The sequence below is a fragment of the Pseudophryne corroboree genome, chromosome 3 (genome assembly GCF_028390025.1).
Source record: "Pseudophryne corroboree isolate aPseCor3 chromosome 3, aPseCor3.hap2, whole genome shotgun sequence".
Lineage (NCBI taxonomy): Eukaryota > Metazoa > Chordata > Amphibia > Anura > Myobatrachidae > Pseudophryne > Pseudophryne corroboree.
Genome location: NC_086446.1, coordinates 74,551,204 through 74,623,292, shown reverse-complemented (window position 1 = coordinate 74,623,292; position 72,089 = coordinate 74,551,204). Strand labels below are relative to the sequence as shown.

The 72,089-nt window shown below is 37.2% G+C and overlaps 7 long non-coding RNA genes across 7 annotated transcripts; all 7 read left to right on the top strand.

Moving 5' to 3' along the window:
- Positions 1 to 6,400: 6,400 nt before the first annotated feature.
- LOC135057497 (uncharacterized) lies at positions 6,401 to 7,190 on the top strand. The gene is made up of 4 exons (XR_010244162.1): positions 6,401 to 6,447; positions 6,798 to 6,875; positions 6,951 to 7,025; positions 7,116 to 7,190. It is a non-coding gene; the product is annotated as an uncharacterized LOC135057497 (long non-coding RNA).
- A 6,461-nt stretch (positions 7,191 to 13,651) lies between these two features.
- LOC135057496 (uncharacterized) lies at positions 13,652 to 14,441 on the top strand. Its single transcript, XR_010244161.1, has 4 exons — positions 13,652 to 13,698; positions 14,049 to 14,126; positions 14,202 to 14,276; positions 14,367 to 14,441. It is a non-coding gene; the product is annotated as an uncharacterized LOC135057496 (long non-coding RNA).
- A 6,470-nt stretch (positions 14,442 to 20,911) lies between these two features.
- LOC135057495 (uncharacterized) lies at positions 20,912 to 21,701 on the top strand. The gene is made up of 4 exons (XR_010244160.1): positions 20,912 to 20,958; positions 21,309 to 21,386; positions 21,462 to 21,536; positions 21,627 to 21,701. It is a non-coding gene; the product is annotated as an uncharacterized LOC135057495 (long non-coding RNA).
- A 6,470-nt stretch (positions 21,702 to 28,171) lies between these two features.
- On the top strand, positions 28,172 to 28,961 carry LOC135057494 (uncharacterized). Its single transcript, XR_010244159.1, has 4 exons — positions 28,172 to 28,218; positions 28,569 to 28,646; positions 28,722 to 28,796; positions 28,887 to 28,961. It is a non-coding gene; the product is annotated as an uncharacterized LOC135057494 (long non-coding RNA).
- A 6,471-nt stretch (positions 28,962 to 35,432) lies between these two features.
- Positions 35,433 to 36,222, top strand: LOC135057493 (uncharacterized). The gene is made up of 4 exons (XR_010244158.1): positions 35,433 to 35,479; positions 35,830 to 35,907; positions 35,983 to 36,057; positions 36,148 to 36,222. It is a non-coding gene; the product is annotated as an uncharacterized LOC135057493 (long non-coding RNA).
- Positions 36,223 to 42,691: 6,469 nt separating this feature from the next.
- Positions 42,692 to 43,481, top strand: LOC135057492 (uncharacterized). The gene is made up of 4 exons (XR_010244157.1): positions 42,692 to 42,738; positions 43,089 to 43,166; positions 43,242 to 43,316; positions 43,407 to 43,481. It is a non-coding gene; the product is annotated as an uncharacterized LOC135057492 (long non-coding RNA).
- Positions 43,482 to 49,570: 6,089 nt separating this feature from the next.
- LOC135057491 (uncharacterized) lies at positions 49,571 to 50,166 on the top strand. Its single transcript, XR_010244156.1, has 3 exons — positions 49,571 to 49,593; positions 49,944 to 50,021; positions 50,097 to 50,166. It is a non-coding gene; the product is annotated as an uncharacterized LOC135057491 (long non-coding RNA).
- Positions 50,167 to 72,089: the final 21,923 nt, after the last annotated feature.

Sequence of the window (72,089 nt, the reverse complement as noted above, 5' to 3'; positions counted from 1 at the left end):
TATTTCAAAAATTTCTTTTGGAGGAAAATGGATGATGGTAAATTTAGAACTTTTAATACAGTCTCATAGATATAGGCATACCTACACACGCCCCCACCCGCGTGTATATACACACATATATGCATACATATACACACACGTGCATGGGACCTCTTAGTAAGCGATCTCATTCCATTGTATAATTTTTTGGTTCCAAAACCCCTGAACCAGATATGAAACGGAAGTGCATCCTAGTTGATCATGCACTCCTAAAATATAGATGTGAAGACAATTGTGCTGAAAAACTCCTCCATCAGTTTAACCCTTCATCTTTTGAGGCTTCAACTTTACAATAATTGCATTTGAATTTTAAGGCCAAATAACAAATAAACAAGGAAACAGAAGAATATGTCAAAAATAATCTCATAAAAAACACATGGTAACATGACTTATGGGCAGTATGTTATTGTTCTACATAAACTAAATGTTTATAACCTGAATGCAGCCCTACCGATGAAAATTGAAAAGGAAAAAACTTAAAGGAATGACACAATGTCTATATTTTCATTAAGGCCATTTGGATGGAGAGTATTAAGGGTGAAAATCCAAAAAGATTCTCTTCTTGAGAGCAGACGTTCTTTATCGCCTCCTCTGGGGCCTAATTTAATCAATTCCAATATAGTACATTTTAGATCTTTTACATTGGAGTTATGAATTTCAGAAAAATGACGAGGTAAATTGTGATTAGTCACTTTATTATTTATACCTCGCAGGTGCTCCTGGATTCTAAGTTTGACATTGCGTTTTGTTTTGCCTATATACATTAGGTTGCAACTACAGGTTATTCTATAAATGACACACTCACTATTACAGTTGACTCTATCTTTTAGAGTGTATTCCATTCCATTTTCATGTTTCCAGGAGAAGGTGGATTTCTCCATATGCTTGCAGCATATACACCTATTACATGGGAAATATCCCATAGTTTTTTCCAACAAGAAATTTAATTTGGGTTGAACAGTGGATTTCTTAGATTTCAATGTACTTGGAGCTAAAATACTTTTCAAGTTCTTTGCCCTTCTGAAAACTACTTGTGGTTTGGGAGGAAGTGAAGGTCCAAGAATTGTATCTTTTAATAAGATTGGCCAGTGTTTATCTAGTATTTTAGTAATTAAACGGTTTTCTTTGTTGAATTGGGTTATGAAAGGCCTACATTTAGGGTCCCTTTTCTTTTTGGGAATTGGATTTGAAAATAGAAGATTCATCCGATTTATATTACTTGCCTTCTGTATGGCTTCTTCAATTCTAATCTGAACATATCAACGTGCTATAAAGTTTTCCTTCAGTGCATTAGCTTGTATTATAAAGTCACTGAAGGTGCTGCAGTTTCTCCTCAATCTGAGGAACTGAGAATAGGGAACTCCTTCAATCCATTTCGGATGGTGGCAGCTTGATGTTGGAATGAAATTGTTTGCATCGACTTCTGTTGATATAACAGAAAGCGAAATTATCTCGAGAAAAAAGAACAAATTCTCTAGGGATAAGGAAGATTACCAAAAAGGATTAATATTTGATTGGGCAAAAAATGCGAGACAGAATGATAACCCTGCCGCACATCATGCCCATAACCGTGGTATTAATGTATACCAACAAGAGAGATATAACCACAGAAATGATCAAAGAATGAATCCTAGGAGGAGGGATGGTTACTATCAAGGATATGGAGATAGGAGAAGGCCGTCTTACCGTTCTCCATACCCCATCAGGAATGGATATAGAAATAGAATTAATTCTTATCATGACCAGAGGAGAAGGCGCCGTTCTTCGAATAGATATGACACCTTCTTCCATACTAACAAATATGAAACTCTTAGGTCACCTTCACCAAATGGACCTAATGACCATTTTTTAGGAGATGGCATAGATTCAGCCACACCCCAAGGCAGAAAAAGAGGCCTTGGAATGGAAGAGGCAAAAGAGGGGGGAGAAAGATCCCCAAAAAAAAGACGCCCATTGTTTCATCTGAAAATGGGACAAAAACCGGGATCATCAACCTCTCAGGCAGAGAACTATGCGCACCACAAACAGCGCTATTAAATAAGGGACTGAAATTCGCACCTGACCAACATGCGGATAAGTTCGATTTGTTTATCGACCTAAATAAATATATTAGGTCTCTTACATTGCAGCGACATTTTTTGAAACACCCTCCAGTTTCGGTTACACAAGAACCACAAAAACCGCTAGTAGCTCCCCCATCCAAGTTTTACCCGGTGGAGTCGAGGGGAAGTAATGTCGATATCTTTTACGAGTCAGTTAAAGACGACTTTAGGGAATTAAAAATAAAAAACAATAAGTATACTTCCAATCTAAATCCAGAAGAGAAAAAAGCCTTAAATCACCTTAAAAAAGAGGATAATATCATTATTAGGAGTGCAGATAAAGGGGGAGCTGTAGTTCTACAGGACAGAACTGACTACCTTAAAGAAGCATATAATATACTTAATGATGCATCAACTTATACTAAACTTGAAGATGACCCCACTAAAAGCTTTAAAGAAAATTTAAGAGTTCTTCTATATGATGCACAAAGAAATAATGTAATATGTAAAAAGAAATTTGATTATTTATGGGTGGAACATCCAACCACCGCCATTTTTTATCATCTTCCCAAAGTCCATAAAAACATACAGTCTCCCCCCAGAAGACCAATCATTTCGGGAATAGATTCCTTGACAGCGAATCTTTCACATTATATCGATCTAAAATTACAATCTTACGTGAAAACCTTACCGTCCTATTCGAGAGATTCCACCAGCCTGTTACAGGCGTTAGACGGATATACGTGGGGCATTGAAGAAAGATGGCTTACAATTGATGTACAAGCCTTGTATTCCTCTATACCCCACATGAAAGGTATTGAAGCAGTGCGATCTTTCCTGGTAGCTGATACAGAAAAATCAGAGGTAGAAACCAAGTTTATTTTGGAGAGTATAAATTTTATACTAAAACATAATTATTTCAGGTTTGAGGACTCCCATTACTTCCAGCAGCAGGGAACTGCGATGGGGACTAAATTTGCCCCATCGTATGCTAACCTGCTGATGGGGGTATGGGAGGACTCTTTCATATACGATCTGAATATGAGAAAAGTCACATCAAATTATACAGAAGGTACATAGACGATTTGATTTTCATATGGAAAGGAGACGAAGAAAGTGTAGTACAGTTTATGGAATATCTTCAAGTTAATCCTTTCAATTTAAAATTTACGTTTAAGACTAACACAAATCTGATAGATTATTTAGATCTGAAATTAGAAAGCATAGTAGGGAAGGAAGTTGAAACATCGACTTTTTTTAAAGAAGTCGATGCAAACAATTTCATTCCAACATCAAGCTGCCACCATCCGAAATGGATTGAAGGAGTTCCCTATTCTCAGTTCCTCAGATTGAGGAGAAACTGCAGCACCTTCAGTGACTTTATAATACAAGCTAATGCACTGAAGGAAAACTTTATAGCACGTGGATATGATCAGATTAGAATTGAAGAAGCCATACAGAAAGCAAGTAATATAAATCGGGTGAATCTTCTATCTTCAAATCCAATTCCCAAAAAGAAAAGGGACCCTAAATGTAGGCCTTTCATAACCCAATTCAACAAAGAAAACCGTTTAATTACTAAAATACTAGATAAACACTGGCCAATCTTATTAAAAGATCCAATTCTTGGACCTTCACTTCCTCCCAAACCACAAGTAGTTTTCAGAAGGGCAAAGAACTTGAAAAGTATTTTAGCTCCAAGTACATTGAAATCTAAGAAATCCACTGTTCAACCCAAATTAAATTTCTTGTTGGAAAAAACTATGGGATATTTCCCATGTAATAGGTGTATATGCTGCAAGCATATGGAGAAATCCACCTTCTCCTGGAAACATGAAAATGGAATGGAATACACTCTAAAAGATAGAGTCAACTGTAATAGTGAGTGTGTCATTTATAGAATAACCTGTAGTTGCAACCTAATGTATATAGGCAAAACAAAACGCAATTTCAAACTTAGAATCCAGGAGCACCTGCGAGGTATAAAAAATAAAGTGACTAATCACAATTTACCTCGTCATTTTTCTGAAATTCATAACTCCAATGTAAAAGATCTAAAATTTACTATATTGGAATTGATTAAATTAGGCCCCAGAGGAGGCGATAAAGAACGTCTGCTCTCAAGAAGAGAATCTTTTTGGATTTTCACCCTTAATACTCTCCATCCAAATGGCCTTAATGAAAATATAGACATTGTGTCATTCCTTTAAGTTTTTTTCCTTCTCAATTTTCATAGGTAGGGCTGCATTCAGGTTATAAACATTTAGTTTATGTAGAACAATAACATACTGCCCATAAGTCATGTTACAATGTGTTTTTTATGAGATTATTTTTGACATATTCTTCTGTTTCCTTGTTTATTTGTTATTTGGCCTTAAAATTCAAATGCAATTATTGTAAAGTTGAAGCCTCAAAAGATGAAGGGTTGAACTGATGGAGGAGTTTTTCAGCACAATTGTCTTCACATCTATATTTTAGGAGTGCATGATCAACTAGGATGCACTTCCGTTTCATATCTGGTTCAGGGGTTTTGGAACCAAAAAATTATACAATGGAATGAGATCGCTTACTAAGAGGTCCCATGCATGTGTGTGTATATGTATGCATATATGTGTGTATATACACGTGGGTGGGGGCATGTGTAGGTATGCCTATATCTATGAGACTGTATTAAAAGTTCTAAATTTACCATCATCCATTTTCCTCCAAAAGAAATTTTTGAAATAATGGTATAGGTCTATCTTATATTCCTCATAAGTTAACAGGAGGTCTAATGATAGTATTCAATTCATTAATAGCATTTTTAATTCAATATTTCAATCATTCACTTCACTTTATTGCACATGAAACACATTCAATATAGTCGAATTTAAGTAGTATATAGGTTGCACTATGAGATATGATATAACTTATGGCCCACTATAACAGAACACACAATTTATTATAAAAGTTGGAAATAAGTATACCACTTAAAAGATATATACAATAAGTATGTTATTATAATAGAAACATATAACAGTCTCACATATTAGCACAATCACAGTGGTCCATGGTCCTCAGTACGAGATATATTTATAATTTCAAATTATTTTTTATTTTAATATTCTGAAGAGCAATGCGACAGTAACACACACATATAGTATAAAAATGATTTTAGCATCCACAAGCAAATTTAAATAAAATTAATAAAAAATTAAATATAAAAAATTAATAAATAATAAATAACAAAAACATTTTTTTTTTTGACCATTTGGAGGTCTCTTTGAGGGAAAATGGGTTATTTCATTGTAAAATATTACGTCATAGTCATGAATTTATATTAGAATACCAATGATGGATGAGCTGACATATTTTTAACAAAATCCATGTCATAAAAATAATTGCTATGGAAGTCTATTATGTTTCCTATAATACTCTTGAAATGGTAAAACAATAAATGCATATGCAAATCCAACATGTATCTCTAATTGAGAATATGGTGTTTAATGACAGATTATCATTTATATATATTGGATCAGTGGGGAGGGGAAACTAACAGGCAATGTCTCATATGTGGGCTCGCTGACCATGGAGGTTGCTAGGTGACAACACCATTTGAGCCATAAGCCGATATCAGAGGTTGCCAAGACATCAGGACGCCACAGACCGATATTAGAGGTTGCTAGGATACCAAGATGCGGTTTCCGTCATGTAGATAGTTGAGATCACGTGGTGGTGCGCGTCGGGATGTACGTGCTGTATCGCGTGTTGTTACCTAGCAACCTCTATGATGCGCCACGCGCATGGTTGGGAGCCGAACCGGCCCACCCAGGATTGATGATGCGTGGTGCATCAGAGCAGGAGGACACACCCCATTGCGCTCCTGTCCAGCATTGTTGAGGCGTGATGGGGCGAAACAAGAGGACTTGCCCCATGACGCGGTATGAGTCAGATGGGAGGTGCGGCTCGAGGGAGAGCCTATACCAATAAGACAGCCCTCTCTCTGACTCCTATTTTTGAAGTGAAAGATCAAGCAGGAGGAGTCATTTAATTAATTAGTAGGTGGAACGCAGATTGGAACGCATGCTGGAAGTATGCTTGTCCGATCAGGTGTAAGTAATTTAGCACCTTTAAAGTGACTAAAGATCTGTTTAAAGTATAAATTAAATATTTAATCCACATTAAACAATTACTCCCATCTAAGGATCCCTATAGAAGAAAAATATGGATTCATAAATAAAGTTTTTTGGCTCTATTCAGGCTGATCTAATCATTAAGAGTTATCTAATTAAAGGAAGTGATGTAAGTGTGCTAGCAGCTTAAATAACAGCTGCATCAATTACCACTTCATTCTGTGACTTCCACACACAGCCAAATTTTCTCCAGGGTGAGTCCTCACATCATTTCTATTTGTTTCACTTTTTGAAGGCTTTAACTATTAATCATGAGTGTAATTCTTTTGCTGGTCTGGTACCGAGGAGTTGAGATTTTTCTTGCTGTTAAAAGTGGGCCTTTATAAGTATTAATAATGCTCTGATTTCTGATAAAAATGACTTTGAAATCTGCTGGATTTTAGCTATTTGTTAGAACTGTGCCTTCTTATAAATAATGACAGTGTTGCTGTGTTTTTCTGGAAAAAAATTTACTTTGTGAAACTTATTGTAAATTGTTACTATCCCTATGGTTGGAACTGTGCCCTCTATTTTGACAACAACAATGTTTCCATTTCTTTGAAAGGATCTATTCCTTGAGACCTATTGAGGAAGTCGCATCTTTTTTATCCTTGTGATTGTCAAACCAGCCATATAAGTTTTGGTATGTACACTCATATATGTGCTAGTGATCTTCTATGACTGACACACCTTACACTAAAAAAAATTTAATTGAAAGCTTTCAGAATTTCACGTGAGTCAACATTGAAACCAGAAATAATTTTGACTATAAGAGCAGAAGACCACACTTTAGGTATACTTATAGTAGAATTGGCTTGACCGTGTAATAAATTACATGGACAGGTATTTCTATATAAATACCAATATTTGTGTATTTCTTTAGCAGTCTGCAAAAACGCCGACATATGGTTGCCGACAGTCCCAATGGACTATGATCAAGAGTTTTTTTAGACGGCCCTTAAGGAACTTTGCTTGATCAATTTTAAGGTATGTTATCTTTTATGATCAATTAATAGGTTCTATGAGGTGGGAAACCATTAAAAATGGTCTACATCCAATTCCCTTTCTCTTTCTATTAGGCAGTGCTTATAAAAACACTATTCTATAGATTTTATATACAAAAAGGATAACCATTTAAGTTCCAGTCAGAAGCACGAATATAGGAGCTCTACCCATTAAATTCTAATAAAGGAGAATTTGATTAATCCCTATTTGGAGGTATGTCTTAGTCACTATTTGTAACACTAAAATGGATAATAAGAATAATGTCCTAGTAGTTCCATCAAATAAACACATCTTAGAATGTGTTATTCATATTTCAGGTTACGATCTGCCATAGAAATCTATCAAGAGCAAATCATCCTTTTCCCTATATGTGGTAGGTATATATAGGAAAAAAAATGCTTTGCATACCACAAAGATATATGTGTCTATACATATATATACATATATGTATATATAATATTCCTATCTCACAATAGCAGTTTTTCTCAAATAGAACATTATCTTTTTCCCCAAACAAGTTGCCCCTGATGAAGTCGATAAGACGAAACGCGTTGGGTTTGTCAGTCAGAAAAGCGCACCCTAGTTTGTGAAGATACTCCCTTCGAGCTCGCACCTTGAAAAAGGTGAGGGAGTATCTAGAATCCATCTTACAAACATGTTGGTTGTGGCTGTGTTTTATTGATACAATTTTATATCTTGAATTGTGTACCAAAATTCATATGTTCAAATATATGTTATTAAAAAAAACTTTTTATTAATTGGCCTGTTGGCCTCTTGTTTGGGTGACTTTTTGGTGAGGGGTGTCTGTTACAGGTCCCCAGATCTAAACATCCTCCAGTCTACATTTTCCGACGAAATAAACGCTGGAAGATTTGTGTAACTACATTTCATTATTAGCGCACTTGGGAATTTATGTTTTCTCTGTATGTTTTTGAGGTTTTCCAACAAAGACCTCTCCCAGTGTGCCGCTCCTGAGTTGGCGCAAGATAAAGATACTTTTGTGTATTTCTGTATCTATTTTGTTGTGTATCTGTAATTGCTGCCAGTATGCCTATTTTTAAGGATAGGACATCAAGAACACATAAATGTAAAAATCTATTTTCAGAGGATATAGATAGTACGACACCTATTAGTAATGAAGAAGATTATTATTCCCAATTAAATATGATAGAAAAACTGTCCATAAAGGAAATGAAAAATTGGTATGAGATAGTGACACTAGAAAAATATATTGAAGTAGGGAGAGTCCCTAGGGGACTACGCATATTGAAAAAGCCAACATACGGTATACAAAGCGAACCCTTTATGAAAATCTGGAACGATATCTTAGGAGACTGTTCCAAGAAATTAATGGGATTATTAATATCAGAAAGGAAAAGGGATCTAACTAAGCTAGAGGAGGAACTAATGAAACTAGAGACTTCAGTTACTAAATTTGAAACTAGCGAGGAATTTATACATGATGTTGGTAAACTTCAAAACCAACTTGATATAACAGAAAGCGAAATTATCTCGAGAAAAAAGAACAAATTCTCTAGGGATAAGGAAGATTACCAAAAAGGATTAATATTTGATTGGGCAAAAAATGCGAGACAGAATGATAACCCTGCCGCACATCATGCCCATAACCGTGGTATTAATGTATACCAACAAGAGAGATATAACCACAGAAATGATCAAAGAACGAATCCTAGGAGGAGGGATGGTTACTATCAAGGATATGGAGATAGGAGAAGGCCGTCTTACCGTTCTCCATACCCCATCAGGAATGGATATAGGAATATAATTAATTCTTATCATGACCAGAGGAGAAGGCGCCGTTCTTCGAATAGATATGACACCTTCTTCCATACTAACAAATATGAAACTCTTAGGTCACCTTCACCAAATGGACCTAATGACCATTTTTGGCATAGATTCAGCCACACCCCAAGGCAGAAAAAGAGGCCTTGGAATGGAAGAGGCAAAAGAGGGGGGAGAAAGATCCCCAAAAAAAAGACGCCCATTGTTTCATCTGAAAATGGGACAAAAACCGGGATCATCAACCTCTCAGGCAGAGAACTATGCGCACCACAAACAGCGCTATTAAATAAGGGACTGAAATTCGCACCTGACCAACATGCGGATAAGTTCGATTTGTTTATCGACCTAAATAAATATATTAGGTCTCTTACATTGCAGCGACATTTTTTGAAACACCCTCCAGTTTCGGTTACACAAGAACCACAAAAACCGCTAGTAGCTCCCCCATCCAAGTTTTACCCGGTGGAGTCGAGGGGAAGTAATGTTGATATCTTTTACGAGTCAGTTAAAGACGACTTTAGGGAATTAAAAATAAAAAACAATAAGTATACTTCCAATCTAAATCCAGAAGAGAAAAAAGCCTTAAATCACCTTAAAAAAGAGGATAATATCATTATTAGGAGTGCAGATAAAGGGGGAGCTGTAGTTCTACAGGACAGAACTGACTACCTTAAAGAAGCATATAATATACTTAATGATGCATCAACTTATACTAAACTTGAAGATGACCCCACTAAAAGCTTTAAAGAAAATTTAAGAGTTCTTCTATATGATGCACAAAGAAATAATGTAATATGCAAAAAGGAATTTGATTATTTATGGGTGGAACATCCAACCACCGCCATTTTTTATCATCTTCCCAAAGTCCATAAAAACATACAGTCTCCCCCCGGAAGACCAATCATTTCGGGAATAGATTCCTTGACAGCGAATCTTTCACATTATATCGATCTAAAATTACAATCTTACGTGAAAACCTTACCGTCCTATTTGAGAGATTCCACCAGCCTGTTACAGGCGTTAGACGGATATACGTGGGGCATTGAAGAAAGATGGCTTACAATTGATGTACAAGCCTTGTATTCCTCTATACCCCACATGAAAGGTATTGAAGCAGTGCGATCTTTCCTGGTAGCTGATACAGAAAAATCAGAGGTTGAAACCAAGTTTATTTTGGAGAGTATAAATTTTATACTAAAACATAATTATTTCAGGTTTGAGGACTCCCATTACCTCCAGCAGCAGGGAACTGTGATGGGGACTAAATTTGCCCCATCGTATGCTAACCTGCTGATGGGAGTATGGGAGGACTCTTTCATATAAGGATCTGAATATGAGAAAAGTCACATCAAATTATACCGAAGGTACATAGACGATTTGATTTTCATATGGAAAGGAGACGAAGAAAGTGTAGTACAGTTTATGGAATATCTTCAAGTTAATCCTTTCAATTTAAAATTTACGTTTAAGACTAACACAAATCTGATAGATTATTTAGATCTGAAATTAGAAAGCATAGTAGGGAAGGAAGTTGAAACATCGACTTTTTTTAAAGAAGTCGATGCAAACAATTTCATTCCAACATCAAGCTGCCACCATCCGAAATGGATTGAAGGAGTTCCCTATTCTCAGTTCCTCAGATTGAGGAGAAACTACAGCACCTTCAGTGACTTTATAATACAAGCTAATGCACTGAAGGAAAACTTTATAGCACGTGGATATGATCAGATTAGAATTGAAGAAGCCATACAGAAGGCAAGTAATATAAATCGGGTGAATCTTCTATCTTCAAATCCAATTCCCAAAAAGAAAAGGGACCCTAAATGTAGGCCTTTCATAACCCAATTCAACAAAGAAAACCGTTTAATTACTAAAATACTAGATAAACACTGGCCAATCTTATTAAAAGATCCAATTCTTGGACCTTCACTTCCTCCCAAACCACAAGTAGTTTTCAGAAGGGCAAAGAACTTGAAAAGTATTTTAGCTCCAAGTACATTGAAATCTAAGAAATCCACTGTTCAACCCAAATTAAATTTCTTGTTGGAAAAAACTATGGGATATTTCCCATGTAATAGGTGTATATGCTGCAAGCATATGGAGAAATCCACCTTCTCCTGGAAACATGAAAATGGAATGGAATACACTCTAAAAGATAGAGTCAACTGTAATAGTGAGTGTGTCATTTATAGAATAACCTGTAGTTGCAACCTAATGTATATAGGCAAAACAAAACGCAATTTCAAACTTAGAATCCAGGAGCACCTGCGAGGTATAAAAAATAAAGTGACTAATCACAATTTACCTCGTCATTTTTCTGAAATTCATAACTCCAATGTAAAAGATCTAAAATTTACTATATTGGAATTGATTAAATTAGGCCCCAGAGGAGGCGATAAAGAACGTCTGCTCTCAAGAAGAGAATCTTTTTGGATTTTCACCCTTAATACTCTCCATCCAAATGGCCTTAATGAAAATATAGACATTGTGTCATTCCTTTAAGTTTTTTTCCTTCTCAATTTTCATAGGTAGGGCTGCATTCAGGTTATAAACATTTAGTTTATGTAGAACAATAACATACTGCCCATAAGTCATGTTACCATGTGTTTTTTATGAGATTATTTTTGACATATTCTTCTGTTTCCTTGTTTATTTGTTATTTGGCCTTAAAATTCAAATGCAATTATTGTAAAGTTGAAGCCTCAAAAGATGAAGGGTTGAACTGATGGAGGAGTTTTTCAGCACAATTGTCTTCACATCTATATTTTAGGAGTGCATGATCAACTAGGATGCACTTCCGTTTCATATCTGGTTCAGGGGTTTTGGAACCAAAAAATTATACAATGGAATGAGATCGCTTACTAAGAGGTCCCATGCATGTGTGTGTATATGTATGCATATATGTGTGTATATACACGTGGGTGGGGGCATGTGTAGGTATGCCTATATCTATGAGACTGTATTAAAATTTCTAAATTTACCATCATCCATTTTCCTCCAAAAGAAATTTTTGAAATAATGGTATAGGTCTATCTTATATTCCTCATAAGTTAACAGGAGGTCTAATGATAGTATTCAATTCATTAATAGCATTTTTAATTCAATATTTCAATCATTCACTTCACTTTATTGCACATGAAACACATTCAATATAGTCGAATTTAAGTAGTATATAGGTTGCACTATGAGATATGATATAACTTATGGCCCACTATAACAGAACACACAATTTATTATAAAAGTTGGAAATAAGTATACCACTTAAAAGATATATACAATAAGTATGTTATTATAATAGAAACATATAACAGTCTCACATATTAGCACAATCACAGTGGTCCATGGTCCTCAGTACGAGATATATTTATAATTTCAAATTATTTTTTATTTTAATATTCTGAAGAGCAATGCGACAGTAACACACACATATAGTATAAAAATGATTTTAGCATCCACAAGCAAATTTAAATAAAATTAATAAAAAAATAAATATAAAAAATTAATAAATAATAAATAACAAAAACATTTTTTTTTTTGACCATTTGGAGGTCTCTTTGAGGGAAAATGGGTGATTTCATTGTAAAATATTACGTCATAGTCATGAATTTATATTAGAATACCAATGATGGATGAGCTGACATATTTTTAACAAAATCCATGTCATAAAAATAATTGCTATGGAAGTCTATTATGTTTCCTATAATACTCTTGAAATGGTAAAACAATAAATGCATATGCAAATCCAACATGTATCTCTAATTGAGAATATGGTGTTTAATGACAGATTATCATTTATATATATTGGATCAGTGGGGAGGGGAAACTAACAGGCAATGTCTCATATGTGGGCTCGCTGACCATGGAGGTTGCTAGGTGACAACACCATTTGAGCCATAAGCCGATATCAGAGGTTGCCAAGACATCAGGACGCCACAGACCGATATTAGAGGTTGCTAGGATACCAAGATGCGGTTTCCGTCATGTAGATAGTTGAGATCACGTGGTGGTGCACGTCGGGATGTACGTGCTGTATCGCGTGTTGTTACCTAGCAACCTCTATGATGCGCCATGCGCATGGTTGGGAGCCGAACCGGCCCACCCAGGATTGATGATGCGTGGTGCATCAGAGCAGGAGGACACACCCCATTGCGCTCCTGTCCAGCATTGTTGAGGCGTGATGGGGCGAAAGAAGAGGACATGCCCCATGACGCGGTATGAGTCAGATGGGAGGTGCGGCTCGAGGGAGAGCCTATACCAATAAGACAGCCCTCTCTCTGACTCCTATTTTTGAAGTGAAAGATCAAGCAGGAGGAGTCATTTAATTAATTAGTAGGTGGAACGCAGATTGGAACGCATGCTGGAAGTATGCTTGTCCGATCAGGTGTAAGTAATTTAGCACCTTTAAAGTGACTAAAGATCTGTTTAAAGTATAAATTAAATATTTAATCCACATTAAACAATTACTCCCATCTAAGGATCCCTATAGAAGAAAAATATGGATTCATAAATAAAGTTTTTTGGCTCTATTCAGGCTGATCTAATCATTAAGAGTTATCTAATTAAAGGAAGTGATGTAAGTGTGCTAGCAGCTTAAATAACAGCTGCATCAATTACCACTTCATTCTGTGACTTCCACACACAGCCAAATTTTCTCCAGGGTGAGTCCTCACATCATTTCTATTTGTTTCACTTTTTGAAGGCTTTAACTATTAATCATGAGTGTAATTCTTTTGCTGGTCTGGTACCGAGGAGTTGAGATTTTTCTTGCTGTTAAAAGTGGGCCTTTATAAGTATTAATAATGCTCTGATTTCTGATAAAAATGACTTTGAAATCTGCTGGATTTTAGCTATTTGTTAGAACTGTGCCTTCTTATAAATAATGACAGTGTTGCTGTGTTTTTCTGGAAAAAAATTTACTTTGTGAAACTTATTGTAAATTGTTACTATCCCTATGGTTGGAACTGTGCCCTCTATTTTGACAACAACAATGTTTCCATTTCTTTGAAAGGATCTATTCCTTGAGACCTATTGAGGAAGTCGCATCTTTTTTATCCTTGTGATTGTCAAACCAGCCATATAAGTTTTGGTATGTACACTCATAAATGTGCTAGTGATCTTCTATGACTGACACACCTTACACTAAAAAAAATTTAATTGAAAGCTTTCAGAATTTCACGTGAGTCAACATTGAAACCAGAAATAATTTTGACTATAAGAGCAGAAGACCACACTTTAGGTATACTTATAGTAGAATTGGCTTGACCGTGTAATAAATTACATGGACAGGTATTTCTATATAAATACCAATATTTGTGTATTTCTTTAGCAGTCTGCAAAAACGCCGACATATGGTTGCCGACAGTCCCAATGGACTATGATCAAGAGTTTTTTTAGACGGCCCTTAAGGAACTTTGCTTGATCAATTTTAAGGTATGTTATCTTTTATGATCAATTAATAGGTTCTATGAGGTGGGAAACCATTAAAAATGGTCTACATCCAATTCCCTTTCTCTTTCTATTAGGCAGTGCTTATAAAAACACTATTCTATAGATTTTATATACAAAAAAGATAACCATTTAAGTTCCAGTCAGAAGCACGAATATAGGAGCTCTACCCATTAAATTCTAATAAAGGAGAATTTGATTAATCCCTATTTGGAGGTATGTCTTAGTCACTATTTGTAACACTAAAATGGATAATAAGAATAATGTCCTAGTAGTTCCATCAAATAAACACATCTTAGAATGTGTTATTCATATTTCAGGTTACGATCTGCCATAGAAATCTATTAAGAGCAAATCATCCTTTTCCCTATATGTGGTAGGTATATATAGGAAAAAAAATGCTTTGCATACCACAAAGATATATGTGTCTATACATATATATACATATATGTATATATAATATTCCTATCTCACAATAGCAGTTTTTCTCAAATAGAACATTATCTTTTTCCCCAAACAAGTTACCCCTGATGAAGTCGATAAGACGAAACGCGTTGGGTTTGTCAGTCAGAAAAGCGCACCCTAGTTTGTGAAGATACTCCCTTCGAGCTCGCACCTTGAAAAAGGTGAGGGAGTATCTAGAATCCATCTTACAAACATGTTGGTTGTGGCTGTGTTTTATTGATACAATTTTATATCTTGAATTGTGTACCAAAATTCATATGTTCAAATATATGTTATTAAAAAAAACTTTTTATTAATTGGCCTGTTGGCCTCTTGTTTGGGTGACTTTTTGGTGAGGGGTGTCTGTTACAGGTCCCCAGATCTAAACATCCTCCAGTCTACATTTTCCGACGAAATAAACGCTGGAAGATTTGTGTAACTACATTTCATTATTAGCGCACTTGGGAATTTATGTTTTCTCTGTATGTTTTTGAGGTTTTCCAACAAAGACCTCTCCCAGTGTGCCGCTCCTGAGTTGGCGCAAGATAAAGATACTTTTGTGTATTTCTGTATCTATTTTGTTGTGTATCTGTAATTGCTGCCAGTATGCCTATTTTTAAGGATAGGACATCAAGAACACATAAATGTAAAAATCTATTTTCAGAGGATATAGATAGTACGACACCTATTAGTAATGAAGAAGATTATTATTCCCAATTAAATATGATAGAAAAACTGTCCATAAAGGAAATGAAAAATTGGTATGAGATAGTGACACTAGAAAAATATATTGAAGTAGGGAGAGTCCCTAGGGGACTACGCATATTGAAAAAGCCAACATACGGTATACAAAGCGAACCCTTTATGAAAATCTGGAACGATATCTTAGGAGACTGTTCCAAGAAATTAATGGGATTATTAATATCAGAAAGGAAAAGGGATCTAACTAAGCTAGAGGAGGAACTAATGAAACTAGAGACTTCAGTTACTAAATTTGAAACTAGCGAGGAATTTATACATGATGTTGGTAAACTTCAAAACCAACTTGATATAACAGAAAGCGAAATTATCTCGAGAAAAAAGAACAAATTCTCTAGGGATAAGGAAGATTACCAAAAAGGATTAATATTTGATTGGGCAAAAAATGCGAGACAGAATGATAACCCTGCCGCACATCATGCCCATAACCGTGGTATTAATGTATACCAACAAGAGAGATATAACCACAGAAATGATCAAAGAACGAATCCTAGGAGGAGGGATGGTTACTATCAAGGATATGGAGATAGGAGAAGGCCGTCTTACCGTTCTCCATACCCCATCAGGAATGGATATAGGAATAGAATTAATTCTTATCATGACCAGAGGAGAAGGCGCCGTTCTTCGAATAGATATGACACCTTCTTCCATACTAACAAATATGAAACTCTTAGGTCACCTTCACCAAATGGACCTAATGACCATTTTTTAGGAGATGGCATAGATTCAGCCACACCCCAAGGCAGAAAAAGAGGCCTTGGAATGGAAGAGGCAAAAGAGGGGGGAGAAAGATCCCCAAAAAAAAGACGCCCATTGTTTCATCTGAAAATGGGACAAAAACCGGGATCATCAACCTCTCAGGCAGAGAACTATGCGCACCACAAACAGCGCTATTAAATAAGGGACTGAAATTCGCACCTGACCAACATGCGGATAAGTTCGATTTGTTTATCGACCTAAATAAATATATTAGGTCTCTTACATTGCAGCGACATTTTTTGAAACACCCTCCAGTTTCGGTTACACAAGAACCACAAAAACCGCTAGTAGCTCCCCCATCCAAGTTTTACCCGGTGGAGTCGAGGGGAAGTAATGTTGATATCTTTTACGAGTCAGTTAAAGACGACTTTAGGGAATTAAAAATAAAAAACAATAAGTATACTTCCAATCTAAATCCAGAAGAGAAAAAAGCCTTAAATCACCTTAAAAAAGAGGATAATATCATTATTAGGAGTGCAGATAAAGGGGGAGCTGTAGTTCTACAGGACAGAACTGACTACCTTAAAGAAGCATATAATATACTTAATGATGCATCAACTTATACTAAACTTGAAGATGACCCCACTAAAAGCTTTAAAGAAAATTTAAGAGTTCTTCTATATGATGCACAAAGAAATAATGTAATATGCAAAAAGGAATTTGATTATTTATGGGTGGAACATCCAACCACCGCCATTTTTTATCATCTTCCCAAAGTCCATAAAAACATACAGTCTCCCCCCGGAAGACCAATCATTTCGGGAATAGATTCCTTGACAGCGAATCTTTCACATTATATCGATCTAAAATTACAATCTTACGTGAAAACCTTACCGTCCTATTTGAGAGATTCCACCAGCCTGTTACAGGCGTTAGACGGATATACGTGGGGCATTGAAGAAAGATGGCTTACAATTGATGTACAAGCCTTGTATTCCTCTATACCCCACATGAAAGGTATTGAAGCAGTGCGATCTTTCCTGGTAGCTGATACAGAAAAATCAGAGGTTGAAACCAAGTTTATTTTGGAGAGTATAAATTTTATACTAAAACATAATTATTTCAGGTTTGAGGACTCCCATTACCTCCAGCAGCAGGGAACTGTGATGGGGACTAAATTTGCCCCATCGTATGCTAACCTGCTGATGGGAGTATGGGAGGACTCTTTCATATAAGGATCTGAATATGAGAAAAGTCACATCAAATTATACCGAAGGTACATAGACGATTTGATTTTCATATGGAAAGGAGACGAAGAAAGTGTAGTACAGTTTATGGAATATCTTCAAGTTAATCCTTTCAATTTAAAATTTACGTTTAAGACTAACACAAATCTGATAGATTATTTAGATCTGAAATTAGAAAGCATAGTAGGGAAGGAAGTTGAAACATCGACTTTTTTTAAAGAAGTCGATGCAAACAATTTCATTCCAACATCAAGCTGCCACCATCCGAAATGGATTGAAGGAGTTCCCTATTCTCAGTTCCTCAGATTGAGGAGAAACTACAGCACCTTCAGTGACTTTATAATACAAGCTAATGCACTGAAGGAAAACTTTATAGCACGTGGATATGATCAGATTAGAATTGAAGAAGCCATACAGAAGGCAAGTAATATAAATCGGGTGAATCTTCTATCTTCAAATCCAATTCCCAAAAAGAAAAGGGACCCTAAATGTAGGCCTTTCATAACCCAATTCAACAAAGAAAACCGTTTAATTACTAAAATACTAGATAAACACTGGCCAATCTTATTAAAAGATCCAATTCTTGGACCTTCACTTCCTCCCAAACCACAAGTAGTTTTCAGAAGGGCAAAGAACTTGAAAAGTATTTTAGCTCCAAGTACATTGAAATCTAAGAAATCCACTGTTCAACCCAAATTAAATTTCTTGTTGGAAAAAACTATGGGATATTTCCCATGTAATAGGTGTATATGCTGCAAGCATATGGAGAAATCCACCTTCTCCTGGAAACATGAAAATGGAATGGAATACACTCTAAAAGATAGAGTCAACTGTAATAGTGAGTGTGTCATTTATAGAATAACCTGTAGTTGCAACCTAATGTATATAGGCAAAACAAAACGCAATTTCAAACTTAGAATCCAGGAGCACCTGCGAGGTATAAAAAATAAAGTGACTAATCACAATTTACCTCGTCATTTTTCTGAAATTCATAACTCCAATGTAAAAGATCTAAAATTTACTATATTGGAATTGATTAAATTAGGCCCCAGAGGAGGCGATAAAGAACGTCTGCTCTCAAGAAGAGAATCTTTTTGGATTTTCACCCTTAATACTCTCCATCCAAATGGCCTTAATGAAAATATAGACATTGTGTCATTCCTTTAAGTTTTTTTCCTTCTCAATTTTCATAGGTAGGGCTGCATTCAGGTTATAAACATTTAGTTTATGTAGAACAATAACATACTGCCCATAAGTCATGTTACCATGTGTTTTTTATGAGATTATTTTTGACATATTCTTCTGTTTCCTTGTTTATTTGTTATTTGGCCTTAAAATTCAAATGCAATTATTGTAAAGTTGAAGCCTCAAAAGATGAAGGGTTGAACTGATGGAGGAGTTTTTCAGCACAATTGTCTTCACATCTATATTTTAGGAGTGCATGATCAACTAGGATGCACTTCCGTTTCATATCTGGTTCAGGGGTTTTGGAACCAAAAAATTATACAATGGAATGAGATCGCTTACTAAGAGGTCCCATGCATGTGTGTGTATATGTATGCATATATGTGTGTATATACACGTGGGTGGGGGCATGTGTAGGTATGCCTATATCTATGAGACTGTATTAAAATTTCTAAATTTACCATCATCCATTTTCCTCCAAAAGAAATTTTTGAAATAATGGTATAGGTCTATCTTATATTCCTCATAAGTTAACAGGAGGTCTAATGATAGTATTCAATTCATTAATAGCATTTTTAATTCAATATTTCAATCATTCACTTCACTTTATTGCACATGAAACACATTCAATATAGTCGAATTTAAGTAGTATATAGGTTGCACTATGAGATATGATATAACTTATGGCCCACTATAACAGAACACACAATTTATTATAAAAGTTGGAAATAAGTATACCACTTAAAAGATATATACAATAAGTATGTTATTATAATAGAAACATATAACAGTCTCACATATTAGCACAATCACAGTGGTCCATGGTCCTCAGTACGAGATATATTTATAATTTCAAATTATTTTTTATTTTAATATTCTGAAGAGCAATGCGACAGTAACACACACATATAGTATAAAAATGATTTTAGCATCCACAAGCAAATTTAAATAAAATTAATAAAAAAATAAATATAAAAAATTAATAAATAATAAATAACAAAAACATTTTTTTTTTTTGACCATTTGGAGGTCTCTTTGAGGGAAAATGGGTGATTTCATTGTAAAATATTACGTCATAGTCATGAATTTATATTAGAATACCAATGATGGATGAGCTGACATATTTTTAACAAAATCCATGTCATAAAAATAATTGCTATGGAAGTCTATTATGTTTCCTATAATACTCTTGAAATGGTAAAACAATAAATGCATATGCAAATCCAACATGTATCTCTAATTGAGAATATGGTGTTTAATGACAGATTATCATTTATATATATTGGATCAGTGGGGAGGGGAAACTAACAGGCAATGTCTCATATGTGGGCTCGCTGACCATGGAGGTTGCTAGGTGACAACACCATTTGAGCCATAAGCCGATATCAGAGGTTGCCAAGACATCAGGACGCCACAGACCGATATTAGAGGTTGCTAGGATACCAAGATGCGGTTTCCGTCATGTAGATAGTTGAGATCACGTGGTGGTGCACGTCGGGATGTACGTGCTGTATCGCGTGTTGTTACCTAGCAACCTCTATGATGCGCCACGCGCATGGTTGGGAGCCGAACCGGCCCACCCAGGATTGATGATGCGTGGTGCATCAGAGCAGGAGGACACACCCCATTGCGCTCCTGTCCAGCATTGTTGAGGCGTGATGGGGCGAAAGAAGAGGACATGCCCCATGACGCGGTATGAGTCAGATGGGAGGTGCGGCTCGAGGGAGAGCCTATACCAATAAGACAGCCCTCTCTCTGACTCCTATTTTTGAAGTGAAAGATCAAGCAGGAGGAGTCATTTAATTAATTAGTAGGTGGAACGCAGATTGGAACGCATGCTGGAAGTATGCTTGTCCGATCAGGTGTAAGTAATTTAGCACCTTTAAAGTGACTAAAGATCTGTTTAAAGTATAAATTAAATATTTAATCCACATTAAACAATTACTCCCATCTAAGGATCCCTATAGAAGAAAAATATGGATTCATAAATAAAGTTTTTTGGCTCTATTCAGGCTGATCTAATCATTAAGAGTTATCTAATTAAAGGAAGTGATGTAAGTGTGCTAGCAGCTTAAATAACAGCTGCATCAATTACCACTTCATTCTGTGACTTCCACACACAGCCAAATTTTCTCCAGGGTGAGTCCTCACATCATTTCTATTTGTTTCACTTTTTGAAGGCTTTAACTATTAATCATGAGTGTAATTCTTTTGCTGGTCTGGTACCGAGGAGTTGAGATTTTTCTTGCTGTTAAAAGTGGGCCTTTATAAGTATTAATAATGCTCTGATTTCTGATAAAAATGACTTTGAAATCTGCTGGATTTTAGCTATTTGTTAGAACTGTGCCTTCTTATAAATAATGACAGTGTTGCTGTGTTTTTCTGGAAAAAAATTTACTTTGTGAAACTTATTGTAAATTGTTACTATCCCTATGGTTGGAACTGTGCCCTCTATTTTGACAACAACAATGTTTCCATTTCTTTGAAAGGATCTATTCCTTGAGACCTATTGAGGAAGTCGCATCTTTTTTATCCTTGTGATTGTCAAACCAGCCATATAAGTTTTGGTATGTACACTCATAAATGTGCTAGTGATCTTCTATGACTGACACACCTTACACTAAAAAAAATTTAATTGAAAGCTTTCAGAATTTCACGTGAGTCAACATTGAAACCAGAAATAATTTTGACTATAAGAGCAGAAGACCACACTTTAGGTATACTTATAGTAGAATTGGCTTGACCGTGTAATAAATTACATGGACAGGTATTTCTATATAAATACCAATATTTGTGTATTTCTTTAGCAGTCTGCAAAAACGCCGACATATGGTTGCCGACAGTCCCAATGGACTATGATCAAGAGTTTTTTTAGACGGCCCTTAAGGAACTTTGCTTGATCAATTTTAAGGTATGTTATCTTTTATGATCAATTAATAGGTTCTATGAGGTGGGAAACCATTAAAAATGGTCTACATCCAATTCCCTTTCTCTTTCTATTAGGCAGTGCTTATAAAAACACTATTCTATAGATTTTATATACAAAAAAGATAACCATTTAAGTTCCAGTCAGAAGCACGAATATAGGAGCTCTACCCATTAAATTCTAATAAAGGAGAATTTGATTAATCCCTATTTGGAGGTATGTCTTAGTCACTATTTGTAACACTAAAATGGATAATAAGAATAATGTCCTAGTAGTTCCATCAAATAAACACATCTTAGAATGTGTTATTCATATTTCAGGTTACGATCTGCCATAGAAATCTATCAAGAGCAAATCATCCTTTTCCCTATATGTGGTAGGTATATATAGGAAAAAAAATGCTTTGCATACCACAAAGATATATGTGTCTATACATATATATACATATATGTATATATAATATTCCTATCTCACAATAGCAGTTTTTCTCAAATAGAACATTATCTTTTTCCCCAAACAAGTTACCCCTGATGAAGTCGATAAGACGAAACGCGTTGGGTTTGTCAGTCAGAAAAGCGCACCCTAGTTTGTGAAGATACTCCCTTCGAGCTCGCACCTTGAAAAAGGTGAGGGAGTATCTAGAATCCATCTTACAAACATGTTGGTTGTGGCTGTGTTTTATTGATACAATTTTATATCTTGAATTGTGTACCAAAATTCATATGTTCAAATATATGTTATTAAAAAAAACTTTTTATTAATTGGCCTGTTGGCCTCTTGTTTGGGTGACTTTTTGGTGAGGGGTGTCTGTTACAGGTCCCCAGATCTAAACATCCTCCAGTCTACATTTTCCGACGAAATAAACGCTGGAAGATTTGTGTAACTACATTTCATTATTAGCGCACTTGGGAATTTATGTTTTCTCTGTATGTTTTTGAGGTTTTCCAACAAAGACCTCTCCCAGTGCGCCGCTCCTGAGTTGGCGCAAGATAAAGATACTTTTGTGTATTTCTGTATCTATTTTGTTGTGTATCTGTAATTGCTGCCAGTATGCCTATTTTTAAGGATAGGACATCAAGAACACATAAATGTAAAAATCTATTTTCAGAGGATATAGATAGTACGACACCTATTAGTAATGAAGAAGATTATTATTCCCAATTAAATATGATAGAAAAACTGTCCATAAAGGAAATGAAAAATTGGTATGAGATAGTGACACTAGAAAAATATATTGAAGTAGGGAGAGTCCCTAGGGGACTACGCATATTGAAAAAGCCAACATACGGTATACAAAGCGAACCCTTTATGAAAATCTGGAACGATATCTTAGGAGACTGTTCCAAGAAATTAATGGGATTATTAATATCAGAAAGGAAAAGGGATCTAACTAAGCTAGAGGAGGAACTAATGAAACTAGAGACTTCAGTTACTAAATTTGAAACTAGCGAGGAATTTATACATGATGTTGGTAAACTTCAAAACCAACTTGATATAACAGAAAGCGAAATTATCTCGAGAAAAAAGAACAAATTCTCTAGGGATAAGGAAGATTACCAAAAAGGATTAATATTTGATTGGGCAAAAAATGCGAGACAGAATGATAACCCTGCCGCACATCATGCCCATAACCGTGGTATTAATGTATACCAACAAGAGAGATATAACCACAGAAATGATCAAAGAACGAATCCTAGGAGGAGGGATGGTTACTATCAAGGATATGGAGATAGGAGAAGGCCGTCTTACCGTTCTCCATACCCCATCAGGAATGGATATAGGAATAGAATTAATTCTTATCATGACCAGAGGAGAAGGCGCCGTTCTTCGAATAGATATGACACCTTCTTCCATACTAACAAATATGAAACTCTTAGGTCACCTTCACCAAATGGACCTAATGACCATTTTTTAGGAGATGGCATAGATTCAGCCACACCCCAAGGCAGAAAAAGAGGCCTTGGAATGGAAGAGGCAAAAGAGGGGGGAGAAAGATCCCCAAAAAAAAGACGCCCATTGTTTCATCTGAAAATGGGACAAAAACCGGGATCATCAACCTCTCAGGCAGAGAACTATGCGCACCACAAACAGCGCTATTAAATAAGGGACTGAAATTCGCACCTGACCAACATGCGGATAAGTTCGATTTGTTTATCGACCTAAATAAATATATTAGGTCTCTTACATTGCAGCGACATTTTTTGAAACACCCTCCAGTTTCGGTTACACAAGAACCACAAAAACCGCTAGTAGCTCCCCCATCCAAGTTTTACCCGGTGGAGTCGAGGGGAAGTAATGTTGATATCTTTTACGAGTCAGTTAAAGACGACTTTAGGGAATTAAAAATAAAAAACAATAAGTATACTTCCAATCTAAATCCAGAAGAGAAAAAAGCCTTAAATCACCTTAAAAAAGAGGATAATATCATTATTAGGAGTGCAGATAAAGGGGGAGCTGTAGTTCTACAGGACAGAACTGACTACCTTAAAGAAGCATATAATATACTTAATGATGCATCAACTTATACTAAACTTGAAGATGACCCCACTAAAAGCTTTAAAGAAAATTTAAGAGTTCTTCTATATGATGCACAAAGAAATAATGTAATATGCAAAAAGGAATTTGATTATTTATGGGTGGAACATCCAACCACCGCCATTTTTTATCATCTTCCCAAAGTCCATAAAAACATACAGTCTCCCCCCGGAAGACCAATCATTTCGGGAATAGATTCCTTGACAGCGAATCTTTCACATTATATCGATCTAAAATTACAATCTTACGTGAAAACCTTACCGTCCTATTTGAGAGATTCCACCAGCCTGTTACAGGCGTTAGACGGATATACGTGGGGCATTGAAGAAAGATGGCTTACAATTGATGTACAAGCCTTGTATTCCTCTATACCCCACATGAAAGGTATTGAAGCAGTGCGATCTTTCCTGGTAGCTGATACAGAAAAATCAGAGGTTGAAACCAAGTTTATTTTGGAGAGTATAAATTTTATACTAAAACATAATTATTTCAGGTTTGAGGACTCCCATTACCTCCAGCAGCAGGGAACTGTGATGGGGACTAAATTTGCCCCATCGTATGCTAACCTGCTGATGGGAGTATGGGAGGACTCTTTCATATAAGGATCTGAATATGAGAAAAGTCACATCAAATTATACCGAAGGTACATAGACGATTTGATTTTCATATGGAAAGGAGACGAAGAAAGTGTAGTACAGTTTATGGAATATCTTCAAGTTAATCCTTTCAATTTAAAATTTACGTTTAAGACTAACACAAATCTGATAGATTATTTAGATCTGAAATTAGAAAGCATAGTAGGGAAGGAAGTTGAAACATCGACTTTTTTTAAAGAAGTCGATGCAAACAATTTCATTCCAACATCAAGCTGCCACCATCCGAAATGGATTGAAGGAGTTCCCTATTCTCAGTTCCTCAGATTGAGGAGAAACTACAGCACCTTCAGTGACTTTATAATACAAGCTAATGCACTGAAGGAAAACTTTATAGCACGTGGATATGATCAGATTAGAATTGAAGAAGCCATACAGAAGGCAAGTAATATAAATCGGGTGAATCTTCTATCTTCAAATCCAATTCCCAAAAAGAAAAGGGACCCTAAATGTAGGCCTTTCATAACCCAATTCAACAAAGAAAACCGTTTAATTACTAAAATACTAGATAAACACTGGCCAATCTTATTAAAAGATCCAATTCTTGGACCTTCACTTCCTCCCAAACCACAAGTAGTTTTCAGAAGGGCAAAGAACTTGAAAAGTATTTTAGCTCCAAGTACATTGAAATCTAAGAAATCCACTGTTCAACCCAAATTAAATTTCTTGTTGGAAAAAACTATGGGATATTTCCCATGTAATAGGTGTATATGCTGCAAGCATATGGAGAAATCCACCTTCTCCTGGAAACATGAAAATGGAATGGAATACACTCTAAAAGATAGAGTCAACTGTAATAGTGAGTGTGTCATTTATAGAATAACCTGTAGTTGCAACCTAATGTATATAGGCAAAACAAAACGCAATTTCAAACTTAGAATCCAGGAGCACCTGCGAGGTATAAAAAATAAAGTGACTAATCACAATTTACCTCGTCATTTTTCTGAAATTCATAACTCCAATGTAAAAGATCTAAAATTTACTATATTGGAATTGATTAAATTAGGCCCCAGAGGAGGCGATAAAGAACGTCTGCTCTCAAGAAGAGAATCTTTTTGGATTTTCACCCTTAATACTCTCCATCCAAATGGCCTTAATGAAAATATAGACATTGTGTCATTCCTTTAAGTTTTTTTCCTTCTCAATTTTCATAGGTAGGGCTGCATTCAGGTTATAAACATTTAGTTTATGTAGAACAATAACATACTGCCCATAAGTCATGTTACCATGTGTTTTTTATGAGATTATTTTTGACATATTCTTCTGTTTCCTTGTTTATTTGTTATTTGGCCTTAAAATTCAAATGCAATTATTGTAAAGTTGAAGCCTCAAAAGATGAAGGGTTGAACTGATGGAGGAGTTTTTCAGCACAATTGTCTTCACATCTATATTTTAGGAGTGCATGATCAACTAGGATGCACTTCCGTTTCATATCTGGTTCAGGGGTTTTGGAACCAAAAAATTATACAATGGAATGAGATCGCTTACTAAGAGGTCCCATGCATGTGTGTGTATATGTATGCATATATGTGTGTATATACACGTGGGTGGGGGCATGTGTAGGTATGCCTATATCTATGAGACTGTATTAAAATTTCTAAATTTACCATCATCCATTTTCCTCCAAAAGAAATTTTTGAAATAATGGTATAGGTCTATCTTATATTCCTCATAAGTTAACAGGAGGTCTAATGATAGTATTCAATTCATTAATAGCATTTTTAATTCAATATTTCAATCATTCACTTCACTTTATTGCACATAAAACACATTCAATATAGTCGAATTTAAGTAGTATATAGGTTGCACTATGAGATATGATATAACTTATGGCCCACTATAACAGAACACACAATTTATTATAAAAGTTGGAAATAAGTATACCACTTAAAAGATATATACAATAAGTATGTTATTATAATAGAAACATATAACAGTCTCACATATTAGCACAATCACAGTGGTCCATGGTCCTCAGTACGAGATATATTTATAATTTCAAATTATTTTTTATTTTAATATTCTGAAGAGCAATGCGACAGTAACACACACATATAGTATAAAAATGATTTTAGCATCCACAAGCAAATTTAAATAAAATTAATAAAAAATTAAATATAAAAAATTAATAAATAATAAATAACAAAAACATTTTTTTTTTTTGACCATTTGGAGGTCTCTTTGAGGGAAAATGGGTGATTTCATTGTAAAATATTACGTCATAGTCATGAATTTATATTAGAATACCAATGATGGATGAGCTGACATATTTTTAACAAAATCCATGTCATAAAAATAATTGCTATGGAAGTCTATTATGTTTCCTATAATACTCTTGAAATGGTAAAACAATAAATGCATATGCAAATCCAACATGTATCTCTAATTGAGAATATGGTGTTTAATGACAGATTATCATTTATATATATTGGATCAGTGGGGAGGGGAAACTAACAGGCAATGTCTCATATGTGGGCTCGCTGACCATGGAGGTTGCTAGGTGACAACACCATTTGAGCCATAAGCCGATATCAGAGGTTGCCAAGACATCAGGACGCCACAGACCGATATTAGAGGTTGCTAGGATACCAAGATGCGGTTTCCGTCATGTAGATAGTTGAGATCACGTGGTGGTGTACGTCGGGATGTACGTGCTGTATCGCGTGTTGTTACCTAGCAACCTCTATGATGCGCCACGCGCATGGTTGGGAGCCGAACTGGCCCACCCAGGATTGATGATGCGTGGTGCATCAGAGCAGGAGGACACACCCCATTGCGCTCCTGTCCAGCATTGTTGAGGCGTGATGGGGCGAAAGAAGAGGACATGCCCCATGACGCGGTATGAGTCAGATGGGAGGTGCGGCTCGAGGGAGAGCCTATACCAATAAGACAGCCCTCTCTCTGACTCCTATTTTTGAAGTGAAAGATCAAGCAGGAGGAGTCATTTAATTAATTAGTAGGTGGAACGCAGATTGGAACGCATGCTGGAAGTATGCTTGTCCGATCAGGTGTAAGTAATTTAGCACCTTTAAAGTGACTAAAGATCTGTTTAAAGTATAAATTAAATATTTAATCCACATTAAACAATTACTCCCATCTAAGGATCCCTATAGAAGAAAAATATGGATTCATAAATAAAGTTTTTTGGCTCTATTCAGGCTGATCTAATCATTAAGAGTTATCTAATTAAAGGAAGTGATGTAAGTGTGCTAGCAGCTTAAATAACAGCTGCATCAATTACCACTTCATTCTGTGACTTCCACACACAGCCAAATTTTCTCCAGGGTGAGTCCTCACATCATTTCTATTTGTTTCACTTTTTGAAGGCTTTAACTATTAATCATGAGTGTAATTCTTTTGCTGGTCTGGTACCGAGGAGTTGAGATTTTTCTTGCTGTTAAAAGTGGGCCTTTATAAGTATTAATAATGCTCTGATTTCTGATAAAAATGACTTTGAAATCTGCTGGATTTTAGCTATTTGTTAGAACTGTGCCTTCTTATAAATAATGACAGTGTTGCTGTGTTTTTCTGGAAAAAAATTTACTTTGTGAAACTTATTGTAAATTGTTACTATCCCTATGGTTGGAACTGTGCCCTCTATTTTGACAACAACAATGTTTCCATTTCTTTGAAAGGATCTATTCCTTGAGACCTATTGAGGAAGTCGCATCTTTTTTATCCTTGTGATTGTCAAACCAGCCATATAAGTTTTGGTATGTACACTCATAAATGTGCTAGTGATCTTCTATGACTGACACACCTTACACTAAAAAAAATTTAATTGAAAGCTTTCAGAATTTCACGTGAGTCAACATTGAAACCAGAAATAATTTTGACTATAAGAGCAGAAGACCACACTTTAGGTATACTTATAGTAGAATTGGCTTGACCGTGTAATAAATTACATGGACAGGTATTTCTATATAAATACCAATATTTGTGTATTTCTTTAGCAGTCTGCAAAAACGCCGACATATGGTTGCCGACAGTCCCAATGGACTATGATCAAGAGTTTTTTTAGACGGCCCTTAAGGAACTTTGCTTGATCAATTTTAAGGTATGTTATCTTTTATGATCAATTAATAGGTTCTATGAGGTGGGAAACCATTAAAAATGGTCTACATCCAATTCCCTTTCTCTTTCTATTAGGCAGTGCTTATAAAAACACTATTCTATAGATTTTATATACAAAAAAGATAACCATTTAAGTTCCAGTCAGAAGCACGAATATAGGAGCTCTACCCATTAAATTCTAATAAAGGAGAATTTGATTAATCCCTATTTGGAGGTATGTCTTAGTCACTATTTGTAACACTAAAATGGATAATAAGAATAATGTCCTAGTAGTTCCATCAAATAAACACATCTTAGAATGTGTTATTCATATTTCAGGTTACGATCTGCCATAGAAATCTATCAAGAGCAAATCATCCTTTTCCCTATATGTGGTAGGTATATATAGGAAAAAAAATGCTTTGCATACCACAAAGATATATGTGTCTATACATATATATACATATATGTATATATAATATTCCTATCTCACAATAGCAGTTTTTCTCAAATAGAACATTATCTTTTTCCCCAAACAAGTTACCCCTGATGAAGTCGATAAGACGAAACGCGTTGGGTTTGTCAGTCAGAAACGCGCACCCTAGTTTGTGAAGATACTCCCTTCGAGCTCGCACCTTGAAAAAGGTGAGGGAGTATCTAGAATCCATCTTACAAACATGTTGGTTGTGGCTGTGTTTTATTGATACAATTTTATATCTTGAATTGTGTACCAAAATTCATATGTTCAAATATATGTTATTAAAAAAAACTTTTTATTAATTGGCCTGTTGGCCTCTTGTTTGGGTGACTTTTTGGTGAGGGGTGTCTGTTACAGGTCCCCAGATCTAAACATCCTCCAGTCTACATTTTCCGACGAAATAAACGCTGGAAGATTTGTGTAACTACATTTCATTATTAGCGCACTTGGGAATTTATGTTTTCTCTGTATGTTTTTGAGGTTTTCCAACAAAGACCTCTCCCAGTGTGCCGCTCCTGAGTTGGCGCAAGATAAAGATACTTTTGTGTATTTCTGTATCTATTTTGTTGTGTATCTGTAATTGCTGCCAGTATGCCTATTTTTAAGGATAGGACATCAAGAACACATAAATGTAAAAATCTATTTTCAGAGGATATAGATAGTACGACACCTATTAGTAATGAAGAAGATTATTATTCCCAATTAAATATGATAGAAAAACTGTCCATAAAGGAAATGAAAAATTGGTATGAGATAGTGACACTAGAAAAATATATTGAAGTAGGGAGAGTCCCTAGGGGACTACGCATATTGAAAAAGCCAACATACGGTATACAAAGCGAACCCTTTATGAAAATCTGGAACGATATCTTAGGAGACTGTTCCAAGAAATTAATGGGATTATTAATATCAGAAAGGAAAAGGGATCTAACTAAGCTAGAGGAGGAACTAATGAAACTAGAGACTTCAGTTACTAAATTTGAAACTAGCGAGGAATTTATACATGATGTTGGTAAACTTCAAAACCAACTTGATATAACAGAAAGCGAAATTATCTCGAGAAAAAAGAACAAATTCTCTAGGGATAAGGAAGATTACCAAAAAGGATTAATATTTGATTGGGCAAAAAATGCGAGACAGAATGATAACCCTGCCGCACATCATGCCCATAACCGTGGTATTAATGTATACCAACAAGAGAGATATAACCACAGAAATGATCAAAGAACGAATCCTAGGAGGAGGGATGGTTACTATCAAGGATATGGAGATAGGAGAAGGCCGTCTTACCGTTCTCCATACCCCATCAGGAATGGATATAGGAATAGAATTAATTCTTATCATGACCAGAGGAGAAGGCGCCGTTCTTCGAATAGATATGACACCTTCTTCCATACTAACAAATATGAAACTCTTAGGTCACCTTCACCAAATGGACCTAATGACCATTTTTTAGGAGATGGCATAGATTCAGCCACACCCCAAGGCAGAAAAAGAGGCCTTGGAATGGAAGAGGCAAAAGAGGGGGGAGAAAGATCCCCAAAAAAAAGACGCCCATTGTTTCATCTGAAAATGGGACAAAAACCGGGATCATCAACCTCTCAGGCAGAGAACTATGCGCACCACAAACAGCGCTATTAAATAAGGGACTGAAATTCGCACCTGACCAACATGCGGATAAGTTCGATTTGTTTATCGACCTAAATAAATATATTAGGTCTCTTACATTGCAGCGACATTTTTTGAAACACCCTCCAGTTTCGGTTACACAAGAACCACAAAAACCGCTAGTAGCTCCCCCATCCAAGTTTTACCCGGTGGAGTCGAGGGGAAGTAATGTTGATATCTTTTACGAGTCAGTTAAAGACGACTTTAGGGAATTAAAAATAAAAAACAATAAGTATACTTCCAATCTAAATCCAGAAGAGAAAAAAGCCTTAAATCACCTTAAAAAAGAGGATAATATCATTATTAGGAGTGCAGATAAAGTGGGAGCTGTAGTTCTACAGGACAGAACTGACTACCTTAAAGAAGCATATAATATACTTAATGATGCATCAACTTATACTAAACTTGAAGATGACCCCACTAAAAGCTTTAAAGAAAATTTAAGAGTTCTTCTATATGATGCACAAAGAAATAATGTAATATGCAAAAAGGAATTTGATTATTTATGGGTGGAACATCCAACCACCGCCATTTTTTATCATCTTCCCAAAGTCCATAAAAACATACAGTCTCCCCCCGGAAGACCAATCATTTCGGGAATAGATTCCTTGACAGCGAATCTTTCACATTATATCGATCTAAAATTACAATCTTACGTGAAAACCTTACCGTCCTATTTGAGAGATTCCACCAGCCTGTTACAGGCGTTAGACGGATATACGTGGGGCATTGAAGAAAGATGGCTTACAATTGATGTACAAGCCTTGTATTCCTCTATACCCCACATGAAAGGTATTGAAGCAGTGCGATCTTTCCTGGTAGCTGATACAGAAAAATCAGAGGTTGAAACCAAGTTTATTTTGGAGAGTATAAATTTTATACTAAAACATAATTATTTCAGGTTTGAGGACTCCCATTACCTCCAGCAGCAGGGAACTGTGATGGGGACTAAATTTGCCCCATCGTATGCTAACCTGCTGATGGGAGTATGGGAGGACTCTTTCATATAAGGATCTGAATATGAGAAAAGTCACATCAAATTATACCGAAGGTACATAGACGATTTGATTTTCATATGGAAAGGAGACGAAGAAAGTGTGGTACAGTTTATGGAATATCTTCAAGTTAATCCTTTCAATTTAAAATTTACGTTTAAGACTAACACAAATCTGATAGATTATTTAGATCTGAAATTAGAAAGCATAGTAGGGAAGGAAGTTGAAACATCGACTTTTTTTAAAGAAGTCGATGCAAACAATTTCATTCCAACATCAAGCTGCCACCATCCGAAATGGATTGAAGGAGTTCCCTATTCTCAGTTCCTCAGATTGAGGAGAAACTACAGCACCTTCAGTGACTTTATAATACAAGCTAATGCACTGAAGGAAAACTTTATAGCACGTGGATATGATCAGATTAGAATTGAAGAAGCCATACAGAAGGCAAGTAATATAAATCGGGTGAATCTTCTATCTTCAAATCCAATTCCCAAAAAGAAAAGGGACCCTAAATGTAGGCCTTTCATAACCCAATTCAACAAAGAAAACCGTTTAATTACTAAAATACTAGATAAACACTGGCCAATCTTATTAAAAGATCCAATTCTTGGACCTTCACTTCCTCCCAAACCACAAGTAGTTTTCAGAAGGGCAAAGAACTTGAAAAGTATTTTAGCTCCAAGTACATTGAAATCTAAGAAATCCACTGTTCAACCCAAATTAAATTTCTTGTTGGAAAAAACTATGGGATATTTCCCATGTAATAGGTGTATATGCTGCAAGCATATGGAGAAATCCACCTTCTCCTGGAAACATGAAAATGGAATGGAATACACTCTAAAAGATAGAGTCAACTGTAATAGTGAGTGTGTCATTTATAGAATAACCTGTAGTTGCAACCTAATGTATATAGGCAAAACAAAACGCAATTTCAAACTTAGAATCCAGGAGCACCTGCGAGGTATAAAAAATAAAGTGACTAATCACAATTTACCTCGTCATTTTTCTGAAATTCATAACTCCAATGTAAAAGATCTAAAATTTACTATATTGGAATTGATTAAATTAGGCCCCAGAGGAGGCGATAAAGAACGTCTGCTCTCAAGAAGAGAATCTTTTTGGATTTTCACCCTTAATACTCTCCATCCAAATGGCCTTAATGAAAATATAGACATTGTGTCATTCCTTTAAGTTTTTTTCCTTCTCAATTTTCATAGGTAGGGCTGCATTCAGGTTATAAACATTTAGTTTATGTAGAACAATAACATACTGCCCATAAGTCATGTTACCATGTGTTTTTTATGAGATTATTTTTGACATATTCTTCTGTTTCCTTGTTTATTTGTTATTTGGCCTTAAAATTCAAATGCAATTATTGTAAAGTTGAAGCCTCAAAAGATGAAGGGTTGAACTGATGGAGGAGTTTTTCAGCACAATTGTCTTCACATCTATATTTTAGGAGTGCATGATCAACTAGGATGCACTTCCGTTTCATATCTGGTTCAGGGGTTTTGGAACCAAAAAATTATACAATGGAATGAGATCGCTTACTAAGAGGTCCCATGCATGTGTGTGTATATGTATGCATATATGTGTGTATATACACGTGGGTGGGGGCATGTGTAGGTATGCCTATATCTATGAGACTGTATTAAAAGTTCTAAATTTACCATCATCCATTTTCCTCCAAAAGAAATTTTTGAAATAATGGTATAGGTCTATCTTATATTCCTCATAAGTTAACAGGAGGTCTAATGATAGTATTCAATTCATTAATAGCATTTTTAATTCAATATTTCAATCATTCACTTCACTTTATTGCACATGAAACACATTCAATATAGTCGAATTTAAGTAGTATATAGGTTGCACTATGAGATATGATATAACTTATGGCCCACTATAACAGAACACACAATTTATTATAAAAGTTGGAAATAAGTATACCACTTAAAAGATATATACAATAAGTATGTTATTATAATAGAAACATATAACAGTCTCACATATTAGCACAATCACAGTGGTCCATGGTCCTCAGTACGAGATATATTTATAATTTCAAATTATTTTTTATTTTAATATTCTGAAGAGCAATGCGACAGTAACACACACATATAGTATAAAAATGATTTTAGCATCCACAAGCAAATTTAAATAAAATTAATAAAAAATTAAATATAAAAAATTAATAAATAATAAATAACAAAAACATTTTATTTTTTTTAACCATTTGGAGGTCTCTTTGAGGGAAAATGGGTGATTTCATTGTAAAATATTACGTCATAGTCATGAATTTATATTAGAATACCAATGATGGATGAGCTGACATATTTTTAACAAAATCCATGTCATAAAAATAATTGCTATGGAAGTCTATTATGTTTCCTATAATACTCTTGAAATGGTAAAACAATAAATGCATATGCAAATCCAACATGTATCTCTAATTGAGAATATGGTGTTTAATGACAGATTATCATTTATATATATTGGATCAGTGGGGAGGGGAAACTAACAGGCAATGTCTCATATGTGGGCTCGCTGACCATGGAGGTTGCTAGGTGACAACACCATTTGAGCCATAAGCCGATATCAGAGGTTGCCAAGACATCAGGACGCCACAGACCGATATTAGAGGTTGCTAGGATACCAAGATGCGGTTTCCGTCATGTAGATAGTTGAGATCACGTGGTGGTGCGCGTCGGGATGTACGTGCTGTATCGCGTGTTGTTACCTAGCAACCTCTATGATGCGCCACGCGCATGGTTGGGAGCCGAACCGGCCCACCCAGGATTGATGATGCGTGGTGCATCAGAGCAGGAGGACACACCCCATTGCGCTCCTGTCCAGCATTGGTGAGGCGTGATGGGGCGAAACAGGAGGACATGCCCCATGACGCGGTATGCGTCAGATGGGAGGTGCGGCTCGAGGGAGAGCCTATACCAATAAGACAGCCCTCTCTCTGACTCCTGTTTTTGAAGTGAAAGATCAAGCAGGAGGAGTCATTTAATTAATTAGTAGGTGGAACGCAGATTGGAACGCATGCTGGAAGTATGCTTGTCCGATCAGGTGTAAGTAATTTAGCACCTTTAAAGTGACTAAAGATCTGTTTAAAGTATAAATTAAATATTTAATCCACATTAAACAATTACTACCATCTAAGGATCCCTATAGAAGAAAAATATGGATTCATAAATAAAGTTTTTTGGCTCTATTCAGGCTGATCTAATCATTAAGAGTTATCTAATTAAAGGAAGTGATGTAAGTGTGCTAGCAGCTTAAATAACAGCTGCATCAATTACCACTTCATTCTGTGACTTCCACACACAGCCAAATTTTCTCCAGGGTGAGTCCTCACATCATTTCTATTTGTTTCACTTTTTGAAGGCTTTAACTATTAATCATGAGTGTAATTCTTTTGCTGGTCTGGTACCGAGGAGTTGAGATTTTTCTTGCTGTTAAAAGTGGGCCTTTATAAGTATTAATAATGCTCTGATTTCTGATAAAAATTACTTTGAAATCTGCTGGATTTTAGCTATTTGTTAGAACTGTGCTTTCTTATAAATAATGACAGTGTTGCTGTGTTTTTCTGGAAAAAAATTTACTTTGTGAAACTTATTGTAAATTGTTACTATCCCTATGGTTGGAACTGTGCCCTCTATTTTGACAACAACAATGTTTCCATTTCTTTGAAAGGATCTATTCCTTGAGACCTATTGAGGAAGTCGCATCTTTTTTATCCTTGTGATTGTCAAACCAGCCATATAAGTTTTGGTATGTACACTCATATATGTGCTAGTGATCTTCTATGACTGACACACCTTACACTAAAAAAAATTTAATTGAAAGCTTTCAGAATTTCACGTGAGTCAACATTGAAACCAGAAATAATTTTGACTATAAGAGCAGAAGACCACACTTTAGGTATACTTATAGTAGAATTGGCTTGACCGTGTAATAAATTACATGGACAGGTATTTCTATATAAATACCAATATTTGTGTATTTCTTTAGCAGTCTGCAAAAACGCCGACATATGGTTGCCGACAGTCCCAATGGACTATGATCAAGAGTTTTTTTAGACGGCCCTTAAGGAACTTTGCTTGATCAATTTTAAGGTATGTTATCTTTTATGATCAATTAATAGGTTCTATGAGGTGGGAAACCATTAAAAATGGTCTACATCCAATTCCCTTTCTCTTTCTATTAGGCAGTGCTTATAAAAACACTATTCTATAGATTTTATATACAAAAAGGATAACCATTTAAGTTCCAGTCAGAAGCACGAATATAGGAGCTCTACCCATTAAATTCTAATAAAGGAGAATTTGATTAATCCCTATTTGGAGGTATGTCTTAGTCACTATTTGTAACACTAAAATGGATAATAAGAATAATGTCCTAGTAGTTCCATCAAATAAACACATCTTAGAATGTGTTATTCATATTTCAGGTTACGATCTGCCATAGAAATCTATCAAGAGCAAATCATCCTTTTCCATATATGTGGTAGGTATATATAGGAAAAAAAATGCTTTGCATACCACAAAGATATATGTGTCTATACATATATATACATATATGTATATATAATATTCCCATCTCACAATAGCAGTTTTTCTCAAATAGAACATTATCTTTTTCCCCAAACAAGTTACCCCTGATGAAGTCGATAAGACGAAACGCGTTGGGTTTGTCAGTCAGAAAAGCGCACCCTAGTTTGTGAAGATACTCCCTTCGAGCTCGCACCTTGAAAAAGGTGAGGGAGTATCTAGAATCCATCTTACAAACATGTTGGTTGTGGCTGTGTTTTATTGATACAATTTTATATCTTGAATTGTGTACCAAAATTCATATGTTCAAATATATGTTATTAAAAAAAACTTTTTATTAATTGGCCTGTTGGCCTCTTGTTTGGGTGACTTTTTGGTGAGGGGTGTCTGTTACAGGTCCCCAGATCTAAACATCCTCCAGTCTACATTTTCCGACGAAATAAACGCTGGAAGATTTGTGTAACTACATTTCATTATTAGCGCACTTGGGAATTTATGTTTTCTCTGTATGTTTTTGAGGTTTTCCAACAAAGACCTCTCCCAGTGCGCCGCTCCTGAGTTGGCGCAAGATAAAGATACTTTTGTGTATTTCTGTATCTATTTTGTTGTGTATCTGTAATTGCTGCCAGTATGCCTATTTTTAAGGATAGGACATCAAGAACACATAAATGTAAAAATCTATTTTCAGAGGATATAGATAGTACGACACCTATTAGTAATGAAGAAGATTATTATTCCCAATTAAATATGATAGAAAAACTGTCCATAAAGGAAATGAAAAATTGGTATGAGATAGTGACACTAGAAAAATATATTGAAGTAGGGAGAGTCCCTAGGGGACTACGCATATTGAAAAAGCCAACATACGGTATACAAAGCGAACCCTTTATGAAAATCTGGAACGATATCTTAGGAGACTGTTCCAAGAAATTAATGGGATTATTAATATCAGAAAGGAAAAGGGATCTAACTAAGCTAGAGGAGGAACTAATGAAACTAGAGACTTCAGTTACTAAATTTGAAACTAGCGAGGAATTTATACATGATGTTGGTAAACTTCAAAACCAACTTGATATAACAGAAAGCGAAATTATCTCGAGAAAAAAGAACAAATTCTCTAGGGATAAGGAAGATTACCAAAAAGGATTAATATTTGATTGGGCAAAAAATGCGAGACAGAATGATAACCCTGCCGCACATCATGCCCATAACCGTGGTATTAATGTATACCAACAAGAGAGATATAACCACAGAAATGATCAAAGAACGAATCCTAGGAGGAGGGATGGTTACTATCAAGGATATGGAGATAGGAGAAGGCCGTCTTACCGTTCTCCATACCCCATCAGGAATGGATATAGGAATAGAATTAATTCTTATCATGACCAGAGGAGAAGGCGCCGTTCTTCGAATAGATATGACACCTTCTTCCATACTAACAAATATGAAACTCTTAGGTCACCTTCACCAAATGGACCTAATGACCATTTTTTAGGAGATGGCATAGATTCAGCCACACCCCAAGGCAGAAAAAGAGGCCTTGGAATGGAAGAGGCAAAAGAGGGGGGAGAAAGATCCCCCAAAAAAAGACGCCCATTGTTTCATCTGAAAATGGGACAAAAACCGGGATCATCAACCTCTCAGGCAGAGAACTATGCGCACCACAAACAGCGCTATTAAATAAGGGACTGAAATTCGCACCTGACCAACATGCGGATAAGTTCGATTTGTTTATCGACCTAAATAAATATATTAGGTCTCTTACATTGCAGCGACATTTTTTGAAACACCCTCCAGTTTCGGTTACACAAGAACCACAAAAACCGCTAGTAGCTCCCCCATCCAAGTTTTACCCGGTGGAGTCGAGGGGAAGTAATGTTGATATCTTTTACGAGTCAGTTAAAGACGACTTTAGGGAATTAAAAATAAAAAACAATAAGTATACTTCCAATCTAAATCCAGAAGAGAAAAAAGCCTTAAATCACCTTAAAAAAGAGGATAATATCATTATTAGGAGTGCAGATAAAGGGGGAGCTGTAGTTCTACAGGACAGAACTGACTACCTTAAAGAAGCATATAATATACTTAATGATGCATCAACTTATACTAAACTTGAAGATGACCCCACTAAAAGCTTTAAAGAAAATTTAAGAGTTCTTCTATATGATGCACAAAGAAATAATGTAATATGCAAAAAGGAATTTGATTATTTATGGGTGGAACATCCAACCACCGCCATTTTTTATCATCTTCCCAAAGTCCATAAAAACATACAGTCTCCCCCCGGAAGACCAATCATTTCGGGAATAGATTCCTTGACAGCGAATCTTTCACATTATATCGATCTAAAATTACAATCTTACGTGAAAACCTTACCGTCCTATTTGAGAGATTCCACCAGCCTGTTACAGGCGTTAGACGGATATACGTGGGGCATTGAAGAAAGATGGCTTACAATTGATGTACAAGCCTTGTATTCCTCTATACCCCACATGAAAGGTATTGAAGCAGTGCGATCTTTCCTGGTAGCTGATACAGAAAAATCAGAGGTTGAAACCAAGTTTATTTTGGAGAGTATAAATTTTATACTAAAACATAATTATTTCAGGTTTGAGGACTCCCATTACCTCCAGCAGCAGGGAACTGTGATGGGGACTAAATTTGCCCCATCGTATGCTAACCTGCTGATGGGAGTATGGAAGGACTCTTTCATATAAGGATCTGAATATGAGAAAAGTCACATCAAATTATACCGAAGGTACATAGACGATTTGATTTTCATATGGAAAGGAGACGAAGAAAGTGTAGTACAGTTTATGGAATATCTTCAAGTTAATCCTTTCAATTTAAAATTTACGTTTAAGACTAACACAACTCTGATAGATTATTTAGATCTGAAATTAGAAAGCATAGTAGGGAAGGAAGTTGAAACATCGACTTTTTTTAAAGAAGTCGATGCAAACAATTTCATTCCAACATCAAGCTGCCACCATCCGAAATGGATTGAAGGAGTTCCCTATTCTCAGTTCCTCAGATTGAGGAGAAACTACAGCACCTTCAGTGACTTTATAATACAAGCTAATGCACTGAAGGAAAACTTTATAGCACGTGGATATGATCAGATTAGAATTGAAGAAGCCATACAGAAGGCAAGTAATATAAATCGGGTGAATCTTCTATCTTCAAATCCAATTCCCAAAAAGAAAAGGGACCCTAAATGTAGGCCTTTCATAACCCAATTCAACAAAGAAAACCGTTTAATTACTAAAATACTAGATAAACACTGGCCAATCTTATTAAAAGATCCAATTCTTGGACCTTCACTTCCTCCCAAACCACAAGTAGTTTTCAGAAGGGCAAAGAACTTGAAAAGTATTTTAGCTCCAAGTACATTGAAATCTAAGAAATCTACTGTTCAACCCAAATTAAATTTCTTGTTGGAAAAAACTATGGGATATTTCCCATGTAATAGGTGTATATGCTGCAAGCATATGGAGAAATCCACCTTCTCCTGGAAACATGAAAATGGAATGGAATACACTCTAAAAGATAGAGTCAACTGTAATAGTGAGTGTGTCATTTATAGAATAACCTGTAGTTGCAAACTAATGTATATAGGCAAAACAAAACGCAATTTCAAACTTAGAATCCAGGAGCACCTGCGAGGTATAAAAAATAAAGTGACTAATCACAATTTACCTCGTCATTTTTCTGAAATTCATAACTCCAATGTAAAAGATCTAAAATTTACTATATTGGAATTGATTAAATTAGGCCCCAGAGGAGGCGATAAAGAACGTCTGCTCTCAAGAAGAGAATCTTTTTGGATTTTCACCCTTAATACTCTCCATCCAAATGGCCTTAATGAAAATATAGACATTGTGTCATTCCTTTAAGTTTTTTTCCTTCTCAATTTTCATAGGTAGGGCTGCATTCAGGTTATAAACATTTAGTTTATGTAGAACAATAACATACTGCCCATAAGTCATGTTACCATGTGTTTTTTATGAGATTATTTTTGACATATTCTTCTGTTTCCTTGTTTATTTGTTATTTGGCCTTAAAATTCAAATGCAATTATTGTAAAGTTGAAGCCTCAAAAGATGAAGGGTTGAACTGATGGAGGAGTTTTTCAGCACAATTGTCTTCACATCTATATTTTAGGAGTGCATGATCAACTAGGATGCACTTCCGTTTCATATCTGGTTCAGGGGTTTTGGAACCAAAAAATTATACAATGGAATGAGATCGCTTACTAAGAGGTCCCATGCATGTGTGTGTATATGTATGCATATATGTGTGTATATACACGTGGGTGGGGGCATGTGTAGGTATGCCTATATCTATGAGACTGTATTAAAAGTTCTAAATTTACCATCATCCATTTTCCTCCAAAAGAAATTTTTGAAATAATGGTATAGGTCTATCTTATATTCCTCATAAGTTAACAGGAGGTCTAATGATAGTATTCAATTCATTAATAGCATTTTTAATTCAATATTTCAATCATTCACTTCACTTTATTGCACATGAAACACATTCAATATAGTCGAATTTAAGTAGTATATAGGTTGCACTATGAGATATGATATAACTTATGGCCCACTATAACAGAACACACAATTTATTATAAAAGTTGGAAATAAGTATACCACTTAAAAGATATATACAATAAGTATGTTATTATAATAGAAACATATAACAGTCTCACATATTAGCACAATCACAGTGGTCCATGGTCCTCAGTACGAGATATATTTATAATTTCAAATTATTTTTTATTTTAATATTCTGAAGAGCAATGCGACAGTAACACACACATATAGTATAAAAATGATTTTAGCATCCACAAGCAAATTTAAATAAAATTAATAAAAAATTAAATATAAAAAATTAATAAATAATAAATAACAAAAACATTTTTTTTTTTGACCATTTGGAGGTCTCTTTGAGGGAAAATGGGTGATTTCATTGTAAAATATTACGTCATAGTCATGAATTTATATTAGAATACCAATGATGGATGAGCTGACATATTTTTAACAAAATCCATGTCATAAAAATAATTGCTATGGAAGTCTATTATGTTTCCTATAATACTCTTGAAATGGTAAAACAATAAATGCATATGCAAATCCAACATGTATCTCTAATTGAGAATATGGTGTTTAATGACAGATTATCATTTATATATATTGGATCAGTGGGGAGGGGAAACTAACAGGCAATGTCTCATATGTGGGCTCGCTGACCATGGAGGTTGCTAGGTGACAACACCATTTGAGCCATAAGCCGATATCAGAGGTTGCCAAGACATCAGGACGCCACAGACCGATATTAGAGGTTGCTAGGATACCAAGATGCGGTTTCCGTCATGTAGATAGTTGAGATCACGTGGTGGTGCGCGTCGGGATGTACGTGCTGTATCGCGTGTTGTTACCTAGCAACCTCTATGATGCGCCACGCGCATGGTTGGGAGCCGAACCGGCCCACCCAGGAATGATGATGCGTGGTGCATCAGAGCAGGAGGACACACCCCATTGCGCTCCTGTCCAGCATTGTTGAGGCGTGATGGGGCGAAACAAGAGGACATGCCCCATGACGCGGTATGCGTCAGATGGAAGGTGCGGCTCGAGGGAGAGCCTATACCAATAAGACAGCCCTCTCTCTGACTCCTATTTTTGAAGTGAAAGATCAAGCAGGAGTAGTCATTTAATTAATTAGTAGGTGGAACGCAGATTGGAACGCATGCTGGAAGTATGCTTGTCCGATCAGGTGTAAGTAATTTAGCACCTTTAAAGTGACTAAAGATCTGTTTAAAGTATAAATTAAATATTTAATCCACATTAAACAATTACTCCCATCTAAGGATCCCTATAGAAGAAAAATATGGATTCATAAATAAAGTTTTTTGGCTCTATTCAGGCTGATCTAATCATTAAGAGTTATCTAATTAAAGGAAGTGATGTAAGTGTGCTAGCAGCTTAAATAACAGCTGCATCAATTACCACTTCATTCTGTGACTTCCACACACAGCCAAATTTTCTCCAGGGTGAGTCCTCACATCATTTCTATTTGTTTCACTTTTTGAAGGCTTTAACTATTAATCATGAGTGTAATTCTTTTGCTGGTCTGGTACCGAGGAGTTGAGATTTTTCTTGCTGTTAAAAGTGGGCCTTTATAAGTATTAATAATGCTCTGATTTCTGATAAAAATGACTTTGAAATCTGCTGGATTTTAGCTATTTGTTAGAACTGTGCCTTCTTATAAATAATGACAGTGTTGCTGTGTTTTTCTGGAAAAAATTTTACTTTGTGAAACTTATTGTAAATTGTTACTATCCCTATGGTTGGAACTGTGCCCTCTATTTTGACAACAACAATGTTTCCATTTCTTTGAAAGGATCTATTCCTTGAGACCTATTGAGGAAGTCGCATCTTTTTTATCCTTGTGATTGTCAAACCAGCCATATAAGTTTTGGTATGTACACTCATATATGTGCTAGTGATCTTCTATGACTGACACACCTTACACTAAAAAATTTTTAATTGAAAGCTTTCAGAATTTCACGTGAGTCAACATTGAAACCAGAAATAATTTTGACTATAAGAGCAGAAGACCACACTTTAGGTATACTTATAGTAGAATTGGCTTGACCGTGTAATAAATTACATGGACAGGTATTTCTATATAAATACCAATATTTGTGTATTTCTTTAGCAGTCTGCAAAAACGCCGACATATGGTTGCCGACAGTCCCAATGGACTATGATCAAGAGTTTTTTTAGACGGCCCTTAAGGAACTTTGCTTGATCAATTTTAAGGTATGTTATCTTTTATGATCAATTAATAGGTTCTATGAGGTGGGAAACCATTAAAAATGGTCTACATCCAATTCCCATTCTCTTTCTATTAGGCAGTGCTTATAAAAACACTATTCTATAGATTTTATATACAAAAAGGATAACCATTTAAGTTCCAGTCAGAAGCACGAATATAGGAGCTCTACCCATTAAATTCTAATAAAGGAGAATTTGATTAATCCCTATTTGGAGGTATGTCTTAGTCACTATTTGTAACACTAGAATCCATCTTACAAACATGTTGGTTGTGGCTGTGTTTTATTGATACAATTTTATATCTTGAATTGTGTACCAAAATTCATATGTTCAAATATATGTTATTAAAAAAAACTTTTTATTAATTGGCCTGTTGGCCTCTTGTTTGGGTGACTTTTTGGTGAGGGGTGTCTGTTACAGGTCCCCAGATCTAAACATCCTCCAGTCTACATTTTCCGACGAAATAAACGCTGGAAGATTTGTGTAACTACATTTCATTATTAGCGCACTTGGGAATTTATGTTTTCTCTGTATGTTTTTGAGGTTTTCCAACAAAGACCTCTCCCAGTGTGCCGCTCCGGAGTTGGCGCAAGATAAAGATACTTTTGTGTATTTCTGTATCTATTTTGTTGTGTATCTGTAATTGCTGCCAGTATGCCTATTTTTAAGGATAGGACATCAAGAACACATAAATGTAAAAATCTATTTTCAGAGGATATAGATAGTACGACACCTATTAGTAATGAAGAAGATTATTATTCCCAATTAAATATGATAGAAAAACTGTCCATAAAGGAAATGAAAAATTGGTATGAGATAGTGACACTAGAAAAATATATTGAAGTAGGGAGAGTCCCTAGGGGACTACACATATTGAAAAAGCCAACATACGGTATACAAAGCGAACCCTTTATGAAAATCTGGAACGATATCTTAGGAGACTGTTCCAAGAAATTAATGGGATTATTAATATCAGAAAGGAAAAGGGATCTAACTAAGCTAGAGGAGGAACTAATGAAACTAGAGACTTCAGTTACTAAATTTGAAACTAGCGAGGAATTTATACATGATGTTGGTAAACTTCAAAACCAACTTGATATAACAGAAAGCGAAATTATCTCGAGAAAAAAGAACAAATTCTCTAGGGATAAGGAAGATTACCAAAAAGGATTAATATTTGATTGGGCAAAAAATGCGAGACAGAATGATAACCCTGCCGCACATCATGCCCATAACCGTGGTATTAATGTATACCAACAAGAGAGATATAACCACAGAAATGATCAAAGAACGAATCCTAGGAGGAGGGATGGTTACTATCAAGGATATGGAGATAGGAGAAGGCCGTCTTACCGTTCTCCATACCCCATCAGGAATGGATATAGGAATAGAATTAATTCTTATCATGACCAGAGGAGAAGGCGCCGTTCTTCGAATAGATATGACACCTTCTTCCATACTAACAAATATGAAACTCTTAGGTCACCTTCACCAAATGGACCTAATGACCATTTTTTAGGAGATGGCATAGATTCAGCCACACCCCAAGGCAGAAAAAGAGGCCTTGGAATGGAAGAGGCAAAAGAGGGGGGAGAAAGATCCCCAAAAAAAAGACGCCCATTGCTTCATCTGAAAATGGGACAAAAACCGGGATCATCAACCTCTCAGGCAGAGAACTATGCGCACCACAAACAGCGCTATTAAATAAGGGACTGAAATTCGCACCTGACCAACATGCGGATAAGTTCGATTTGTTTATCGACCTAAATAAATATATTAGGTCTCTTACATTGCAGCGACATTTTTTGAAACACCCTCCAGTTTCGGTTACACAAGAACCACAAAAACCGCTAGTAGCTCCCCTATCCAAGTTTTACCCGGTGGAGTCGAGGGGAAGTAATGTCGATATCTTTTACGAGTCAGTTAAAGACGACTTTAGGGAATTAAAAATAAAAAACAATAAGTATACTTCCAATCTAAATCCAGAAGAGAAAAAAGCCTTAAATCACCTTAAAAAAGAGGATAATATCATTATTAGGAGTGCAGATAAAGGGGGAGCTGTAGTTCTACAGGACAGAACTGACTACCTTAAAGAAGCATATAATATACTTAATGATGCATCAACTTATACTAAACTTGAAGATGACCCCACTAAAAGCTTTAAAGAAAATTTAAGAGTTCTTCTATATGATGCACAAAGAAATAATGTAATATGCAAAAAGGAATTTGATTATTTATGGGTGGAACATCCAACCACCGCCATTTTTTATCATCTTCCCAAAGTCCATAAAAACATACAGTCTCCCCCCGGAAGACCAATCATTTCGGGAATAGATTCCTTGACAGCGAATCTTTCACATTATATCGATCTAAAATTACAATCTTACGTGAAAACCTTACCGTCCTATTTGAGAGATTCCACCAGCCTGTTACAGGCGTTAGACGGATATACGTGGGGCATTGAAGAAAGATGGCTTACAATTGATGTACAAGCCTTGTATTCCTCTATACCCCACATGAAAGGTATTGAAGCAGTGCGATCTTTCCTGGTAGCTGATACAGAAAAATCAGAGGTTGAAACCAAGTTTATTTTGGAGAGTATAAATTTTATACTAAAACATAATTATTTCAGGTTTGAGGACTCCCATTACCTCCAGCAGCAGGGAACTGTGATGGGGACTAAATTTGCCCCATCGTATGCTAACCTGCTGATGGGAGTATGGGAGGACTCTTTCATATAAGGATCTGAATATGAGAAAAGTCACATCAAATTATACCGAAGGTACATAGACGATTTGATTTTCATATGGAAAGGAGACGAAGAAAGTGTAGTACAGTTTATGGAATATCTTCAAGTTAATCCTTTCAATTTAAAATTTACGTTTAAGACTAACACAAATCTGATAGATTATTTAGATCTAAAATTAGAAAGCATAGTAGGGAAGGAAGTTGAAACATCGACTTTTTTTAAAGAAGTCGATGCAAACAATTTCATTCCAACATCAAGCTGCCACCATCCGAAATGGATTGAAGGAGTTCCCTATTCTCAGTTCCTCAGATTGAGGAGAAACTACAGCACCTTCAGTGACTTTATAATACAAGCTAATGCACTGAAGGAAAACTTTATAGCACGTGGATATGATCAGATTAGAATTGAAGAAGCCATACAGAAGGCAAGTAATATAAATCGGGTGAATCTTCTATCTTCAAATCCAATTCCCAAAAAGAAAAGGGACCCTAAATGTAGGCCTTTCATAACCCAATTCAACAAAGAAAACCGTTAAATTACTAAAATACTAGATAAACACTGGCCAATCTTATTAAAAGATCCAATTCTTGGACCTTCACTTCCTCCCAAACCACGAGTAGTTTTCAGAAGGGCAAAGAACTTGAAAAGTATTTTAGCTCCAAGTACATTGAAATCTAAGAAATCCACTGTTCAACCCAAATTAAATTTCTTGTTGGAAAAAACTATGGGATGTTTCCCATGTAATAGGTGTATATGCTGCAAGCATATGGAGAAATCCACCTTCTCCTGGAAACATGAAAATGGAATGGAATACACTCTAAAAGATAGAGTCAACTGTAATAGTGAGTGTGTCATTTATAGAATAACCTGTAGTTGCAACCTAATGTATATAGGCAAAACAAAACGCAATTTCAAACTTAGAATCCAGGAGCACCTGCGAGGTATAAAAAATAAAGTGACTAATCACAATTTACCTCGTCCTTTTTCTGAAATTCATAACTCCAATGTAAAAGATCTAAAATTTACTATATTGGAATTGATTAAATAAGGCCCCAGAGGAGGCGATAAAGAACGTCTGCTCTCAAGAAGAGAATCTTTTTGGATTTTCACCCTTAATACTCTCCATCCAAATGGCCTTAATGAAAATATAGACATTGTGTCATTCCTTTAAGTTTTTTCCTTTTCAATTTTCATAGGTAGGGCTGCATTCAGGTTATAAACATTTAGTTTATGTAGAACAATAACATACTGCCCATAAGTCATGTTACCATGTGTTTTTTATGAGATTATTTTTGACATATTCTTCTGTTTCCTTGTTTATTTGTTATTTGGCCTTAAAATTCAAATGCAATTATTGTAAAGTTGAAGCCTCAAAAGATGAAGGGTTGAACTGATGGAGGAGTTTTTCAGCACAATTGTCTTCACATCTATATTTTAGGAGTGCATGATCAACTAGGATGCACTTCCATTTCATATCTGGTTCAGGGGTTTTGGAACCAAAAAATTATACAATGAAATGAGATCGCTTACTAAGAGGTCCCATGCACGTGTGTGTATATGTATGCATATATGTGTGTATATACACGTGGGTGGGGGCGTGTGTAGGTATGCCTATATCTATGAGACTGTATTAAAAGTTCTAAATTTACCATCATCCATTTTCCTCCAAAAGAAATTTTTGAAATAATGGTATAGGTCTATCTTATATTCCTCATAAGTTAACAGGAGGTCTAATGATAGTATTCAATTCATTAATAGCATTTTTAATTCAATATTTCAATAATTCACTTCACTTTATTGCACATGAAACACATTCAATATAGTCGAATTTAAGTAGTATATAGGTTGCACTATGAGATATGATATAACTTATGGCCCACTATAACAGAACACACAATTTATTATAAAAGTTGGAAATAAGTATACCACTTAAAAGATATATACAATAAGTATGTTATTATAATAGAAACATATAACAGTCTCACATATTAGCACAATCACAGTGGTCCATGGTCCTCAGTACGAGATATATTTATAATTTCAAATTATTTTTTATTTTAATATTCTGAAGAGCAATGCGACAGTAACACACACATATAGTATAAAAATTATTTTAGCATCCACAAGCAAATTTAAATAAAATTAATAAAAAATTAAATATAAAAAATTAATAAATAACAAAAAAAATTTTTTTTTTGACCATTTGGAGGTCTCTTTGAGGGAAAATGGGTGATTTCATTGTAAAATATTACGTCATAGTCATGAATTTATATTAGAATACCAATGATGGATGAGCTGACATATTTTTAACAAAATCCATGTCATAAAAATAATTGCTATGGAAGTCTATTATGTTTCCTATAATACTCTTGAAATGGTAAAACAATAAATGCATATGCAAATCCAACATGTATCTCTAATTGAGAATATGGTGTTTAATGACAGATTATCATTTATATATATTGGATCAGTGGGGAGGGGAAACTAACAGGCAATGTCTCATATGTGGGCTCGCTGACCATGGAGGTTGCTAGGTGACAACACCATTTGAGCCATAAGCCGATATCAGAGGTTGCCAAGACATCAGGACGCCACAGACCGATATTAGAGGTTGCTAGGATACCAAGACGCGGTTTCCGTCATGTAGATAGTTGAGATCACGTGGTGGTGCGCGTCGGGATGTACGTGCTGTATCGCGTGTTGTTACCTAGCAACCTCTATGATGCGCCACGCGCATGGTTGGGAGCCGAACCGGCCCACCCAGGATTGATGATGCGTGGTGCGTCAGAGCAGGAGGACACACCCCATTGCGCTCCTGTCCAGCATTGGTGAGGCGTGATGGGGCGAAACAGGAGGACATGCCCCATGACGCGGTATGCGTCAGATGGGAGGTGCGGCTCGAGGGAGAGCCTATACCAATAAGACAGCCCTCTCTCTGACTCCTATTTTTGAAGTGAAAGATCAAGCAGGAGGAGTCATTTAATTAATTAGTAGGTGGAACGCAGATTGGAACGCATGCTGGAAGTATGCTTGTCCGATCAGGTGTAAGTAATTTAGCACCTTTAAAGTGACTAAAGATCTGTTTAAAGTATAAATTAAATATTTAATCCACATTAAACAATTACTACCATCTAAGGATCCCTATAGAAGAAAAATATGGATTCATAAATAAAGTTTTTTGGCTCTATTCAGGCTGATCTAATCATTAAGAGTTATCTAATTAAAGGAAGTGATGTAAGTGTGCTAGCAGCTTAAATAACAGCTGCATCAATTACCACTTCATTCTGTGACTTCCACACACAGCCAAATTTTCTCCAGGGTGAGTCCTCACATCATTTCTATTTGTTTCACTTTTTGAAGGCTTTAACTATTAATCATGAGTGTAATTCTTTTGCTGGTCTGGTACCGAGGAGTTGAGATTTTTCTTGCTGTTAAAAGTGGGCCTTTATAAGTATTAATAATGCTCTGATTTCTGATAAAAATGACTTTGAAATCTGCTGGATTTTAGCTATTTGTTAGAACTGTGCCTTCTTATAAATAATGACAGTGTTGCTGTGTTTTTCTGGAAAAAAATTTACTTTGTGAAACTTATTGTAAATTGTTACTATCCCTATGGTTGGAACTGTGCCCTCTATTTTGACAACAACAATGTTTCCATTTCTTTGAAAGGATCTATTCCTTGAGACCTATTGAGGAAGTCGCATCTTTTTTATCCTTGTGATTGTCAAACCAGCCATATAAGTTTTGGTATGTACACTCATATATGTGCTAGTGATCTTCTATGACTGACACACCTTACACAAAAAAAAATTTAATTGAAAGCTTTCAGAATTTCACGTGAGTCAACATTGAAACCAGAAATAATTTTGACTATAAGAGCAGAAGACCACACTTTAGGTATACTTATAGTAGAATTGGCTTGACCGTGTAATAAATTACATGGACAGGAATTTCTATATAAATACCAATATTTGTGTTTTTCTTTAGCAGTCTGCAAAAACGCCAACATATGGTTGCCGACAGTCCCAATGGACTATGATCAAGAGTTTTTTTAGACGGCCCTTAAGGAACTTTGCTTGATCAGTTTTAAGGTATGTTATCTTTTATGATCAATTAATAGGTTCTATGAGGTGGGAAACCATTAAAAATGGTCTACATCCAATTCCCATTCTCTTTCTATTAGGCAGTGCTTATAAAAACACTATTCTATAGATTTTATATACAAAAAGGATAACCATTTAAGTTCCAGTCAGAAGCACGAATATAGGAGCTCTACCCATTAAATTCTAATAAAGGAGAATTTGATTAATCCCTATTTGGAGGTATGTCTTAGTCACTATTTGTAACACTAAAATGGATAATAAGAATAATGTCCTAGTAGTTCCATCAAATAAACACATCTTAGAATGTGTTATTCATATTTCAGGTTACGATCTGCCATAGAAATCTATCAAGAGCAAATCATCCTTTTCCCTATATGTGGTAGGTATATATAGGAAAAAAAATGCTTTGCATACCACAAAGATATATGTGTCTATACATATATATACATATATGTATATATAATATTCCTATCTCACAATAGCAGTTTTTCTCAAATAGAACATTATCTTTTTCCCCAAACAAGTTACCCCTGATGAAGTCGATAAGACGAAACGCGTTGGGTTTGTCAGTCAGAAAAGCGCACCCTAGTTTGTGAAGATACTCCCTTCGAGCTCGCACCTTGAAAAAGGTGAGGGAGTATCTAGAATCCATCTTACAAACATGTTGGTTGTGGCTGTGTTTTATTGATACAATTTTATATCTTGAATTGTGTACCAAAATTCATATGTTCAAATATATGTTATTAAAAAAAACTTTTTATTAATTGGCCTGTTGGCCTCTTGTTTGGGTGACTTTTTGGTGAGGGGTGTCTGTTACAGGTCTCCAGATCTAAACATCCTCCAGTCTACATTTTCCGACGAAATAAACGCTGGAAGATTTGTGTAACTACATTTCATTATTAGCGCACTTGGGAATTTATGTTTTCTCTGTATGTTTTTGAGGTTTTCCAACAAAGACCTCTCCCAGTGTGCCGCTCCTGAGTTGGCGCAAGATAAAGATACTTTTGTGTATTAGTTTAAACTTATTTTACTTTCAGTACAAATTTCTAAAGTGCACTACCTGGAACAACATCAGAAGTACTGCTAGACAGGCTTAACAGGGCTTTGGGAACATTATAGATACATTATCGGGAACATTTCAGTCTGGCTAAACAAATTAACTTTTAGACTCTGGGAGCACTGCCAGATGGTCTAGTTATAATTGTTACAGCAGGAAAAGGCACAATTTTGAAACAAGCACTGTCTGTCAAAGTGAAGTATTGTAGCCAGTGGAAACCTTCCAGACAGTACATGTAAACTTAAAACTGGCTTTTAAGAAATTGCAAAAAGGCACAAGGATATTTGTGTCATCATACATTTACAGTACTTGGTGATCTTAGCATTCAATGGGGGGAATTCAAATGTTTGAAAAGTCAGTTGGGTGTCTGTTTTTTCCTATCTAATAGACAGGAAAAAACAGACACCCAGCCGACTTTTCAAACATTTGAATTCCCCCCTAAGTATAAACAAGTAGCATTTAAAGTGGACATTAACTTTGTGCCTAAAGCGCCTATATGAATACATACATTAAGGGTTGTGTAAAAGGACTGCAGTATTTCACATAAGTTGAATTTATGCACAAATGTATGTATGTATATTACTAAAGTCATTATTTCAACTAATGTATGTATAAGAGGAGGTGTGTCATGCATGACATCTAATTAAGTACCCGGGCGTTCACCTTGGAAATTTTTTTTCCCAGCCTAGGGTGAATTTAGGTAGCTACCTAAAAGGTAAAGGTAATTTTTGTAATGCATGCAGATATTCTGAATAGGTCATAGGGGGTATTAGAAGGAAAAGTTTATTAAATTGTAACTTCCTGTCACATTACAGTCTTGTTAGCATTGTACATACAGTACTTTATTCCAATTAAATATTATCACATTTATTTAACAAAAAACATAGGGGGTAATTCAGACTGGATTGCGGCAGTGATTGCAGTATGAACTACTGTGTGGAGTGTGCACGCGCGGCAGCCGTACAGCGTGTGCGCACCCTGGAAGGCCAGCGAGATGCTGTCAGCATCTCATTGGCAGCGATCGCCTCTGCCTGATTGACAGGCAGAGGTGGTACCGAGGTGGGACGGGGCACTGTCCGGACAATGAAGGCATGCATTGACCATTAGTGGGGCAGTCCACGGTGGCTGCATGATGTCACACACAGCTGCTACAACCCAGTACGCGGTCAGTAGCTCCCTGACAGTGCACAGGAGCTGCACTGGCAGGGAGCTGCTTGTCAGGAACAAAAGCATTGCCACCAAGCAATGCTTTTGAACCTGTGCAGGAAGGGGGGTAGGGCCTGACATGCGGGGCGAACTAGCCCTGTGCTGGGCATCCCCTACATGTCAGAGTAACTGATTGTAGATGTGCTAAATTTAGCAATCAACTAAAATCAACTCTGAATTACCCCCATAGTGTAAGAGTGGTAATATTCTGATTAGCACAGGGAATAAATTGTAGTATAAATTGCTGTCCCAACCTAGGGGTTACAACAATGTTCTTCTATTAACCATGGTCAAGAACTGCTGCTACTGGTGGCTGACTTACTTTGTAACAAACAGTTTTCTCATCATCAACATCCTCATTAGCATTAGAGAAACAAATATCCCCCTCATCTTTTTGCACTTCCACAATAGCATGCTCAATTTCTATGGGCCTAATTCAGCCCTGATCGCTGCTGCAAAGCGGCGATTTTTAGCTAAATGCGCACGTGCAAAGTAATGAGTGCACACATACAAAATGGGGCGTGAAGTTGGGCGTGTAGTGGGGGTGTATGTCATGGGCTGCAGGTGGGGTTTTCGCACGTCTGCAAAGCAATTCTCTGTCACTGCACACTGAGCATTTGCAGATACCGAGTAAGTCTAGGGCTGCGGACAGCATTCGAATGCCCAACATAGGTGTCCTGCTATCGATCTTCCTGCAAATAATAGCAGGATCACACACACCCTGTTTTCAATCCAAATGCCTCAACACCTCATTACATCTCTAGATCTCTGTGAAATGGTATGTAGCCTGTCATTCTCTGGATATGTGCAACACACAATCTTCACTGTTATTTGCTTACAACTACCACATGTGTACTACACATGTAATACATGTGTGTTTAAGAACAACATTGTAAACATTACACTCTTACAACCAGGGGTTAAAGTTGGGGGGAACGAGGTGGAACTGAGTTCCACCACCTGTAATGGTAGGGGGAACTAGTTCCACCACCTCCATTGCCCTGTACAGTAATTCCAACTGAAAAACTTCCCCAACAGCTATATCAATAGATGATGCAGGCGGAGCTAGTGTTACTGATGATATGCAGCCACCTCTCCCTTCCTCAGGTCCTTGTGGCTCCATGTTCCTCCTCCATCTGCTGGAGGGACACAGACAGTGAACTACTGGAGTCACAGAGGCAGAGATGTGTATAAGTGGCACTAGTGTGGTCATTATGTGTAAGGAAGAACTACTACTGTGGGCATTTTGTTTATTAGCGGTACTTCTATGTGTTCAAGTGGCACTACTGTGGTCAGTATGTGTAAGGGGCACAACAACTGTAGGCATTATGTATAAGGGGCACTACTTCTGTGGAAATTGTGTATAAGGGGCACTACTGCGTGGCATAACATGTATAAAGGGTACCATTGTGTAGTGCAATGTTAATTAAGGGCACTACTGAATGACGTAACCTGTATAAGGGGCATTACTATGTTGTGTAATATGAATCAGGGGCACAACATGCAGTGTAATGTGAACAAGATTATGCTACTGTGTGGTGTAATTTGAATTGGGGGTACTATTATGTGACCATGCTGCTTCTTTGTGAGATCAATTTCCCTTTATAAAGTATGGGAAGTAGGGCACTAAGTTACAGTATGCAGGGGGGTGCCGAAAACACTAGCACTGGCTACATTTAATGTGGTGGGGGGAGGGTAAGGGTAGGTGGAGAGGTACTGTAAATGAGTTCCACCACTTCTCCAGGACCACTTTAAGCCCTGCTTACAACAGATTAACTCATTTTTAAATCCCTGTTTGTGTTTTCACATTGCTTTGAGCTGACTTTCAAACTGCTGTGTGCAATCTAAATAGACTTGCTATATGCACTTCCTCCCACCTACATGCCATGTTTTCTAAACCAATACTTCACTTGTGTTAGTCATATTGCACCTCATTGTACCTCACTGCAAGTGTTGCCATAATGTACCTCACTCATGCTTCAATAAAAGAACAAACAATATATACAGTAGTAGAAGGGTCAACCAAAAATAAATATTTTTGGCTTTGTTTTTGTCACAAAAAGTCAAATTTCCCCATAATATTAAACAAAAAATATTATACAAAGAATCTCTTTGATCAAAGACAAAAAACTTATTTTTTAAACAAAATAAACACAACAGCAAGCACTTGGCTGTGCAGAGGATGAAGAAGCAGGACCCAGTACCCAGTCTAGCCAATCTCGGGCATCATGGGAGAAGAAGAATCAACCCCCATTTGGCAGGAGGGAGTTGGAGATTCTCGTTCCAAAAGCCAAAAAAAATATGGGGGCAGGAACTGTTAGGAACACATCTGGCAAGAAATCTCAGCGTCTGCCTCTTGTTTTTGCCAGCTGAAGGGGATTCTGGGTATTGGCTTCTGCGGGTTGACCTGTGAGGGGCTTGGCCAGAGAGGTTTTGTTCCTAGCCAGGGCTGGGCAGGTAAAGTAGACTCCCTGAGAGTCTGAGCATGTACTGTAGGGATGCAATGGCCTGCAGCCCTTGGGCTACGAGGCCTAGAAGGAGGGTTAGCTTATGCATACCGTTGCCAATAGTGGAGGTGAAGAGCATCTGTTGCTGGAAAAGCTAATTTCTTTCCCCGTGTTGGTATATTTGCAACAAAAGCTCTTGGAGGTTTGATTGGGGGGGCTTCAGTGTGTTCTTGGTGTGGTGGTTATTCCAGGCCACCCTCAGACAGAGAATCCAACACACCCTCCCCAGGCTGCACCTCCTGTTCTGTAAATGTGTTTGGGAAAAAAAAAATTAGTAATGCCATTTGGAATGCACATTAAATTGAGTTACATATTACTAACATAATAACCTGGCTCAGCATATGGAGCTTCAAGGGCAGGCACGTTTGTGTCCATATGAAACACGCCTCTCACCTCCTCATCGGCCAGGCAGTCCAAGGTCTGCTCCTCCAAGGTAGAGTACTCCAGACTCTCAGGGAGTCTGACCCCACCTGTTCCCCTCGCATGCTGCCACCATGCAGATATCTTCCCCTTCAGCCGGCACTTGAAGTCTGCCCATCTAAAAAATTTAAGAAATCTTAAGCACACCTATTCATCATCTGTTTGTGCAGTTAATAAACTAAACAGTCTTTACAAGTTTCTGATACAGTCTGTAATATTATGGCCATCATCTTTTAAACGCAAAACACACACAAAAATATAGTAAAACAAAACTAAAGCAACGATTGAACTATTTCAAATCATTATGAAAAACAAAATGCCTACATTACATTACTTAGGCCTACTTGTCCTTGTACCCATACTACTCTCCTAAAGTGATTTTCAGGATGCACATACCATCTTTTAACCTTCTGAGGTGTCCATACGATGGTGGCCTCCACATTTATTGTGTGATCTGTGATCTCCCGCCAGATGTGTTCCTTTGTTACTTTACCCATATTTTGGGGGCCAAAGTAGATTCTCTCCCTGGCTTATGGAACGAGAATCTCCAACTCCCTCCTGCCTAATGGGGGTTGTCTCTTCTTCTGCTTTGATGCCTGAGATTAGCTAGACTGGGTACTGGGTCCTGCTTCTACATCCTCTGCACAGCTAGGTACTTGCAGCTGTTGTGGATCAGCTGGCTGCTGTTGTGGGTCAGCTGGCAGCTGGAGTTGTGCTGCCTGCAGCTGCTGTCGCTGAAGTGCTGCTTGCCATTGTCTAACAGCTATTCTATATAAATATTCACAGAAATTGGCATTCAATCTCCTCATACACCTCCCTGTGGGATCCATGGTACATAACCACGCTGCATACGGAACTGGGGGTGCGGTTTTTATACATGCGAATGCACGCTTACCGATACATGCTCAGGTGATGTATACACAATTTAGAAAATATGACTGATTGGATGCCTTGTTTAAGGAGGTGCTAGCCAGCTGTGTATTGAGGGTGATGGTGAGCAAGAGAGAAGCTGTGTGGTCTTGTCCTGAAGGTGTAAGTGTAAATATGTATTATTAGTGTGTGTTAATATGCATATGGCTGTGTAATAATGTAACACTGTAATAATGTAATGATGTATCCTGTAGGCTGTAATTGAATTTCTCTTTCTCTCCCTGCTGGTAAGTAAATGGTGGGGTTTGCAGTGGTGTATTGCGTTTGCATGGTGTGGTATTCATACATGCATAATGTATATTTTAAAGGTACATGAAGTTACGTTGTTATTTGGCTGGAGTTGGCATTTTTTCTTTTGGATTTTCACCTTCCTTTCTTTCTCTTCTGGTAAGTATATGGTGGGGTTTGAAGTGATGTGTTTTTTTGGCACAGTGTGTTGTGTTATTAATGTATGTATCATTTGTTTTTTTATCAAAGGCTGCGTGACTTTAAGTATTTTTTTCTGGCCAGAGTTGCCTTCTTTTGCGTTTTATCCTTCTATTTATTCTCTGCTGGTAAGTGTATGGTGGGGTTTGCGGAGGTGTGTTTTTCTGGCACTGTATCTTACATTTTTACATTTTTGCAGATTTTTGTTAATACTAAAACTTAATTATATTTCCTTCCTTCCTTTTGTTTTTGTTTTAGTTATGGAAAACACACCCAGGAAGTGCCCACGATTCACACGTGATTCGGCAATCAGGGATATGGCAAAAATTAACCATGTTGGAAGGCCATGACGTGGATTTTGGGTGAGTTTTTTGACATCATGTGTAAATGTGACTTTATGTGTAGGCTAACAAATGTATTTATGTGGCATTGCCGGCACATGACATCTTGCCCACAGGGCAAGGGGTTGGCCATTTCTGAGGGCCAATAAACAGACTCGGACATGCTACAAGTGAGTGAATTGTTGCACAATATTTCAGGCATGTTTTTTTTTTTAAATAATCGTTATTTGGTTGTAATATAAAAACACATAATGTGCATTTTTTAGTATGTTTTTAAAATACAAATAATTTTAATTTGCTGTCCAAGTTGATGTGCTTTATCAATATGATATCTGTTCTTTAGGTCGACAACACTTAGGTCGACACTCATTAGGTCGACAACTATTGTTCGACATGCATTAGGTATACATGGTATTTAGGTCGATATGGCCAATAGGTCTACATGGCCAAGGTCAACACATGAAAAGGACAACATGAGTGGTTCACATTTGTTTTAAGTTTGTGAATTTTTTCATAATTTACGATCCACATGGACTAAGATTTGGAATAGTAACCTGTCATGATGTTGCTAGGCTAAACACAATGGCCATAACCTTATTTTATTAACAATGTTTGTTTTATTGCATAAAAAATATTATGACCATGATCCCTAGAATGTTTAGTTGAGAAGATACCAAGAAAAAGTGTGGTAAGTGATTGTGTTTTTATGGGTATGATTTGAAAACCTCCGCTACTGTGAACGAATCCACTCCATGATACACCATGTCAACTCCCATGTGCATCAATAAAGTTTATTTGTATTTATATGCATCATAGCTGTGGGCCAATCAACATATGGCAGACTGTATAAATATTAGCATTTCTGAAGAATACGCCATTGGCACCATGCGAGCTGCCGCATTTAGTATGAGGGAGCTGTGGTTCCTCACTTCCATAATGGACCGCCGCGTAGGCCGCATAGGCCCTTATGTATCAAATGCTCGTAAACATGCAGCCTGCGAAGAAGTAAAATGCAAACTGTGTGCTAGGGGCCGCACCAGGCAGACCATCATGCAATTAGAGAGGCGGTGGTCCGACCTACGCCGGCGACAGCCTGGTTTGCTGGCACAACTATGCCAGCAAATACATCAACTTAAGTAATGCATACTGTAGCATTACCGAATATATCTGTGTGCGCATGAGTGTGTTTGTAGGTTCATATAAAAAAGATATAAAAATTTGCTACCATTAGTGTGTGTATGTTGTATGGCCTGTAGATAGTGTTAATGTGTGTATGTATGTATGTATGTATGTATGTATGTATGTATGAATGCATGTTTGTGTGCATGTATACAGTAAGTGTGTGGGTTTTATTTTGACTAATTTTAAAAAAGTGGTTATTAATAACGTACATTTTGACAACAAATTTTTTTAGCATTTCTTTATTTAAATTAATGTTTAGAAAATACAGTAAATAAAAAATATTTAAAAGCAACAAGTGTGTTTGTAGTTAATCATAATGTATTTTAACTTTAATATAACTAAAAAAAGGGCCATTAAATTTAATGTTTGCATTCTAGAGTAGGCAGCAGTGCGAGTGGGCGGGTACGGGTGGGTATGGTGTACCCTTAAGAATTTAGCCGTGAGTACGCCGTACCCACCGCCGCCGGGCCGCCGCTCCCTCCCTCCGCTGCTCACCACTGCTGCTGCTGTGAGGGAAGGAGAGCGCAGCGTTCGCCTCTCCTGCCCCATAGTGTCTTCCTTCAATTCAGCACCGGCCCGTGAGCCAATCAGAGCTCGCGGACCGGCAGCCAAGGCTGCCGGACCGCGAGCTTTGATTGGCTCACGGATCGGCACTGAATTGAAGGAAGACACCTGCACCGCCGCCAGAGACTGAGGGGCAGGGGAGGCGCAGGCTGCGCTCTCCTCACCTCACACACACACAGGACAGCAGCAGCAGCAGTGGTGAGCAGCAGGGGAAGGGGGGGCATGTATACCTGGCACTGGGGGCATTTCTGGCACTGGGGGGACATGTGTATCTGGCACTGGAGGCATATCTGACACTGAGGGCATATTTGGCACTAAGGGGACATGTGTATTTGGCACTGGGGGCATATCTGGCACTGCGGGGGACATGTGTATCTGGCACTGTGGGCATATCTGGCACTGTGGGGGACATGTGCATCTGCCACTAGGGGCATATCTGACACTGGACGGACATGTGTATCTGGCACTGGAGGCATATCTCGCACTGGGGGCATATCTGACACTGAGGGCATATCTGGCACTGGGGGCACATGTGTATCTGGCACTGGGGGCATATGGGGGGACATGTGTATCTGGCACTGTGAGGCAATGTATATCTGGCACTCTGGGGGCATTTGTGTATCTGGCACTGTGGGGCAATGTGTATCTGGCACTGTGGGGCAATGTATATCTGGCACTCTGGGGGCATTTGTGGATCTGGCACAGTGTGGCAATGTGTATCTGGCACTGTGGGGCAATGTATATCTGGCACTGTGGGGCAATGTATATCTGGCACTGTGGGGCAACGTGTATCTGGCACTATTGGGGTCATATGTGTATCTGCCCCTCCCCCATATGTATACCACACCCCCATTTTCATTGGCCACGCCCCATTTGGCATTTGGTCACACCCATTTTTGACGCGCACCTTCGTCACGCGCACACAGTACCTATAAGACATTTTTTCTACTTGCACCACTGAGAGTAGGTAATGTGTATTTTAGCTGGGTAAGTGTCAAATGTTTAATAATGCCTTTTCAAAACTGTGTTCCACTCTCCTTAGGCAGAGCACAAAGGACTGAGAGGCAGCAACCCCAACCAGCACCATTTCAGCAGTTCAGTTTCTCCCCAACTCAGGCTCTGCCCCCCCCCCCCCCATAAACTTCATCCCCCCTCAAACTCCACCCCCCATCAAGCTCCATCCTCCCTCAAACTCCATCCCCTCCTCAAACTTCACCCCCTTCTCGAGCTACCTACCCCTTTCAAGCCCCTTCCCCCATCCAACCTCCCTCCCCATTTCAAGACCCTTCCCCCATCCAGCCACCACCAGTGGAAGAAGAGGAGGATGAGTGGGCGCCTATGGTTGAAAGTAAGCACATTTTTTAAAATGTACTTTTAGGTAGCTTTCTTATTCTGTTTTTTTTATAGCACAACATATTCCATTTAACTTTACAATTGGTAGCAAACTGGGTCATAACAGACATAGAGGTAGGAAGGTCCTGCTCCCATTAAATAAAATATATGGTATTAGGAAAAATATACAATGCTAGTAACTATTTGTAGCACTATCATAGTGGCCTCAATACATTGCAAAGACGGTCCTGATGTCATTGTCATTACATATGAATGCTTTAGAAAGTAATGTGGGTGGTTCTTGAATTTGTTAGCCTTGCATGAAGAAGTGAATTTACAGGGTATGCAGGGAAAATGTAAGCCTACAGGACAGTCTTATAATGTGTGGGAGGACATTACATGGGGTGGGGTAGTGGGTGAAGAAAGTCCAGTGAAGAGGTGGAGTTGGGTTATTTTTTTAGATAAGGGAAGATATTTCTTATTTATGAGATATGTATTTTAATATTTGGATTTATATGTGAGTCCAAGTTTTTTAAATAATTAATCCAGTAGCATATGTGAATACAATAGGGAGAATGACAAAGTCGTTGTGTTTAAAATGAACTTTGCGGTGGCATTATTCATGGATTGTAGTGTTGAGTATTTTATGAATTTTGCAATATGTTTGTAACTGTGTTTTTTTTCCTTTCCCCCCCCAATTATTACAGACCCTGATGTTGGAGAGCATAATGAAGTGATCCGGATGGAGCTGCTAGCCATGCAGTCCCATATCCTGGCCCTGCTGGCCAATGTGAACCATTTGTTACATTTATTTTTATTTATTTTTATTTTATTATTGTTTGAAATGGTTTTTTTTGTTTAAAAAAGTAAACTTTTACAAAATACCTATTGTGTGGTGTTTTTACTAAACATAATCTTATATAGTTTTATGTGTCTATTTTCTATGTCATCTATCCTCTGTTTTTGTATACTGTATGTGTCTATTTTTCAATTTTCAACATTTAATTTATGTGTCTTTACCGACTTTGCTTTTTTTTTTTTTTTTTGGGGGGGGGGGGGGGGTTAACAACAAATACTAAATATTTTTTATACATAGTACTTTTAAATAGTATTGAGTGTATTGTGCAAATAGGACATAATGGATATTGGATATTATATTGATATGTTTGCTGCCTTAATTGCTGAATGTCATTGAGCAATTAGATTGACAAACTCTTCAATTTGCAATGTTTGATCACTTAATTGTTCAATCACATTTCCATTCCTTAGGTTTTTTTACTTTAGGGGGGCAAAAAACCAACTTTGTGCGATTATTTGCTAAGTAGTGATCGCTACGCACATGTACGATAACTCTTCAGATAGTGGTGCTGCGACTCGCAGCTATGCGAACGCATCGCTCACCTGCGTTGCAGAATCGTAACCACCTCTTTTTTGCACTGTTGCACTTTTTGTGCAGCCGTGCAAAATAGGCAGGTTTTTATGTGTGAGCGCACACGTGTGATGAGTTCGCATTATGCGATCGGCTGCGTGCGAATACATACAGCAGCAATCAGGTCTGAATGAGGCCCTACGTCAAGATCTTTACTTGTATTGCTCAACCCCACATTTGCAGAGGATGCAGAAATGGTGAAAGAGGGTTGTCTTCAAATACAGTGTCAGAAGTGTCAAACTCACACATAGCACTTGTGGATACCCTTAGACTCTCCACAGAGATTTGTGAAGTTTGTGAAGACACCGTTTGTTCTTCAGCCTTAGGGTGGGATGTAACGCCACCTGAGTTCAGCAGCCATGCGGGATGCCGGCTAAATTCAGCTGTTTTTTTTAAAGTGACAATCAATTATAAGGCAAAACCATACTGGTGCGGCATGAATGGGGGGCGGAGGCGGCCAAACGGGGGCGTGTCGGGGTGTGTGATCATGGTGGCTGCGTGACATCACATGCAGCCGCCGCGATCGTGAACACGGCGGCGGTGCTCCTGCAGGCATAGCTAAGCTGTCTTCAAGGAGCCCTCAATAACAGACATTTTTGTTGAGCAGATTTGTAAAAACAATTATATATATCCGCTAAAAAAATAAATTATTGCTGCTTTAAAAAACTCTATGGGTGGGATGTAGCTTCAAAATGTGATTGAAGATCCAGACAGATCTCTCCCAGCACTGCCCACTGCGGCGCACATTATTCTGCTCATGTGCAGAAGGACTGCTGGGACATAGCCCCCTCCCTTTTATGCACCCAAGAAGTATTACTAAATTGATTGAGCAGCTATCATTTTGTATTGCAGTCCTTCTATTGCAAAGGGCAGCTCTTATCGGGAGAGCTGTCCTTTGCGATTTTAATCACATTTCTAGGTACAAAGAGTGTTTACCCAATAAGTTGCGAGATGTATCACATTGCGCCCCTCTGTATATGTGGAAAGGCCCTGCCCACTTTTTGTGACAAAAAAATACAGGGCTTATGTGGACTGCCATCAGATTTAAATGTGACGGAGTCAGACAGCAATGGATGCTATGCAGTATGTGATGAAACACGATCTAACCAGTACAGCCTTTGCTGCAAAACTAAAAGCTACAGTAAGAAAGACTAATCAATGAGAAAGAATTCTCCACTGTGCTTTAATGTAGCAGTGAGAAAATGATTTATGCTAAAAGCATAAAGATCGCATCAGTAAATATATGAGGTTTAAATAATACTTAACCCTCTCACCACCATCTGTAGTTGTCCCCCCTCCCAATCATTAGTAGGATGGCTGACATTGGTGGACTTTACCATAAGCATACCTAGCTACATCCCTGACCTTAGTGCCACTGTGCCCCAAACACTGGGGATAATGTGACATTGGTAAATGCTCAGGTGACTTGAAATTTTCCCTGTGGCTTTCAGCCAGTGGTTTAACCCTGAGCTACGCCCCTCCCCCCTCCGTTAGTTTGCCCACCCCTTGGAAGTGAATAAAGGGTCTGCTGCTAGAATTGCAAATATAGGGTGTTCATCTAGCACAAATAAAAAAAAAACAGAATACATAAATAGATTATGCAACACTTGCTCCCTTGTTTATTTTTTTTTAAAGCAATGTTTTTATTGGAAAAATGTCGAGTAAACCAATACAGACAAAAAGGAAATGATGGTACAAAGCATTTCAGAATAACGTACAGGATATCCCATGGGATACAAAAAAAAAGAGGTACATCAACAGCACAAATGTCAACATAAATTTTCTGTATAAAAGAGAAGCTATGAAAGAGAAAAGGAAGGAGAATAGAAAGAAAAAGAAAAGCAGAGAGCTAAGAGAAGGGTGGGGGAGGGGGACCACCATGAAAAATTTCAGAAACAAACTCATATAATGAGGGTAAAAGACACGTTCATCATACATAAACAGAGTAAAAACCCGTACAACCATTTATAAGCATAAGTAATACAACTCCAAAGCAATATATCATACCCATGAAATAGAGGTTTTAGTGTAAGAGAACCATGGTTCCCAAATCCTTACATATTTATCTGGGGTGTAGTACGGCTGACCGGCGGTCTCCTGACCGCCTGTCAGCTTACCGACGCCGGGATCCCGGCAGCATACCGACGCCGGGATCCCGGCGGGGAGGGGCGAGTGCAGCAAGCCCCTTGCGGGCTCGCTGCGCTCGCCACGCTGCGCTCGCCACGCTGCGCTCGCCATGCCACGGGTTCTATTCCCACTCTATGGGCGTCGTGGACACCCACGAGTGGAAATAGTCCCTGTTGGTCGGCATGCCGACCATCAGGACAGTGACCCGTCGGGCTGGTGGAGGAGGTCATGTGACTGTCGGTCAGCTGACCGGCGGTCACATGAATACCACCCATTTATCTGACCTACAGTATCATGTAAGGAAGCAGTAATTTTCTCCATCGTGGAGATATATCATATTTTGGACAATACCATTCTTATAGGGGGAGCAATGGACTTTTTCCAACATTTAGCTATCACACATCTGGCGGCATGGAGGATTTGGAGTACAAGCTTATTAGCAATACTATTTAAATCAGACAAAGGAAGGCCCAGCAAAGCCATCCAAGGTCCCAATGCCACCTGGGAACAAAGGATAGAACCAATAAGATTTTCAAAGAAAACAAATAATGAAGAAGGGGACTTATCCTGTGCTCCACAGTAGGTTACAGTTCAAGCGATTCCAGAGTTATTTGGAAACTCACATGGATGCCATACAAGAGAGGAAAATGTGTACATATGGTGAAGTACAATTTTAATAGGGCACATATGTAAAATACAATATTAAAACATTAAAAACATTCCAGCATTAGGTACATAGCAGCATATATGGTAGGACTGTAATGAGGGGTAGTAAAGAATTACCGGATGTGTAGAACTGTGAGCACAGTTCAAAGCCAGCTTGCGGGTTTAATTGGTTAAAGGAAACCCGGGAATCCCTTGTGCCACGCTGCACTGGAACGGTCGATTCGCCGCTGCTCCCCCACTAACGGTCCTGTGTCCACCAACGCGTTTCTACCTCTCACAGAGGTCTTTATCAAGGTATTTTGAAGGAAAGACAACACGTCTAAAGGATAATGCACAGGTATTTTTGCAAAAATTCACAGAGGTAATTGTAAGTAACCAACCAATAGATGAACTATAGTAAGGGCTAAGGGAAAGAAGGCCCTGGTCAAATTGGAACTAGGTTGGAGGTGCGCCACTAAGCTAAATTACAGTGTTTTTCTAAACGTTGTTAGTGTAAACCACTAGTGGGTTTATCACTAAAAGAAAGGCTTAGTGTGTGGCGCACTCTTTTGAAATATTAATACAGTATTAAAACATAACACTTATTCAATCTTTTAAAATAAATCTCTATAGCCAGGCAAAGCAAATCATCTAAAAGCCTGAGAGTGCAAGGTAATAAAATATTAACCCTAAAATCAAAATACTATGATGATAATAATTCTACAATAGGGTTAAAGTAAATGAAATATTGAACTACAAATATTAATAAAATAAACAGAGAATTTTTAAACAAGCTGTGTGAGTATTTATTCAGAAATTATCAATGCTAATAGGCTATTAATTCAAGGAATTCATAATCTAGGCGACTCATTACATTAGTAGTCCCTTATGATTTCTAGGACACAGACTATTACAAGGCGAGGTTTGTACATAAAAGGATAGTGTGGAGGTATTGTAACATAACGCCATCTTTTACACCAGTCTACTGTTCAAGACTGCAGTAATAGTGCAGATGTAAATTGATACAAAGTTATGTCCACCAACTCGCAACAACTATATGGCTGGCATAACAATAAATACAAGAGATCAGATAATGAATGAACTGTCTCTTGTAATAATATTCATAAGAACTGTGTGAAAAAAGAAAATTATAAATAAAATAATTGGTACTTCGGATGATTATTGCAAACTCACAAACGACCATTAATTTATCAAGTATAAGTGGACACAATTAGGTGTTAGAAGCTGGTCTCAAAACAACAAACAAAAAAACATATTATGTATATACATAGGTACAACAGTCCCAGTGCATGAAATGATAATAGATGGTATTTAATGGAACATATATAGACCTCTTTTGATGTCCTAAAAGCCAGGACTATTTAGCACAGACACACTCAAAGATGGGATAGCCAATCAATTTCCCAAAAGGATATAATTAGACCCATTTATCCATGTGTCAAATCCAGGGTCGGATCTAGACTTTTCTTTTAGGGGGGGCGGTTTACGGTTTAATCTTGACCCCTCCCCTCTCCAGTCCCGACTCCTCCCCTCTCTCGTCTTGACTCCACCCCTCTCATCTTGACCCCTCCCATCTTGACTCCTCCCCTCTCCCGTCCAAATTCATCCATCACACAAATAGGTATAATTGCAGGTAAAGGATTTGTTAGTGGATGTTAGGTATAATAATCACTTCTACAACACATCAAAGCAAAGTTGCCCAATATGACATCTATCCAAATCCCTCCTTATGTTCATCATAATGTATGACACGTCATGTACAATTGTGATACCTACAGTATAAAAAGTTATAATCCCCTAATATTGGGGTATAGCAAAAGAAAATTAAATATAAACAAAATGTCTGGAGTAATTATTTGCAGCTATTTCTCATCTTAATATGAGGTACTGATATAGAGACAGTCAATCATCAAGGTTTATATGTCAACGTCGTTATGAAATACAGTATTATCATAAACCTTGATGATTGACTGAATCTATATAAGCGCATTATATTAAAATGAGAAACAGTAACAATGTGATAATACCTATAATTCCTTTCTTTGGGATACTAGCAACTTTTATGGATACAAATGGTAACAACTGGCATTTTATGTGTTACTGAACCAGGAAGGGAAGACACATTATAATACCCTGTTATATTATTATAATAAGGGGAACTGCTGAATAGTACCAAGGGGATTTTAGGCACAGAGTCTTGGGGGGTTAGACCAATTATTTGATAATCCCACACAGTACTCAACACTTGCCAACCCTAATAGATGAATTCCACATTTGTAATTGTCCAATAATGGAGTTTGAGACTAACCAGGATTAAGTGAGAGTACGTAATACTCGCAGGAGTTCACCTGTAGATTAAAATCCCTTTTGCATCTATGTGCCACATAGGTTTGGGAAATCCCCCCACCACCCTTTTTTTTCCAGAAAAATGTTGCAAGTATACCATAGTTATCTGATTGATACAATTAATTTAAGGAATTATAGGTATTATCACATTGTTGTATAGAATTTAGCCAGTGCTACTGCATATGTAGGTTGTTCATAAATATACCACTTCAGATACAGCGGATGTCATACTTCTTATTAGGCTCATTCAGCTATCTCCAATGAAAGGGATAAGCAAATATAGTGAAGTACTGTTTAATAATTGTAAATTTCAGCCAAACCTGAGCCTGCACCAGTGGGAGAACCCAGGACTTGCACTGTTTCAAGTGCATTCTGAACTGCTTAAATAACAGTTCATGTCTAGCTGGAATTGTCAAAATTTGGCCACTTGGAAATACATGTGATCTGTGTGGAGTTTATATGTTTTCGTTTTTCTCATATTAAATCTTACAATTATTAAACAGTGTTTCACTATAATTGCTTATCTCTTACATTTTGGGTATATCTGAATGAGCCTAATAAGAAGTATACTGTGAGATATGACATCTGCTGTATCTGAAGTGGTATATTTATGAATGACCTACATACTGTATGCAGTAGCGCTGGATAACTTCTATTCAACCTTTTTTGGCACATATTTGGTGAAGATGTGAGGATACCTTTAAGTAAAATATTGAGCTCACCGAGCTGCTTTTTTTCTGCTTGTGCGCACTGCTAGGATTGTCTATTTTATAAATCTATTATCAGATTGTTAATGTTTCTCATGTTAATATGAGGTGCTGATATAGAATAAGTCAATCATAATTAATCCAGACATTCTGCTTTAATTTAATATTTTTTTGCTATACCCCAATATTAGGGAATTACAACTTTGTATACTGTAGGTATCACAACTGTACAGGACGTGTCATAAATTATGATGAACATATAGATGGTATAATAGAGGGCCATCAAAATACGGCATTTGTGGCAACAGTAGTGACAAGACATTGGGCATAATTCAAACTTGATCGTAGCCATGCAGCTACGATCAGTTACTCAGACATGCGGGGGGGGGGGGGGGGGGGACCCAGCACAAGGCTAGTCCGCCCCGCATGTCTGACTCCCCACCGTACAAGTTCAAAACCATCGCACAGCGGCAATGCTTTTGTACTTGATGAGTAGCTCCCTACCAGCGCAGCTCCTGCGCACAGGCAGGGAGCTACTAGTCACTGACCGGGTCACAGCGGCTGCGTGTGACGTCACGCAGCAGCCTGCCCCCCGCACGGTCCGGGCACACCTGCGTTGCCTGGACCGCACCCCTAAAAAGGCAGCAAAACGCCACCGGCCCGCACCCTCCTGCCCAGCGTCCGCCTCTGCCTGGCAGGGCTGAGATGGCCGTCGGCTGTCTGGCATGCACCAGCGTATATGTGCAGTTCAAACCTGAACGGCTGCTGTGAGAAAATGCACAGCAGTGATCAGGTGTGAATTAGGCCCCTTGTCTGTAATGACATCAGTTATAAGAGAGTGAGGCTCCCGAGGACGCACCATATCAAGCAATTGAAATATTTCTAGGGATTTGGATAGATGTTATATTGGGGGACTTTGATTTGATGTGTTGTAGAAGTGATTATTATACCAAACACCCACTAACAAATCCTTTACCTGCTTATCTTGCAATATATCCCTACCAGCTATTAGGGTGCCATTTATAATCAAGGGATCTCTCCCACTGATATATAAACTGATGCACATTATAGGACCAATGCTATACAGGAACTTGAAGACGTTAATACTCATTTGTGAGGCTATAGTGAGGGCACCTTGTAGGGGAATTACACGGTGAGGACAATTCCGAGTTGATACCTTGTAGAAGGAGTATGGTGTTATGAGAAAGTAACCAAATAGAGGACAGATTAGCATACACCATATTTCTTGTATAGCATTTTTATACACATTTTCTGTACTTTTACACGCATCTCTCTATTATTTTAGTATTTCACTGACAGGACATGATATGTAATGTTTAATATTATGAAATACAAGGAATATTTTAAAACCTATAAGTGCATCTACTACAGACATCCTCTGTTCTACTGTATCGCACATATGTGAGACTCAACCTGTAATACCCTGCCTAGGGAATATGGCAAGAAGATCTCTTACTGGCTGGTTCCTCTGCAACAGGCTGGTAAGATGGTCCCTTTTCCACAGGCTGGTCAATGGTACAGATTGGCAGGAAAGTCCCTCTGGCTGGTCTCTGGGTGCAGGAATGCAGCATGCTCTCAGTGTGGAAAAAAGTAAACACACTATAGTATACTGTTTCTATTAGCCCACTAGCCTGTCTTATAAGTGAAGCCACGCCCCCAACACACAGCCACTTCCTGGATCTGTTATCAGCAAGGAGACGCTGGGGAGATGAAAGCAGTCTCAATCAACAAACTATGTTGATTGATTAACTGCCGTGCAGGCCAAAAGGGTGAGTGAGGAGGAAGGGGCACCCGCTGTGAGCTGCTGCGACTCACACCACTGACTATAGCTGACTGACTATAGCTGACGGCCAGCTGAGATAGGAAGGGGTTAAGGAGCAGGACTTCACAGACAGATTGTCTGTAGGCAGAAGTGTGCTAGGGGGGGCGATCGCCCCCACCGCCCCCCTCTGTATCCGTGCCTGGTCAAATCTCCACATTTACAACAACTCTATAGACTGGATTCATTTATGTGGTGATATATAACATTAATAAGTTGCTATACTAATGTGGTTTTCTTAAAAGCTGATTATTATTGTTGCAGCTTATTGTTCTAGATCTCATATGACACTATAGTTTTTTAAAACATTTTGGAAGTGCATCAGATAGGGAGAAAAAACGTAAGATAGAGCCCCTGGTGTGTGGAAACGGATTCCCTTTCTACTGTTGCCCCATATGCCACAATGGGCAGTGGTGGGTACAATGAGAGCGGGGAAGAGCCATCCACCAAGGACTGAAAGGACAGAGTAGTGCGAGCTGCTTCTGCTGTTCACATTCTATGTCCCCCCTCCCCTGTTACATATGAGCATTGCAGGGGGGGCCGCAGACAAAAAAACAGTGGATGAGAGGGCTGCTCTGAGTACCTTTCTGATGTCCCGTCTGGTGTGTCTGTGCCAGAACAAGGTGAGTTCCCCGTTGGTCCTGTGGAACCACTACCAAGGTGAAGTACCAGGTCGGGTCAGTTATAGAGAGCCGTTACCATGACAGAAAGCCGGGTCTGAAGAAATATCTGCACCTCTATAATTAGGTACGCCCTGCACCTGGAGCGGACACAGGTCTCCGTAATAGCAGGGAGCCGAGCCGACAGGTCTCCGTCTTAGCAGGGAGCCGTGAATAATGTACACCCGAGTCCCGCTAATATAGCGTGCCGGGCTGGGTATAATTACCCGTCTGTTAAAGAGCCACTACCTTGACAGAGCGCCAGGTCAGGATTGATTCCTGCGCCCCTGTGTACTGATGGCGCCTTGCGCCCAGATCAGACACAGGTCTCCGTCTTTGCAGGGACCCGACAGGTCTCCGTCCTTGCAGAGAGCCTTTACGAGAGATGGGCGCCGGGTCGGGTATGATTCCCGAACCTCCGTAAGAGGTACACGCCCACGTCCCGCTGATGACGTACGTTTCACAGAATAGCTTGATCACATCAGTAACGCTATGGGGGAAAAGGCAGTATTTAAAGCACACTGATTGAACGGCCATTAGATTCATGTCATTAGGATAATTAGAATCATAATAACAGCAATAAATCGGAGAACATATTTAAAGCCATCATCATGGGTGTAAATAATTACTATTAACATTCTAGAAACAAAGAAAAATAATTGTTGGATATCAGAAACACTACTGATTATTATCTTTGACGATTTAAACATACAAGAAGGATATAAAATAAAACAGTCAAACTGTGAGAATGAACTATCACCTGATCTCTATTATCTCATAGAATGTGACTAGTAGTTAATATAAACATATAGAGAAGAGATTCCTTTTAAATATCAATTAATTCACATATATGTGCCAAGTGGTTTTATTTGCTTATTAAATATAAATTAATTATATCAGGGAGAGAAAAGGAGGTTATGTTAGATCGTAACCCCACGTAGCATCACTAATTATTCATCGTTATTAATTATTTATTAGGATAAACCCATGTCCTGGGTTCATATTTATATGTAAATAATAATGGTAACCCTAAAGCTAAAGAGACATATCAATTGCGCTCCAGTTAATATATTCCACATCAAGAGAACCATAATTTAAAATATCACGGTATGGTAGTAATAGGTTATTACTACTTATATATATAAGTTAAAATTTAACATATTATTTGACATATTTTACATATGCCAAATTACTATTAATATATATAAATTTAAATTTGACACATAATTTGGCATATTTTACATATATAAAAAGGAAGGAAAGAGAACTTGTGGTGACATGAAAAGCATATAAACTAATATATCGTAAAGAGGTGTAATATATGAAAATCACTAATATATAAGTGCCCCATTCACAACTATGGGTTCCGTGTTAATAAAACACTCTGATAATAAATCTTTAGAGTATGATCAAAGATCTATAATAAGATAAGGTGTCGACAGTTGAGAGTTAGTACTAGTGATGTAAATTGATACTAAGAAACATATTTATAAAAAATTATTAAACAATAATGAAGCGCTACATAAGTGTAAGTTGAAAGTTATTAAGACAAGTGTATAAGAAAGGGTGAGGGATATGTGAATGTATATAACAGTTGTGAGAGTATTGTGATATATGTAGTTTTTGCTGAACAATATTGGGGTATAAATCCAATATGATCTAAAGTATTAATATAATAATAAATATAAACTTGATAAACTACTAATGTATACCTGATACAGACTCTATTTAATAGTGCAGTTGATGTGAGTAAGCAAATTGAAATATTGTAAGTATGGGTGGAAAATTAGCCTATGACAATATCGTGATATTAGATAAAGGGATCTCTAAATGTTAGTAATAAATCCATTTTGCTATAAATGGTAAAATAGTAATGGTAACATAGTAAATCCGATTAGCTATAAATGGTTAGTATTAAATAAGTAAGTCACTCCTTCTATAAATATGAGAAGGATCATGGGATGAGAGAGGGC